General features: G+C 45.4%; 5 protein-coding genes and 2 long non-coding RNA genes across 7 annotated transcripts; 3 read left to right on the top strand and 4 right to left on the bottom strand.

The window, feature by feature from the left end:
• Window positions 1-4,252: 4,252 nt before the first annotated feature.
• Window positions 4,253-10,234, bottom strand: LOC109786940 (GDSL esterase/lipase EXL3). The gene is made up of 3 exons (XM_020345507.4): window positions 9,843-10,234; window positions 5,308-5,438; window positions 4,253-5,152 (listed from the first exon to the last, which is right to left on the bottom strand). The coding sequence occupies exons 1-3, from the start codon at window positions 10,135-10,137 to the stop codon at window positions 4,463-4,465; spliced, it is 1,116 nt and encodes a 371-aa protein (XP_020201096.1). The 5' UTR covers window positions 10,138-10,234; the 3' UTR covers window positions 4,253-4,462.
• Window positions 10,235-21,797: 11,563 nt separating this feature from the next.
• Window positions 21,798-25,460, bottom strand: LOC109786937 (GDSL esterase/lipase At3g43570). The gene is made up of 2 exons (XM_020345503.4): window positions 25,055-25,460; window positions 21,798-22,731 (listed from the first exon to the last, which is right to left on the bottom strand). Exons 1-2 carry the CDS (start codon window positions 25,443-25,445, stop codon window positions 21,911-21,913), a joined length of 1,212 nt encoding a protein of 403 aa, XP_020201092.2. The 5' UTR covers window positions 25,446-25,460; the 3' UTR covers window positions 21,798-21,910.
• Window positions 25,461-26,458: 998 nt separating this feature from the next.
• LOC141023223 (uncharacterized) lies at window positions 26,459-27,253 on the top strand. Its single transcript, XM_073499571.1, has one exon. It carries the CDS (start codon window positions 26,459-26,461, stop codon window positions 27,251-27,253), a length of 795 nt encoding a protein of 264 aa, XP_073355672.1.
• An 8,194-nt stretch (window positions 27,254-35,447) lies between these two features.
• Window positions 35,448-36,254, bottom strand: LOC109786935 (uncharacterized). The gene is made up of 2 exons (XM_020345502.1): window positions 36,177-36,254; window positions 35,448-36,020 (listed from the first exon to the last, which is right to left on the bottom strand). Exons 1-2 carry the CDS (start codon window positions 36,252-36,254, stop codon window positions 35,448-35,450), a joined length of 651 nt encoding a protein of 216 aa, XP_020201091.1.
• Window positions 36,255-36,806: 552 nt separating this feature from the next.
• On the top strand, window positions 36,807-39,015 carry LOC109786936 (uncharacterized). Its single transcript, XR_002238460.4, has 4 exons — window positions 36,807-37,104; window positions 38,334-38,440; window positions 38,513-38,586; window positions 38,664-39,015. It is a non-coding gene; the product is annotated as an uncharacterized lncRNA (long non-coding RNA).
• An 18,423-nt stretch (window positions 39,016-57,438) lies between these two features.
• Window positions 57,439-62,663, top strand: LOC141023222 (uncharacterized). The gene is made up of 4 exons (XM_073499569.1): window positions 57,439-57,447; window positions 57,558-59,636; window positions 59,973-60,113; window positions 61,965-62,663. Exons 1-4 carry the CDS (start codon window positions 57,439-57,441, stop codon window positions 62,661-62,663), a joined length of 2,928 nt encoding a protein of 975 aa, XP_073355670.1.
• A 2,316-nt stretch (window positions 62,664-64,979) lies between these two features.
• LOC109757644 (uncharacterized) lies at window positions 64,980-66,914 on the bottom strand. The gene is made up of 3 exons (XR_002231604.3): window positions 66,700-66,914; window positions 65,818-65,977; window positions 64,980-65,441 (listed from the first exon to the last, which is right to left on the bottom strand). It is a non-coding gene; the product is annotated as an uncharacterized lncRNA (long non-coding RNA).
• Between the last annotated feature and the right edge of the window lie 3,980 nt (window positions 66,915-70,894).

The raw sequence follows: 70,894 nt of genomic DNA, 5'->3' as shown, positions 1-70,894 counted from the left end.
CATCCGAATCATAGACAGGACGAGGGCCGACGGGGGCGGATACCAAAACCATCGCACTATGTAATAAGAAGGAATAATAAAAGTAACAAAATTAGACAAGTAACTATCTAAAGTAATAATTTTTTCCTTTTAGAAAGAAGATAAGAACAAGAGGCTCACCACGGTGGTGCTGGCGACGAGATCGGCGCGGGCGATCGACAGCGGTGAAGACGGGGACGGGACGTGACGGACCGCTAAACCTAGACAAATCTCGGGGAAAATGGAGCTCGGAGGTCGAGTTTCGAGAGGAGAAAGATTAACTAGTGTGGCTCAGACATTTCATCGAACACCTCATGTGCATAGGAGGTGAGCTAGAGCACCCAAATGCCCTCCCCTCGCCGGCCAGAAAAAACAGAGCACTGTGGAGTGCTCTGCTGTGGCGATGGGGTATATATAGGGAACTCATTGGTCCCGGTTCGTGGCACCAACCGGGACTAAAGGCCTTTGGTCCCAGTTGGTGCCACGAACCGGGACCAATGACCCCCTTTAGTCCCGGTTGGTGGCACCAACCGGGACCAAAGGCCTTGTGCTGCCCCGCGTCAAAAGTTTAGTCCCACCTCGCTAGTTGAGAGGGCTCGAGAGTGGTTTATAAGCGCTGCTGCGCCCACCCTCTCGAACTCCTCTCAACTGCAGGCTTTCGGGCCTAACCGTTCTCTTTGCCTGTGGGGCCTACTGGGCCTTCTGCGGGCCTGAATCCTGGCCCACGGATGGGTTTCATGTCGTATTCAGGCCGTGGTGGCCCAGTAGGTGGCATAATTTTTTTCTTTGTTTTTTGTTTTCTCTTTTGCTTTATTTGTTTTGTTTTGTTTCTACTTACAACAAAAAACTTATTTATTTTATTTCTAATTACTTATGTATTTTACTTTAATTATTTTATTTTTATTTATTTTACTGCTGCTATTTTTATTTATTTTACTGCTGCTATTTTTATTTAATTTATTAAGGTTTAGTTATTTTAGTTACTATAGTTTATTTTATTTTATTTTATTAAGGTTTATTTATTTTTATTTATTTTATTAAGGTTTATTTATTTTATTTACTATAAAAAAATGAACATAGATGCGCTTATAGAGGAAATTCAACCTAAATTCATAATAAATTTCTATGAAATTTACTGTGAATTTAGGTCAAATTCCCTGTATAAGGGCATCTATTTTCACTTTAAGAGGAGCTCAACAAGGCAGAGAGGGACGGGCTTATAAACTGGTGTGAGCGCCCTTCGGTTGGCGAGGTGGGACTAAACACTGGCCGCAACTAGGACCAGCCCTTTAGTCCCGGTTTGTGGTATGAACCGGGACTAAAGGGTGGTGGGCCAGGAGCGTGGCCCATTGGTCCCGGTTTGTCCCACCAACCGGGACCAAAGGGTCCGGACGAACCGGGACCAATGCCCCCACGAGGCCCGGCAGGCCCCTGGCCGCACGAACCGGGACCAATGCTCACATTAGTCCCGGTTCGTGACTGAACCGGGACTAATGTGAATATTGCCCTGTGACCAAAGCCCAGTTTTCTACTAGTGACTGTGTTTGCTCAAAAAAATTGTATCTATACCACTATATAGTGTGTGAATAACTTTGAATATTAGTTGTTGGATAAAGCCAATATAACAGTGGAGAGTTGGCAAATCCGAGCATTGTTGGCCACTGGATATCCTATACACTACACAAGATTTTGCCATGCATATATCTAGAAGATTCCATTATTATTATTAAACTTAAGCCCAATGTTTCTCCTCATTTGTCTGGGCAGACAGCCCAGAAAATAGTCTAACAGAAAAACATTCTATAACCAGACTCTCCACTCCCAGCCCAAATAATACTTGGTACATGCTACCAGATTTTTTTTATTTAGATGACATTTTATTAGATATAGATTTTTAATAAAATAATAACTTCCACGCATAGAGTCAAAAGATGATACAAAAAAGAGTAAACAACTCTTTTGCTTGAGCAAAAAACATAGGGAAAAACATATTTGCCTTCTACTAAAAATATAAACATTTTATTTAATTGTATAATAATTTCGTAAAAAAATTATTAAAAATATTCATCATGTATTAAAAATGTTCTTCATGTATTAACAAATCATCATGGATAAAAATGGTAGCCATATATTAAAATGTTTATGATGTATTGAAACATATAATTTAAAAAAACCAAAGCATATTAAGAAATGTTCATCATTGAAATAAAAAGTATAGTTAGTTCCAAAATATTTTATGTCTATTTCTAAAATGATTATCATGGTATTTTAAAATTCTCAGATCATGTTTTTATCTTTTAGTACAAAAAAATACTTATAAATAAATCGTAAACTTTCTTGAAGCACGAGGAACATTTTATGCAAATACACGATGAACATTTGAGTACACCATAAATAGTTTCAATATACTGGAAACAATTTAAAAAAATTTACATGATGAAGAAACAGAACCAGAAGGAAAGAAAAAAATGTTAAAAAAATGTAAATCTAAAAATGGAAAATAGCAAATAATAAGTAATAAATAAAAATTAGAAGATAAATAAATACCGCAAGCTATTTTTAAAAGAATAGCGTGATAAACAAAAGGTAAGAAAAAGGAAAAGGTATGGACACAAAAGTTAGAGAAAAGAGAGAAAATGAATAACAAGGCATAAGGTCAAAATAGTAAATAGGAGTAAAGAAAGCAAAGTGCAAAAAGAATCATAGAATCCAAACAAAACACGCTCCTAGAAAATATGAGGAAAGACCAGATTTAAATGATCATTGGAGAAAAATCGCCCTTTATTGGGCCGGCCAATGTGCGGTGTAACCGCAGGCAAATGCGAATTCCGACTCGCTGTAAGCGACATATAGCACTGACGTTAAGACTACACTAATATGAGCTGATGAGCTGGGCTTCTGCATAAGAGAAAATATTATCAGAATCATTTCAATTCTTTTCATGGATAGCTTGATTTATTTGTCTAGGCATCCAAATGAAAAACCAAAGTGTTATCATTCGCTTCCTGGTCTTATGGAGCAATTGGATCATACATTCCGGTCCGATGTGGGTGGGAGGAGGAGGAGGGGGGGGGGGGGGGGGGCAGTGATGTACGACGGTACGAGGAGGAAGAAGAAGACGGGGGAGGCTGACCGGCGATGAGGTAAGTGAGTCAGAGAAATCAGAAGGAGTGTGTTCACACGATTGGACTAGGAAGAAGGGGATGTCGTCCGGTGAGTAAGAATAGCTTGGTTTACCTGAGTTGACACAGACTAATTTTGATCGATCAGGGAGTACGTACCTATCATCAAAATGCGTTGCGGTGATGGTGGAATCCAAAATGATGTGCACTAGGATATAAAGCGGGAGCACATTTGTTGTCACACGACTCCATCCATCCATCATCACATGTGCACTCTCATCAATCATGCGTCTATCCATCCATGTGTGTACGTGACCAATGCCCCGTACGAAGGTCAAACACTATCTCCTGCAACCCGGGTACATGGCTTTTGTCTGTCACCTGCACAAAATCGAATCTAATCGTCGAAAAAGAAAACATCAAGATCCATGTGCGATCGACCATATTCCATATCTGCTCCCTTTTCCTGAACTGTATAGAGTTCACCAGCAATGTCTGTGCAAAAAATGCTTCACCATCAATCTCTGTACAACCCAATCAGACTAATTAAACTCCATCCTTTTAAGTTCTTATTTATCGTGCACACAAAATCCCAAAAAACATGTCTAAATATTTTACTTCTGGTGCATTACTGAACTGCAAAGTTTCAAATACTTTTTAGTGGAATGCTGAACTGCCTAGATAGAAGGTGCACCTTTTTTTTTGAAAAGGAGAAATGCCCCCGGCCTAGATAGAAACCTGCACGGGGTTTCAGAAAATCCACTCTCACGAGAATATTATGAAAAATTGTTACCGGACCCATTAGTCTTTACAATGGGGTAACTCCTTTTATACACGTAAAGGAAGTGTGTAGGCAAATTACGTAAACCATAGACTTAAATTTGTGTTTCCTATATAACTCAACTGGCACTAGTTACTAGCTAATGCAGTATGTTCAGAGTAATAAGGAAGTATAGCAACATATGCTTAAGGCCTTGTTCGGTTGCGTGTGGATCCGAGGGGATTGAAAGGGTTTGAGGGGGATTTAAACCTCTTATAAGTCAAAATAAATCTCAGTCCTTGCCAATCCCCTCCAATCCTCTTGGGAGGAGGATTAACCGAACAAGCCCTAAGTGGAATATGCGGTGTCACAGTAAATATATACTCGGCACAGTAGAGAACAATTTTCCTATATTTCTCCATCTTTTGGGAACCGGCTTGATTGCTTGCATGTCCATAAGTGGATCTTAAATAGTAAAAGAAAATATCTGACAAGTATATAGGTCATTTACAATTTCTTTGTTCGTCGATCCATGGCGCCCAATAGATGTCAAAACCTCCATTTAGGGTTGCAGGAGGTGGCCGTAGGTGTCCCACATGTTATCAACAATGATCTTGTACGCCCTTTGCGTGGGATGGAAGCTGTCGAAGAAGACATGCTTGGATACGTCTTGGCACACCGCCATGAACCTCGAGTCGCAGAGATTCGTCACCTCAATGAGCCCAGTCCCACAACACCCGCGGGTCGTCTCTGTGAACCCCCACCGCTCCCCGCCCTCGGCGAGCTCTCGGATGATGTCATAGATCCCCAAGTAGACAACGCGGGTGTTGAACCCAGGCTCCGCGTTCAACCCGTCAATGAGCACCTGCACCCTCGAGTTGTAGAGTTGTGCCGCGTAGTTGCGTTTGGGCTCGCAGCGACGGTGCAACCCGCCGCCGACCGTCCGCTGCGACGGCACACACCCGATAGGTGGAAGGCCCACGAAACCGATAAGCTTTGCTCCGCGAGCGCTCACGCTTCGGAGGAACTTGTCCACGCCGACGAGGAGGAGGTCCACGTAGGACGGGATGTCGTACTCCAGGATTCGGAACGGAGTGGTGAAGTAGGTGTTGGCCACGTCATCCGAGCCAGCGCACACAAAAAAGAAGGCGCCGTCGATGATCCTCTCGGCCTCTTCCTCGCCGGCGATGGCCACCAACTTGCGGCGATACTCATCGAAGTACTCCAGTTGTTGTTCCAGCGTGATCACACTCTGCATTACGTGTAGAAGTTAGCAAGATCAATACAACTTCATTTTGTTGGACTAGCTAGCGGTGTGTCGTGATTCAACATCTGCATTGATCGATGCACACATCATATAATAAAATTAGTAGAGGTTGAGTTTGAAGGATCAGTGAGAATACACACCACGATCTTTGGAGTTAGGGGATCATATCCTGTGGCGCCTGAGGCAAAGCTAACGCCCGTGAGGAGGTCCTCCGGAGTGTGGTCGACATTGAGCCACGGAGCAACGAGCTTCTTCACGTGAAGTTTCTGGGCTGAAATCCGGCCCATCAATTAAAGAGATTAACTTAGCCATAAAAGTTTATTAAACAAGTTCTAAGGCGCAAAGTTGGCCACATACTAATTAAAGAGATTAAATAATTCACCAAAGTTTACTAAACAGGTTGCAAAACGCAAACTGAGCCTGTTCTGTGAGATGCATCATAGCCTCCGCCAATGTTATACATCGCTTATTGCGAGCAAATCTCGCGCTCGACTACAGTGATCGTTAAAGTGGGTCGACTCAATAATTGGCACAAAGCGGTTTGGCAAGCTTCTAAGGACCGGTTTGCAAAACCTTCCACCTGGTTTTGGAACATTCTATGCATTTTCTTTTTTATTTTCCATCTTTTCGTATCGATTTTCATTCTGATCTTATATTTTTGGTTTTTTCTATCTTTCACTTTATATCATTTTTTGAATTACACGTTACTTTTCTTAACATGCATTGAACATATTTTATACATGTTCAACATTTTATCGGAAAAATGTGTTGAACATTTGTAAAATGCACATTGATTTTTTAATACAATGTAAACATTCTTAAACAGTCATTAAAGTTTATTCTAAACATCATGGGCATTTTTTCCAAAGGTGCTAACTTTTTTTAACTGCTAGAAACTTTTTTAATGTTATAAACATTTATTTAAAACTCCTCTAATAGTTTTAAAAATTAAATGAAACTTTTCTAAAATGCCACGTTTTTTTCAAAAGTGTGAATATTTTATTGTCATAATTTATTTTACTAAGGTATTAATAACTTTCACAAATTAGTTAACATTTGTTTGCATTTTCTTTATTTTATTAATGTCATGGAATTTTTTTTAAACAGGTGAACCTTTTCTAAGTGTCACAAACATTACAGGAATGTTACGAATTATTTTAAAGACTTACTTGGACAATTTTTTAGCAAAGCATTAATATTTTCTAAATGCGTGGAAAATGTTTGTAAAGTTTGAAGATTTCCCAAATATATGTACTTATAGTATTTCAAAATGTGAAAGTAGGAAAAAACGAAAAAGGACAAACGAACTAAAGAAAAATTGGAGCAACTAGTTAACGAGCGCTCCTTCGGGAGCCTCGCAACGATCAGCGCCACTTGCCGCGCTCTCAGCTATTCGCCACGTGTCGCGCTCTGGACGCTTCCTCCAGATTTTGTTTTTTTATTTTTCCGCAAGCGTTTTCGGCTTTTTAAACGGTTTTTTCCCGGGTTTTTTCGATGTTTTGGTTTTTCCCTGGTCTTCCTTAGCGTTTCAACCAAAAAAAAAATTGAAAATTTTTTTTTGCGCGAAAAAACGCTTTACTTTTTTTTTCTTTCGTGAAAAGTCATGTTTTTTTTCGCGAGAGGCACGGTTGTGCTTTAGCGAGAGTCACGGCCGTGCCTTTCGGAAACGAAAAAAACGCGTTTTCTAATTTTTTTCTTTCGCGAGAGTCACGGTTTTACTTCCGCGAGAAGCACGGTTGTGCTTTCGTGAGAGTCACGGCCGTGCCTCTCGGAAAGGGAAAAACAAAACGCGTTTTCTGTTTTTTTTCTTTCGCGAGAGTCACGGTTTTGCTTCCGCGCGAGGCACGGTTGTGCTTTTGCGAGAGTCACGGCCGTGCCTCTCGCAAAGGGAAAAAATACGCGTTTTCTGTTTTTTTCTTTCGCGAGAGTCACTGTTTTGCTTTTGCCAGAGGCACAGTTGTGCTTTCGCGAGAGTCCACGGGCGTGCCTCTTTCGGAAAGGGAAAAAAACGTGTTTTCTGTTTTTTTTCTTTCCACGAGAGTCACGGTTTTGCTTCCACGAGAGGCACGGGCGTGCCTCTATCAGAAAGGGAAAAAACCGTGCTCCCGGTTTGGTTTTTTCGTCCGGTTTTTTTCGTGAAAAAAAGTTCGTCAAAACCTATCAACATGGGATCTAGTTTTGAAGATCTCGACGCAAGAAATCCAATGGTGAAAACGGTTTGAGATTTGGACGCACGGTTTAAGTGATAAAACGTTTTGAATAAACGAATTTACGAAAAAAAGGAAAACTCCCAGGTTGCGACAAGTGGCGCGCTGCATGTGCGCCACTTGTCGTGACCTGGGAAGATGGAGTGTTCTTTGCAACGAGTACTCCTTAATTAGTGATTTCGAAGAAAAATCTGACGAACGACGAATGAATAACTAAACAAATGAAAGAAGAAACGCGCTCATGGGCTGGGTTGCAACCTATATATCAAGCAAAAGAGATAACCTCGCCTGCAGACGCCAAAAGTTGCGCGCCGGTCCATTTTTCCGGTTTTTGGGAACCTTCTTTTATGTTCGGCTTGTTTTATATTTTTATATCATTTCTCTTTTTCGTTTCTGGTATTTTCCTTCTTTTATTTCATTTTTTGATTCCTTACTTTTTTAATCCACCAATTTTTAGTATACAGACATTTTTTATATGTCATTAGAATTTTCTAAAACTGCACTGAAAAAATATTTAATGAAGATTTTATAAAAACATATGAACATTTCTAATACACTATGGCATTTTTCAAATATGCATTAAAAGTTTTCGAATACATGCTAAAGATTTTTTAATACACCTCGAACATTTCTTTTTTTTATTTTTTTGCATGGACCTCGAACATTTCTTATATACATGTTGAACATTTTTTAATACTTGTTTATACAACTTTTATGTCATTTTTTAATGTGCAATCTTTTAAAAAATTTCATTATCATGTTAGGAAATGTGTGAAGACTTTTTCAAATATCATGAACAGTTTATTATCCACGTGACCATTTTTCAATCACACAATGAACCTTTTTCAATCAACCAATGAACATTTTACTGGTGTGTGTCAATGCGCAAGCTCTGTCCCAAACAGAGTGTCGCTGGCAATGCGTTCTTCCGCCTCGGTAGTTAGTACAAGCGAGGAATAGAAGCACCCCTACAGGCTACAGTAGTATGTTCCGCTGGGTTGTGTAAATCCTACTGAACAGTGCATTCCGCTGTACAGCGTGATGGGCCAGCCCATATTCTATTTCTTTTTGCTTCGCTGGGTGTTTTGACTGGTTTTGATCCAATTCTCAAAACATTTCTTGTTCCAGATTTTTATAAATTATATAAGTTTTATTAAAAATTATGAACTTTCCAGATTTTTTTATAAATTTAGTATAATTTATAAAAATGGTTCAGTTTTATAATTATTAAGCTTGGAAAAATTTATAAGGTCTAGTATAATTTATAAAAATGTTCCAGAAATTTAGTATAATTATTAAGCCTGGAAAAATTTATAAATTATACTAAATTTCTGGAACATTTTTATAAATTATATAAGTTTTATTAAAAATTATGAATTTTTTTGAATTTGTCAAAATATTGTAGCCAGTTTTTCCCTGAACAAGGTGATGCTGGTCTTTCTATTGGCTTTTTTCTTAGACGAACATGACTGGTTTTTATCGAGCCATGTAATGCCAATTTTTATATGCAAGTGAGCAGGCACGCTGGCGCTAGCTTGGTCGGCAAATATGCGGCAATGCTGTTTGTTTTAGTGACAATTTGTCCCTGGGCGCGTAGAATAAGAGTGACCTATGTTAAGAAACTAAGAGAACCAAACCTAATTAATTGTTGGGCTAGATATTTCCACAGGATTCACCAAAAAAAAAGATATCTCCTAGGGTGGAATAAATTGAACTTCTACCCAATTTCTTGAAATATTTACACATGTACATATATATGTGCTCTTTATGTGGGTCTATTTTTTTCATGAAAACGACAAGTTGTTGTGCTAAAATACAATTTTGATGCCATTTTATTTTAGATCACTAGATTTAAATAAACATTACAAATTTGTGGAATTTTCCACAGTAAGTTTTTTGCATTTTTTCCATGGCATGTTTTAAAGATCTGAACACGTGCATATGTTTTAAAACCTTTTTGTCATTCAGTTGTTTATCCCGGGGGCCATAACGCCGCTCTCCTATCTTTCCTTGAAGATTTTACTATCTCATGGGCACATCATGCCCGCTTCCAAATAAAATTGCTTGATATGCCCTACCAACAAAATACCCGTGTTTTGCTATGGGTAAATAATATATACCCGATTGCGTTAAGTCATTGTTCTTGGTTCAATATTCAAATTTTATATAGTATTAGTGTGATGGATACTTGGAATTGAAACCATATGTGTGCATGTATCCCGAATATTTCTTTTTGTTCTTTGCGACGAGTCTCGACTATTTCTTGACATTAACACATAACTTTTTATGGATTTTGTACATGTATTGATACTATGCTGATGTCTAAAACAATAGTTTTTCTTATGGAACCCCGCGGGCAGGGAAACGCTAGCTCATGTGCTTTCATTAAAAAGAAAGAATATAGTGACCCTAGACAAACCACGACCACAGTGATAAGGACAGGAAGTCTACAATGGACGCGGACGTACCGACGAGGTCAGAGGGCACGAGGCCGTTGGAGAAGCGGCCAGTGGCGACGTGGCCGTCGAAGTCCTTGCCGTAGGGCGGATGGTTGGCCTTGATCTGGGTGTGCAGGTTGTTGTTGTTCCCCGGGTCAACGATGGAGTCGCCGAACACGATCACCGCCGTCGCCCTCGGACTCCGCCTCTCCTCCCCCGCCACCGCCGCCGTCCCATTGTTCTGCTGCTCCCGGCACAAAGCCGGACACACCACCGCCAGTACCGCCACGACGACGGCGAGCTGCTGCAACCGCAACCTCCTCATCGCTGCTGCTAGTGAGTACTGAGCAGTAGTGTGTGGTTGCCGGTTGGCCTCAACCGAATGCAGCTACCTAATGGAGGATGTGTGCTGTGTACCAAGCACTCTACCTCTGCCTCCCTATTTATACACACACATGTGTCCCTCGAACGGGTAGTGGTCTATAGTTTAAGCTAGTGTGAAGTACTGTGGTACTCACTTGCGTGCAGTTGGAGTGTCAATGGCGTCTTGATAGCCCCTTAATTAAACAGTGCATGCATTCGGTTAGATGATTTTTCCACGAAAAATGTGTATATATTCCAGCACATGCACGATGGCGATCGGCTTAAATTGATGGTCCTGATCGACTTGAATATATATCAAACTATATATGAATAAATAATTCATTCTGAAAAACACTATATATGAATAATTTTTCTTGGCCAAAACTAGGTGATGAGGACTGCAGAATGTGGATTGGCACTGCACATGAGTAAGATACGCTAGTTGGTCACGTACAACCTCATATCATAAATTCATAATTATTGATTGATGTAACCATCCATGAGCCGTACCGGCAGCAGTCCTTATCCTACATGCATGTAGTTGTATATATGTGTACCTCACATATACGATTAAATAAATTTTTGCATGTCATTAGGTTTGATAGTGATTAGCACGTACATTCTAGCTACTGCTACAAAGATTAGACGCAAGTTAAGTGAACGTGATCGATGCATGCATGGGTTAACTGGCAACGTACGCTAGTGAATGGATTGAAGCAAGACAAGACAAGGATGCAACTACATTTTGTTTTAGTTTCGATAGATGGCCATCCATATCGGTCGATCGATGAGCTAGCTAGCTAGGGAGGTGTTAATGGCGTCTGGGAATTAAAATGGAGGGGAAGAGCAGCTAGCTCGAAAAGGAGGAGCCAGGAGTGCATCATGCATTGATGCAGGTTGGTTAGCAAGCCATCTACACCTATCCATCAGCCTGTCCCTGACCTTTACGTGCAACCGCTTGCCGTTGCTTTCGCTTTGCCCAAATTAATATGTGTGTATGGACGTGAAGAATCATGCATGCGCCGATCGACCCACTTGACAAAAATTAAGACCGTTCAACAGGGCAATAGATGTACTACACTGGCTTCACTGGCTTGCCTTGTGTGCTCTCCCATCTGTCCCAACCGAAAACACGCCAGTATATTGCTTGTAGGCCACTCATGCATGACCAAGGATTAAAATTTTCGGAAAGAGACAAATTTCGGATCTCCAGAAATGTCTGGAACTTTGGAAATTCTTTTGGAATTCCATTCTATTAGAATTAGTCACATTTTACAGAATTTTTACATAATTAAAATCTTATTTGAAATTAGTTTGTATTTGCTCCAAATAATTGAATTTGCAAATATTTTGGCCGTGCCGAAATGATCAATTTTTTTTAATATTGTTGAAATTTTGAACGGTGTTTATGAAGGTTTATGTGCTCGCTTCACTAACTCTTTTGTGCCAAATTAACCTATATCGGGAAGAAAAATATTTACAAAATCAAACCTTAAAGGGTAATAAGTAAAAACTCCATGGTACCTTTTTCTATGGAATTAAAGAAACGACTTTGGGCCTCTCGAACCTAACAATCCTAATAAATACAGGTGAGAAGGCTATTTGCGATAACATGTCGAGTTGCACTATCAAAGTTTTCATATTTAAACAGTCTTGTGGTTAAGAGGACAATGACCGCTCAGAAAGGGAGTGTGTCACAAAGGGTGGCAGGACGGCCGAGAGTATCAGTTTGCTTCGTTAATAGTCTCCCCACACACAAAAAATCATTAATAGTCTTGGAATGACACTAAGGGAGAGATTCCATACTTAAGTTTGATTGAAAGCAGCCTAAAGCCAGCTGCGGGGTATTACCTTCAAATGTTGAACGAGTTGGGTGACATCGATGGTGTGATGGTTAGGGTTTTGGGTACATGCATGATTGCTTTTTAGCGGGAAGCCGAGGGGGAAGCACTAGTAGAAAAAGGGGCTTTCGTTCGGGCCTGGCCAGCCCATTAGTCCCGGTTCGTAAGAACCGGGACCAATGGGTGCATTCGTCCCGGTTCGTGAGCCCAGGAGGCCGCCCGGGGCCTCGCGGGCTTTGGTCCCGGTTCATCTAGACCCATTTGTCCCGGTTCTACGAACGAACCGGGACCAATGGGCCTCGCTCCTGGCCCATAACCATTAGTCCCGGTTCCAGCCACGAACCGGGACAAATGATTTGCCTATATATAGCCCATCGCCAGCGAGCAGAGCACTCCACCGTGCTCTGTTTTTTGCTGGCCGGCGAGGGAAGGGCATTTGGGTGCTCTAGCTCACCTCCTATGCACATGAGGTGTTCGATGAAATGTCCGAGCCACACTAGTTAATATTTCTTCTCTCAAAACTCGACCTCGGAGCTCCATTTTCCCCGAGATTTTCCTAGGTTTAGCGGTCCGTCACGTCCCGTCCCCGTCTTCACCGCCGTCGATCGCCCGCGCCGATCTCGTCGCCGGCACCACCGTGGTGAGCCTCTTGTTCTTATCTTCTTTCTGAAAGGAAAAAAAATTCTTACTTGAGATGGATACTTGTCTAATTTTCTTACTTTTATTATTCCTTGTTATTATATAGTGCGATGGTTCTGGTATCCGCCCCCGTCGGCCCTTGTCCTGTCTATGATTCGGATGTGGTATATATATTATCTTTTTATAACTATTTGGTTCATTTATTGTTTATAACAATTATGCCGACCAACGTGACATAGATTTTTTTTATGTAGGAGGTGGTTGAACCAGAAATTCCAACCGACCCTATTGCCGAGAGGTTAAATTTAGTCGAAGAAGAAAACATGTACTTGAAGGAAAAAATAAAAAAAATTAAGGAGGAGAAGATGATATTGGAGTTGCATGTTGCGGATGTCGTCGATGATCACAAGATCAAGATGGATGCAATGCGGTTGGAGATTAGAAAGATTAGAAAATATGCCATTCATACCGAGGCTTGGTATCATTATGCCGTTGGATCAATTGTTACCTCAGTTGTGATTATGATCGCATTTGTTGTTGCATTGAAAGGTTTTACATAGTTTCAATGTATGGTTTAACTAGATGCTCTGGAGAGCTATATGTTGTTCAATTTGAACTATGTATGTACTTTGGTTTTAATGTGATGATGATGTGGCTTTGAATTGTGCATTTTGAACACAAAAAAACTATGAAGTTCAAATAAGTTCAAAAAAATGAAATCCCTTTGTAACAGACGAGTTTCCGTATGAAACCCTGATACTTCGAAAGAGATTGTCCGTTTTGTACACGAAGTGCATCCAGTTTTTGCCGTAAGCCTCTCTACTTTCTTGCACATGCTATGTGGGTGAAATGATGACACCATGGCAACTTTCAACCTTTTCAGAGTTCATTTGTAGTGCTTTTCAATTTGAGGGTCTTATAGCTCAAAATAATCAGTAAATGCATGAAAAATAACAAATAAAATAAATAAGTAATTAGAAACAAATTAATATAAACTTTAATAAAATATATAAGTAGAAACAAAATAAAATAAACTTTAATAACATTTATGAAACTAAAATTAACAGAGTATTTTCTGTTCAAAACATTATAAGCAACCTCTAGTATTATTGAAACTAAAATTATATAAAATTGATGCAACTAAAATTATCAAAGTATTTTCTGTTCAAAATCATGAAAAGCAAAAAGAATTTTCATAAAGAAATTTTTTGTTAGAAACTTTAATAGCAAAAAGAATTATCATAAAATAAAATAAATAAGTAATTAGAAACAAAATAAAATAAAATAAAATAAATAAGTTTTTTGTTATAAGTAGAAACAAAACAAAATAAATAAAGCAAGAAAGAAAACAAAAAAAAGTCAAAAAATAAAAAATATGCCACCTACTGGGCAGCCACGGCCTGAATACGACTAGAAACCCATCGATGGGCCAGGATTCAGGCCCGCAGAAGGCCCAGTAGGCCCATCAGGCATAGCAGTGACATTTAGGCCCGTAAGCCTGCAATGGAGAGGAGCTCGAGAGGGGTGCGGCAGTGGGGCTTATAAACCACTGTGCGCCCCTCTCAACTAGCGAGGTGGCACTAAACTTTCGACGTGGGCGCAGCAGCACACGACCTCTGGTCCCGGTTGGTAGCACCAACCGGGACTAAAGGGGTGCGTTGGTACCGGTTCGTGGCACCAACCGGTACCAATGCCCCCCTTTAGTCCCGGTTGGTGCCACCAACCGGGACCAAAGGCCGCCTTCCCGCCCTTTGGCTTGCCGAAAACTGACCTTTGGTCACGGTTGGTGGCACCAACCGGGACTAAAGGGGGGCATTGATACCGTTTGGTGCTACGAACCGGTACCAATGCTCTTGGTATATAAGCAGGACTTGTGAAAATTTCACTTCTCATCTCGCAGTTGCCGCCCCGACGACGCCGACGACATCAACGCCGCCAGGCTGCCGCCCCTGCCCCGACCTCGCCGCCGTCTCCGTCGTCGCCGTCGCCCCTGCCCCGGCCTCGCCGCACCCTGCCCCGACCTCGTCGCCGTCGCCCCTGCCCCGACCTCGCCGCCGCTCGCCTGTAGTGTGAGCCTCACCGCGCCGTTCCCCCTCCTCCCCCTTCCTCCCCGAGCCCGAACGCCGCCGCCCGCCCCGACGCCGACGACGAAGCAGGCCCCCTGTTCATATGCAAAAGTTAGGATTTTTGGTGAAATTATTGTAGAATATGATGATGATATTGTAGAATATGCAAATGTTTGTATGTTCATATGCAAAGAATTTTTATTTTGTTCATAGAATTTTTTTTGTTCATAGAATTTTTATTGTAATTTTGTTCATAGGATTTTTTATTGTAATTTTGTTCATAGGATTTTTTTTGTTTCGTTTAGTTTTAGGATTATTTTTTTTGTTCATAGAATTTTTATGTAATTTTCTTCTTTTTTTTTCTTCTTCTTCTTCTTCCTTTTCTTATTTTTTATCGGGTAGGTCGTTGTCGATATAACCCCCTCTCGACCGTGATAACTTATACCACGGGAGCACCCCCGGCCCTCTCGCTCGACTAAAACTCTCGAGGACACCCAAACCCTAGAAAAAAACGATGTCGGTCTCCTACCCCCTCCCGCCGTGCCCCTACCCGACAAACTCTCTCGAGGCCACCCAAATTTACCAAGTTAAAAGAGCGTTGTCGTCAAGGCCACCCCGAACCCCTTGAAGCGTTGTTGAGGCCACCCCAAACCCTTGAAGCGTTGCCGAGGCCACCCCAAACCCTAGAGAAGCGTCGAGGCCATGCCACTAATATGATTCCTTATTGTGCTTAGCTAGCTAGTTCAACATTTGCCACTAATATATCCATCTGTCATGTTTGAATAATAATTGCCATGTTGTAAATATTTGCAGAAACAATGGATCCGCACCCCCGAGACGAAGCAAAAGAAGCGGTGTTGGGGGAGATAATCGCACATGGAAGTGATGCCGTCTTGTCGTTTCTCAACGACACATGCACCGATGGTCTTGAAAGACAGGACGAAGAAGCAGGCTACGATGATGATCAAACAATGGAGGATGAAGGACACCGTGATGACGGCTCCGGTGACCGAATGGAGGGGGAAGGACAGGATGAAGAAGCAGGCTCCGGTGACCGAACGGAGTCCGGCCAGGTATATATATTAATTAATTAAGCATGTGCTGACTATAGCTAATTGATGCATTAATTGTTTTTGGTATGTACACATATTAACTCTCTTCTTTTCTTCTTTTCTAGCCCTCCGGATCGAGCAACACTTCGGTAACAAGACGAGGCCCGAAGAGAAAGTTGCGCGCGGATGAAAGGTACACGATCATCGAAAGTGATCGCGCTGGCCAACCGATTGAACCCCTCTGGACCAAGCAAAAATTTAATGCTCAGTGCGGGGTTCTAGTGAGGGACATGATCCCGATCAGCATCGAGCAATGGTTGAAGCCTAAGGACAAAGACTCTCATGTGTCTTATGTCAGCGATAGGCAGAAAGCTGATCTTTGGACCGCGCTGCAGGAAAATTTCACCTTCCCGCCAGAGGAGGATCCGGAGAATCCAGTTTAAAAGCCAATGATCAAGGCTTATGCTCTTAAGAAGATGGCTGAGCTATTCAGGAGGTGGAAGAATGAGCTGAAATCATCGTTTGTCGACCAAGACAAGACTCCTGAATTCATCGGCCGATTTGAGAAGATCAAAGATCAGTGGCCCGAATTTGTCACCAAAAAGAAATATGAGAGAGCAGCGAAGATGGCAGCGACAAACAAGAAAAATGCTGCAAAGAAGAAGCATCACCATCGCACGGGGTCAGGTGGCTACCTGAAAGCCCGGCCGTTGTGGGACAAAGCTGAGAATGACCTCATTGATAAAGGGATCGAACCAGAGACGCGACGCTGGCCAGACCGTTGCAGGACTTGGTTCTTCGGGGTTGGGGGAAAATTGGACCCTAAAACAGGGAAGTGCGTTTGGACCGGTGAGCAGCTGAACACACCCATCGAGAAGCTTTAGGAGTATATCGAAAAGGCGCAGCAAGGGACGTTCGTTCCGGACAGAGAGAACGACGAGCTCACAGAGGCCCTCGGGAATCCTGAGCACCCCGGACGGACACGAGGCACGCCAGGCTCCCTTTCGTGGAAGGCTGGATTTCCCGACGCAGGCGGTTACAAACGCTGGGAGAGGAAGAAGAAAAAGGAGTTGACCCAACTACAGGCGCTGCACGCAAGGGTACAAGCGCTAGAGGAACGAGAGGCAGTTCGCAGCACGCGACCTGCCGAAGCTACACCCGAAGCTACCCCGCCATCTCAGCGGAGAAGCAGCGTGGCTTCCACGGAGCTGCTTCAGGAGCCTGTCTTCACGGCTCCTGCTAGTTACCCCGTAGATGCTATCACGGAGTCTCAGCATTGCCACCTTATGACGCAGTGGATGGAATTGAAAGTCAAGGCGGCTGTTGGCTCTGTTGCACCTCCTGAACCTGGCGCAACTTTTCACTGCCGGCCGATTCCAGAAGGATATGCTAGGGTGATGGTGGATGAAATCACAGAAGGATTTGAGGACCTCCAGCTTGACCACCCTACGGGTGAAGGGGAGACTCGGCTGGGTTCTTGTCTGAAGACTCCATGCCTATGGCGGAAGGAGCTCATCAACCTTCCGAACTGGATGCCTCCGCCTCCTCCTCCTCCTCCGGCGAGTCAGGGCACTCCGCCTCCTCCACCGCCTCCTCCTCCGGCGAGTGAAGATCAGGGCACTCAGCCTCCTTCTCCGGCGTGTGGCGGCACTCCGCCTCCTCCGCCTGCGCCGGCGCGCCCGAGCAGCCACCAGCCTCCTCCTTCTCCGCCTCGCCAGCAAGGGCGGAAGAGACCCGCCGCCGCCCCGGCTGCTCCGGCGCGTCGTAGTACTTCTCCTCCGCCTCGTAAGCAAGCACGAAAGAAGACATCGGCAGCCGCTCCGTCTGCTCCGGCGTCTAGCAGTACAGCCAGAGGCGGGAGGCAATACAGATACGGTCCACCTCTCAAGCCTCTAGAGAAGTTACCGTACGAGAGGACCGCGAAGGAAAACGTGAAGATCATGCGGACCGAAGTGAAGGACTTCTTTGAAGGGTTGAAAGCAAAGAGACATCCACCTCCGGAGGAGAAGGTAGATCCGGTGAAAGCAAAGCGCACTATCGATGCCCTGAGGAAACCACCAAAGTCTCCGCCAAAAACCAACTATGAGCGCATTACTGAAAAGGCATATATCGAAGCGTCGCGGTCGGGAAGTACTATCAGTGATCAAAGGTTAAAAGAACGAGCAGCTGGGAAAAAAAATTGCCCAGCTCGGCGAACAAGCAAACCAATCGTGCCCCCCGCTCAATGTGTCTAGCGACATCGTCGCTAATGCTCCAGGGATGGTGCCCGGTTATAGCAATCTTGAAGATTACCTGCCCTACGATGTACATTATGATTTCTTGGAGGTGGACGAACACAGATACGAGTACGGGAAGCCTCTCGTCAAAGATGAAAAATCTCTAACAACGATGATGCGAAGATTCCATAATTGGTACATGAAAACCTGCAGAGAGTCTGGGGGGGACGAATACTTTGTATCTGAGAATTAAAGAGGAGCACGACCTCGTTGGAACTGATCTGTTGCATGTTCCATTTGAGGAGTTCTTCCAGTTCTTCAATCAAAAGGCCCTCGATAAATTAACGGCCACTTGCTACTGTCTGTAAGTACTACTTCTGTCATTAAGTCTCTATATATAGCTCAGCTCTTTCATTGCATGTATTTATAATTATCCTCACTATATTATGCAGATTGAAGATCGTCGAGTGCAGAAAAGCAGAAATGTATGATATTGGGTTCATTAACACAAATCTCATAGGTGAATTTCAGGTTACAAAGAACGTCGAAGAGGCCGAGGCCAACTTGCTCAAATCATTGTTAATAAATCAAAACAAAGATTTAATACTCTTTCCTTACAACTTCAAGTGAGTGTTACTGTCGTGTGCATATTCGGTTTCCCTTATTACTCGAGCAAGGTTATAGTAATGTAATTGATGAGTTATGCATGCGTGCGCAGCTTCCACTATATTCTCCTGGAGTTTAAGCTTGAGCGGGGACTAGTAACCATCTTAGACTCGAGACGAAAAGATCCCGAGACCTATGCGGACATGACTAAAATTCTCAACAAGTTCAATCGATCATTATCGCACCATATCGGAAAATTTTTGTTCATTTCCTGATATCTCAAGTAATAATTATTTTCTTTGTCTTGCAGGTTTGGAAACAGTTCACCGCAGAAGCTCCGGGACTGCCGAAGGAGCTGCAATATAGATACCCGAAAGTAAGTACTACTAGCTAGCTAGTTGCGCGCATCTCCCGTTGATTCTAGCTACTTTCATCAATGCCATTTATAATGCTTCATTATCAGTTTGATTGACCTCTATTTCTCGTAAAGTGCTTGTGGCAGGAACAAGGGAATGATTAGTGTGGATACTACGTGTGCGAGTTCATCTACAACGCGACTTTGAAAAATAAGCGGGGCTACTCTAAAAGACAATATGAAGTGCGTAAGCAATAATATTCACAATTTCATTTTATTACACCATCATTTCTGTTGAGTTTCATTCATATATATGTATTAACCCCCTTCTTCAAATTAGACGTGGCAGATGCGGAATGAACTCCTACCACAAGATCGCATGATAGCAATTCAAGAGAAATTGACGGGATTCTTTCTTGACCACGTCATCAATAAAGCCGGAGAATACCATGTGGAAGTTGAGTTCAAATGCTAGGGGATTGTAAGAGATCTTACATATTGTATATGTATGTAGCCAGTAGCGTCGGATAGATAGTACGAAAACTTGTTGTTCGACCAATCTATCGGAGAAGGAGAGGTCGATCACTTCTCTCGGTATGCATGACGAACTTCTGTACTTAATGGTTTCCTTCATTTTCTTACTAGCTAGCGTGTCGAGGGCCTCTCTATGTATAGTACGTAGCGTCGACCAAGCACGGAGATAAGAGAGGACACTTCTCTCTATTAATTAATTAGCTACCTAACACAATATATGAAACACCTTAATTAACCATACAAAACCCCCAAATCCACCCCCTTTCAGAAGAAAAAAAACCCTAGCCCCTGAACAGCTGACGCGTGGATGCCTATTGGTCCCGGTTGGTGCCACCAACCGGGACTAAAGGGCCTCCTGCCTGGGCTCGCAGCACCGGCCACGTGGAGGCCCATCTGTCCCGGTTAGTATAAGAACCGGGACTAAAGGCCTAGGCATTAGTAACGACCCTTTAGTCCCGGTTCCCCAACCGGGACAGATGGGCCTTATGAACCGGGACAAATGGGCCTTTTTCTACTAGTGGAGTATGACCTATGATGATATTAATCCAAAGTATTAGGTTTTCACCACCAACAACTTTCAATTTTCAAACACAATTCGATGGAAGTCGAGTTAACTTTTCAAATTCACAGAAAGATTGCCAGAAATAAGAGCCCATTACTAGAGCCTGCATGGTACTTTTGCTTGGACAAACTTATTTCCATGTTGGTAAATAGGTTGAAAGCATCTCAAATTTTAACCTGGAATAACATGTGCAGATTCTAGCTAGATCATATTTACTTGGGTCCACAAAGCTGATGCATTGTGAGATTAGCAAAATGGCTCATAGATATTTTGCTTCCCAATAATTAGAACACAAAAAATGGTCTTTTCTAGCAAGGAAGTAAACAGAAAAATGATGATTAGTATGCAAACAATGCAATAAAAACATGAATGAGATTTGTATATCTCAATAGGAAATGAGCATCACTGCCTAATGAAATTAACAAAATGAGGGTTTAAAAATATTCTAGAGCTATTGCTTTTGTACAAATTGACAAGCACATGGTCATACAAGATTAGTGTCATATTTTCTCGAATGTTTCGATGAGGAAAACATATTATTTTCCTAATTGTGGAACAATGCATTGTTAGAAATACTAAACAATTTATCAAAAGTGATGTAATAGTTGGATGCCTTTGATGATGCAGTAGTCAAGGTTTTGGGCATGTGCCTAAAGTTTTATGAAGGGGGCAGGGAGTATGACCTATATTACGATGGTCATCTAACAATACGATAACATATACCACTAGTAACTTCCACAATTCAAGCATCATTTGATAAAAAAAGTGTTAATTTTTCAATTCGAATAAACCTTGTTATAAAATTCTAGCCAATTAGTAGAAAACTCATGGTACTTGGTTAGACAATGTTATGTTTTGTCCATATAGATAACTAGACCAAAGCATCTCAAATTCACAATTCACCACCAACAACTTTCAAATTTCAATCATAATTCGATAGAAGTCGAGTTAACTTTTCAAATTCACAAGAAGTTTGCCAGAAATAAGATCACATTACTAGAACCCGCATAGTACTTGCTTGGACAAACTTATTTCCATGTTGGTAAATAGGTTGAAAGCATCTCGGATTTTATCTAGAATGACGTGGGCAGATGCTAGCTAGATCAAATTGCCAAGCCCAAGCCCCATGTGGTGTGATAACATGCCAAATGGCTCCTTTTTTATTAAATAATAAGACTATATTAGTTTTGGAATAAAATAAAAGTAGTATGCTTATTTTTCCTAAAAAACAGCTAAACCCACTCGTTTTGGGCTTTTGGCTTATGGGTCGAGCTTCTGGCTGAAAAGTGAGGCCAAGTTTGGTTCTTGAGCTTTCGGGTTGAGCTGATACTTCCCTATTGTTAGTCGGATATCCCTAATGAATATGGGGCTGAGTTGTTTTTTTTTTTGTCAATTTGAGATTGCTTTTATCATGCTTGTCGCGTGGTAATATGGGCCTGAGTTGTTAATCAAGTTAAATGCCATGTCATTGTGGCATGTGTTTGGTGTGCCAGTTTGGAGAAAATAATGAAATATTATCACCGTCCCAAAATAGTTGTCTTAAATTTGTCTAACTACGGATATATCTAACACTAAAACATGTCTAGAACACCCGTATCTAGACAAATCTAAGACAACTAATTCTCGATGGGCAGAGCTTCACACAGCTAAAATGTAAAAAGTAGCAATATTTTCTAATGGTGCCACAGGTAAAAATTGAAAGGAGAATGCAGGTACCCTTTGAATCATTCATTATCGTCTTCGAACCCATCTTAAATCCGTAACAGCTAATTAATATAAGGAAGTATCATTGCATTCCACTGATAGTACAACAATATCATGCGTCGTCTATAATCAAATTAATAAGAATGGATGGGCGAATCAATCAGAGATGCATGAGGGGCACGTAGTTCTTGAAGATGTGGTCGACGATGATCTCATACGCCCTCTGCGTGGGGTGGTAGCTGTCGAAGAACACATGCTTGTCCACGTCGTCGCACACCCCCATGTACCTCGTGTCGCAGAGCATGGTGACCTCGATGAGCCCGGAGCCGCAGCAGCCGTGCGTGAGCTCCGTGAACCCCCACCGTTCGCCGTGCACGGCGAGCTCCTCGATGATGTCGTAGATGTCGAAGTAGACGACGAGGGTGTGGAACGTGGGGTCGGCGTTGAGCCTGTCGATGAGCTGCTGCAGCGCCTTGTTGTACATGAGCGCGGCGTAGTTCCGGCGGGCCTCGCAGCGGCGCCGCGGCCCGCCGCCGATGGTGCGCTGCGAGGGGACGCAGCCGATGGGCGGCATCCCCGTGAAGCCCATCTTTCTGGCGCCCCGCGCGCTGGTGTTGCGGAGGAAGGCCTCGGCGCCGACGAGGAGCAGGTCCACGTAGGCCGGGATGTCGTAGTCGCCGGCGCGGTAGGGCGTCATGAAGTAGGTGTTGGCGAGGTCGTCGGTCCCGGTGACCACGAAGAAGAAGGCGCCGGCGATGATGCGGCGCGTCTCGGCCTCCCCCACGATGCCCACCAGCCTGCGCCGGTACTCGTCGAAGAACTCCAGCTCCTGGTCCATGGTGAACACGTTCACGATCTGCGGGGTCAGCGGGTCGAACCCGGTGGCGCCCGACGCGAAGCTGACGCCGGTGAGCAGGTCCTCCGGCGTGTGCTCCACGTTCAGCCACGGACCAAGAAGTGGCTTCAAGTTAAGCCTCCGAGCTGAAATGTATTAAACCACAAACGTGCGCTGGTTAATTAGTAATTGATGGATCACAGCTGAACTGAATCTACTTACCCAGTGCACAAAATTAAGTGAAACAGTGAAGTAGCTGGGTGATAAAGACGAAGAACGAAGGTACAAATTCATGGCAATGGAGCATGGATCACCGATTGGACTGACTACTGGGGTCCTGCAGATCTAGACAGGAAGCATATATCTTCTCTACCGCACTGGTCATGCTTAATTACACACACACACTCTCTCTCTACTCAAGTGGCACAAGGCCACAGTTTTTTTTATTGAAGTTTTAGTGTTTTTTTATTGAACAACTGCGATTGCGATGCTTAATTACACACTCTCTTTGTACTCATACTTAACAGAAAAGAGTGCCTCGTTTTTTATTGAAGTTTTAGTCTTTTTTTATTTATACATAGTGATTTAGCCAGTTCGTGTGAAGTTTCAGTCACATGTGAAATTCCTGCCATTTTTTCTTAGTTGTAGTTTCAGTCAAATGTGAAAATGTCAAACAGAGACCGAGCTCCATGGAGGCCTTAATTTGAAAACTACAAAATTCAAACTTTTCAGTTTCAAAAAATTCTGAAACAAAATACACATATACCTAGATACATAATGTACATGCGTGCAAAATTTCAGGTCAAAATACGTTAAAATGAGAGCTACAAAAAAATGACAAATCTTGAGTTTTTTAGTATATGTACTGTTCATCTTCAAATTTTATAAAAACAAAAAATGTGCAGCTCACAGTTCAAGGTATTTCATCCTGAATTTTTTTCACACATACACATTACATCCTTGCGTACATGTGCATTTTTTTCATAAAATTTTGGAACTGAGCATTTTGAATTTTGAAATTCAAAATAAAGGCCTCCATAGAGCTTGGTCTCCAAAATGCCCTACTCACTTTGTTTTAAATATAACTACACTTTCAAATTTTAATGTTTGCTTTGTTTTTTCTTGTAATTTTCAGTCACTTTGTTTTAAGTAGTTGGGTCATAAAGATGAAGACCAAAGGGTACAAATCCATGGAGTGTGCAGCACTGATTGGAGTTGGACGGACTGGTCCTGCACAGACAGGAAGAATATATCCTCTCCAGTGAACTGCTCATGCTTAATTGCACACACTCTCAACTACAGTGCCTTTTAAAAAAATCAGTCATTTTTCTAAAAGAGTGATTCAGTCACTTTTTATGAAGTTTTGGCCGCGTTTTTGAGAAATTCCGGTCATTTTTTGTTAACTGTAATTTGTTTATTTCTGTTAGTTTCGTATGCACTTTTATTTGTGGAATTGCATTTTCTATATGATTACAATGTAACCTTTTGATATTTTTATGAGGTAAAATGGTGACCGAAAATCTCAAAATTTTCAGTCACATGTGCACGCACGAAAAACATGAATTTGCAACACTTATGGAAAGAAATAGGACATAATGTTTTACAGAACAAATCATTTAGAGAGGCTGATCATAGGGTGGAATTTTTTTTGTCCAAAGCCGAAGCCTGATTAATGTATCATTCTCCTTTTTACATCCGCCCATCTCTGTTTTCTGCAATGAGGTGTGGTTAGAGTGGCAACCTAATGGCCGAGGCTCGCACTACCTTCATTTTGCTCGATTAGAAAGCTGAGATATCCCCTTTGTTGTTTCCATGTGCTCGTTTTCCTCTTCTGCCTTTGGTTTCTCTTCTCATTTTCATTTTTGTGAAGTTAATTAGATGTAATTACCCTAAACTTTGGCGGAGAAGTGTAATACCCTTTGGTTTATCTTTTTGCGGGGAAGTGTAATACCCTTCTCATTAGTATCTCTGATCGGTGGGCCACTCGAAAATGTCGATAGAAGGATCAGAAATGAGGCCAGAGGAGATGTGTACTCCCCAAAACTTTGGCGGAGCTTTAAAATTATATATTTGGAAATAATATGTATGAATTTATGTTGATAAATACTTCATAGTGCATAGAGATTACTTCTTTATTGAATATACATATGCCGCTTCTTCAGTCAATAGAAAGAATTGTCAACCCATTAAAAGTTGGACTTTTTTATTATTGCTGTAAAACGATTTTTGCTTTTTAGTTGGGTTGGTTGTGTGCATCGTGCTATAAGATGCTGTGCATTCCTTCCATGGTTGTATCACCTTAATATATCAATTGAACTTTATCAAATAAAAATATAGAAAGAATGTGACTCAAGGTTATATAAAGAACCGTATCAACATCTAAAACTACCACCTTTCTTTGCATGCAGGAAGTGACGTACGCATGCATGCTACCGATGTGTACTCGAGCTAATTAAGCGAGATACGTACCGATGAGGTCGGGGGGCAGGAGCGCGTTGGAGAAGCGGCCGGTGGCGACGTGGCCGGCGAAGTCCTTGCCGTAGGGCGCGTGGTTGGCCTTCATCCTCGTCGCCGGCAGGTTGTTGTTGTTGCCGGGGTCCACGATCGAGTCGCCGAACACGATCAGCGCCGTCACCAGCGGCTTCTTATTACTACTCCCCTGCTGCTGCGTCGCCTGCACCGTCATCGTCTGGTTCAGGTCCCTCCCGCACACTAGTGCCGGTGCCGCCATTGCCACCATCGCCACCGCCACCGCTACAAGCAGCTCCCGCAGCCGGCACCGCTGGGTCGTGATCATCTTGACCCCCCTTGTATATTGCTCCTGTTGTATGAGTGGCTGGCCTCGATGCAGGGCGGCCATAGCTCGATCTCATCTATTTATGCACGTCGTCCATGGGCACACAGATCGTGAGCTAAGCAAGATAATGGAGAGAATGTACGCGCGCACAGTGCCGGCCGTCCCCGGGGAACTGTTCTCGCATGTTGGGTTCCATGACTTTACAACCTAGCAGCAGCAATGGTGCATGCCATGCATCATGCATGCACGGTGCAAGATCGATCGACTAATCGAAGATCAACGCATTGCATTTACGAGGAACACTGTTGCGTGCATCAAAAGGGTATATTTATGTGTGCATGGACAGCAAGCTGAACAGGTTGCATGCATGTTCTTCCTGCCGGACAGACAGATCGAATAATCCATCCATCTCTTCACCAACTTTTGTGGGCATTGATTACTGGCCCATTATGTATGTATATGTACGTGTCATTGATAAAGTAGAGTACGTTGACGACTTGTTTAGATGGATCGGGAACGAGAACCATGTGCATGTGAAGGTGCACTGTTGATCATATAGCTGGAGGCAGAGCGGATGGACGCCGTGCTACACCGTTTGTACTGTGTTGATCTAGCTAGAACAATCAATTGGAATTTAGATGGGTGGGACACTCTGCATGCCTATGTATGTACTCCTGATCAAAGTGTTGAACATATTTGTGCATGTATTTGCTAGGATAATTTCCTACCGGCCCCGTCTCTAGTTTCTTTGTATAGATGAGGCCGAGGGCTGCCCTTGTACCCATATATACGTGCACCGTGCACCCGATCAATACATCGAGAGTTGCATTGCCTTCAACATGGTATCAGTTTCTCTTCCGATCCAACCCTAGCTTTCGCTCCTAGCCGCCGCCGCAGCCCCTCGCTGCCGCCGCGGCCATCTCCTTGCGCCGCCGCCGCATCCTCACCCCGCCGCCACGCGCGCCTTCCCATCCCCATCCCTCTCCCTCTCCCTCTCCCACGCCGCCTCCCTCCCACCCGATCCCATCTCCCCGCTAGCCGCGCCGCCACTTCTTCCCTCGGTCGCCGCTGCACCCATGGCCTCTCCCCACTCCGCCGCCTCCCTCCCCTCCAATCCCTTCGAAGGTCCGGCCCCTCCCCCGGTGGAGGTCGTCCGCGATCTCGACATCTTCGCCCGCGTGCCCGCCGTTCTTGACTACGCCACCTCCACCTACTACGCCTGGAAAACCTACTTCTCCCTTGTCTTCCGCGAGTACCACCTCATCGATCACGTTGATGGCTCCATCAACTCCGGCCTCATGTTCGCGGACGACGACTGGCTGACCATCGATGCCACCATCACTTGCTGGCTGTACCAAACCATCTCCAAGGACATCTTCCACACCATCGTTTGCGACACTGATGACGCGCAGACGGTGTGGACGAAGCTGAACGGGCTCTTCCTCGACAACGCCCTCCAACGCCGCGTGTTTCTTCAGCAGGAATTTTTTGGCAGCCATCAGCTTGACTCGTCCATTGACAATTATTGCATGCGCCTTAAGAAACTTGCTGACGAACTCCGCGACCTCGGGGAGCGGGTCTCCGACGACCTCCTCCTCAGCACGCTCACCGCTGGTCTGAACGAGGAGTTCGGCAACGCGGCCTCCAACCTCACGTTCCTCCCGGACCCGACCTTTCCTCGGGTCGTGGCCTATCTTCGGTTGGAGGAGAGGAGGATGAAGATGGTGAAGTCCCGGGCCACGCACACGGCTCTCGCGGCGGGCACCTCCCGCGCCGCTCCTTCAACGGCGCCGCAGCCGCCCGCCGCCGCCGGCGTCGTACTTCCAGGCGCCACCGGCGCCCGTCTACCAGCCGCCGCCCCCTGCCCCTGATCGTCGCCGCGGGGGGCGCCGCGGCAAGAAGCAGCAATAGCAGCACGGCGCGGGGGGGGGGGGGGGGGGGGGCGCCAGCCGCAGCAGCAGCTGCCCCCGCCCCCTGGGCCGCCGCGACCAACCCTTGGACGGGGGTGGTCCATGCGTACACGATGCCTGTCCCGCGGGCCCCCGTCCCGGCTGGGATCCTCAGCCCCCGGCCCGGCGCGCATCAGGCGTTCTTCGCCGCCCCGGGTGGCTACTTCGTCGCGGCACCTCCGTACGCCGCCCCGGGTGGCTATGCCACGACCATACCTGGCCATGCCGCCCCGGGTGGCTACCCCGCCGCCCCTCAGGCCGCGGCCGCCGCACTCCTGCCGGCCCCTTGGGATCCGGCCCTCCTTGCGGCGCTTCACTCCGCCCCTACACCCAACACGTACACCGGAGGCGGCGACTGGTATATGGACTCCGGGGCTACCACCCACATGACTTCCAACCCTGGTAACCTCAACTCCGTATTTCCAGTTTCTACCGCATATCGTATCACTGTTGGGGATGGGTCTTCCCTTCCCATTACTCATGTCAGTCATGGTTCCTTTCCGTCTAACTCTACGCCTATTCACATGTCTAATGTCTTAGTTTCACCTGAGTTAGTCACTAATCTTGTTTCGTTCGTTCTCTTACACGTGAAAATCCTATAACTGTTGAATTTGACGAAGTGGGTTTTTCTGTTAAGGACGCCCGTACCCGGATGGTGCTCCATCGATGTGACAGCCCGGACGGCCTCTACCCGGTGAACACCGCCACTTCCACATCCGCTCCGGTCGCTCTCTCCGCCACGGTGGACCTTTGGCATGCTCGGCTGGGGCATCCGAACCCGGCCACCCTTCGTCATATTCTTAGGACTTTTTCATTCACGTGTAATAAAACCGATGATCATACTTGTCATGCTTGTCGTCTCGGCAAGCATGTCCGCCTTCCGTTTAGCGCGTCCTCATCGGTGGCGTCGTATCCATTTGAGTTGATTCATAGTGATTTGTGGACATCTTCTGTTGCCAGTAATACGGGTTTTTTATACTATCTTGTCATACTTGATGATTTTTCGCACTATGTGTGGACCTTCCCGTTGCGGAGAAAATCCGATGCACTCTCCGTTCTCACTACATTTAACTCCTATGTCGCTATGCAGTTTGGGCGTCCCATTCATGCCTTGCAGACTGACAACGGGAAGGAGTTCGATAACGTCGGGGTTCGCACCCTCCTTGCCACACACGGCACAATTTTTCGTCTCACCTGCCCGTATACCTCGCAACAAAATGGTCGCGCCGAACGGATCCTTCGCACCCTCAATGATTGTGTGCGCACTCTTCTTTTCCACGCCAATGTCCCGCCCCGGTTTTGGACGAACGCTCTCTCCACCACCTCTCTCCTCATCAACGTTCGTCCGACTCGTGCTCGTGGGAACTTTGAACCACATCATCTCCTCTTCGGTAGCCCACCTTCATATGATGATCTTCGTGTTTTTGGATGTCTCTGTTATTCTAGCATCGCCTCTACTACTCCTCATAAACTCGCACCTCGTTCCGTGGCATGCATCTTTCTCGGATACCCACCAAACACAAAAGGCTATCGTTGCTATGATCCGGTTTCCCACCGAGTTTTCACTTCACGGCATGTTTACTTTGACGAGAGGTCTTTTCCTTTTCACCAGGTACCGCCGCCGGCCGACTCGCCATCATCACCCGCGCCTCCCGGTGCCCCTCGGGGAGGCCGCTCACTCGTGCTCGGGCCCCCTGCAGCGCGTGGGCCTCCCCTGGCTTCGGCGCCCCCACCGCGCCTGGGCCCCGCTCTGGGTCCGCGGCGTCGGACCTGGACCCCTCGCCCGCCGGCTCGCCGGCAGCCACGGCATCCCATGCGCCTGACCCGGGCTCCTCGACGGCTTCCACCGGTCCGGCCGCATCCTCGTCGGCGGCCACGGCACCCCCGACTCCCGTTGAGTCAATAGCCCGGGTAGCGAGCGCATCTCCCGCGCCTGACCCCGGGTCCTCGACGGCCTCTTCGCCCGCCTCGTCGTCGGCCCCGTCCGCCTCGCCGGCTGTGCCGCCGGCCCCGCCGACCCCGCCGGCCCCGTGGCCGCCCCGGACACCCGCATGGTCACCCGTGCTCGCGCCGGCATTCACCGGCCCAGCACGCGTTATTCTGTGGATGAGTACCTCCTCGCTGCCTCGACGTCTGCGCCGTCACCTCTCCCATCGTCCGTTCGAGCTGCCCTTTGCGATCCGCATTGGCTCGCGGCGATGCAGGAGGAGTTCGATGCGCTGGTGCGCAATCGCACCTGCCAGCTTGTCCCGCGGCCACCCCATGCCAACGTCATCTCTGGCAAGTGGGTATTCCGGCATAAGACTCGCCCTGACGGGTCTCTCGAGCGCTATAAGGCTCGGTGGGTCGTCCGCGGGTTTCGGCAACGCGCTGGAGTCGACTTCACCGACACGTTCGCCCCGGTTGTCAAACTGGGCACGATTCGCGCGGTCCTTCAGCTCACGGTCTCTCGCGCCTGGCCGGTGCATCAGATGGATGTGTCGAATGCGTTCTTGCATGGCCATCTCTCGGAGCAGGTTTTCTGCCAGCAGCCAACCGGCTTCGTCGACGCGGCTCAGCCTGACCATGTGTGCCTGCTCTCCCGCTCTTTGTACGGGTTGAAGCAGGCCCCTTGCGCCTGGTACCAGCGGATCGCCGACTTTCTACAGCAGCTCGGGTTCCAGGCTACTCGCTCCGACGCCTCGCTGTTTGTCTACCACCAGGCTCCGGCGACCGCTTACCTGCTCCTCTACGTCGACGACATCATCCTGACAGCTTCCTCGCCCGAGCTCCTTCGTCAGCATACTGCTCGCCTCAGCGCTGAGTTCGCCATTAAGGACCTCGGCCCGTTGCACTACTTCCTCGGCATTGAGGTGGTCCGACGCACCGATGGGTTCTTTCTTCATCAGTAGCAGTATGCACAGGACATTCTCGAGCGGGCAGGCATGCTTAACTGCAAGCTTGTCCCCACGCCTATCGACACGAAGGCCAAGGTCTCTGCGCTCGACGGCTCACCCGCGCCAGATGCAGCGTTCTACCGCTCCATCGTCGGCGCTCTCCAGTACTTGACACTCACTCGGCCGGACTTGCAGTACGCCGTCCAGCAGGTGTGTCTCCACATGCACGCCCCTCGCGACACTCACTGGAACCTGGTGAAGCGGATTCTTCGGTACATCCGCGGCACCACAGATCTTGGTCTTACGTTGACGGCCTCGCCCTCGACTGACCTGGTCGCCTACAGTGACGCCAACTGGGCTGGCTGCCCGGACACGCGACGCTCGACTTCAGGCTACTGCGTCTACCTGGGGCCCTCGCTCATATCGTGGTCGTCTAAACGACAACCCACGGTCTCCCGCTCCAGTGCCGAGGCTGAGTATCGTGTTGTGGCCAACGCCGTCGCCGAGTGCTCGTGGCTTCGCCAGCTCCTCCAGGAGTTGCTTCTTGATGTCCCAAGGCCACCATTGTCTACTGTGACAATGTCTCTGCGGTCTACCTCTCCGCCAACCCCGTTCATCATCGTCGCACGAGCTTGACATTCACTTCGTGCGAGAGCAGGTGGCTCTTGGGCGCGTCCGCGTTCTTCATGTTCCCACCGCTCAGCAGTTTGCCGATGTCATGACGAAGGGGTTACCGACGCCTACATTTGAGGAGTTCCGGTCCAGTCTATGCGTCACTGGTGACGTATCGACTGCGGGGGGGGGGGGGGGGGGGGGGTGTTGAACATATTTGTGCATGTATCTGTTAGGATAATTTCCTACCGGCCCCGCCTCTAGTTTCCTTGTATAGAAGAGGCTGAGGGCTGCCCTTGTACCCATGTATACGTGCACCGTGCACCCGATCAATACATCAAGAGTTGCATTGCCTTCAACACAAAGTAATTCATTAATTTATTCTTTCTTCCGCAGTAGCTATTTTAAGTTGCCTGAATTTGCAATTGGTGTAATTTGATCTTGTGGGAGAAGGAAGAAGGGGGCGAGACGCGGTACCAAGGTAGACACTGGGACAAGGGCACCACGGCGAGCCGCAGCGAGGTGGGGGGACGCCGGGAAGGCTGAGCCAAGAGCAGCCGGAGAAGAGGCAGGGACGTGAGCGTTCAGAGGAGGAAGAAGTTTCTCACATTCGTTCGGGTGGGGACTAACGGTTGGACATAGAAGATGACGAAGGTGAGCAGCTGGATTGAAATCCAACGGCTGAGAAAACCGTCTTACTTATTTTTAGACAACCGTGAAATAGTCGCCCCCTATCAGTTCAAGCATGGTGCAAAAAAAAAAAGTCACTGAGAGACATTCGTTGTTGCATGATTAATGGAAGGTTGCGCATTCCTTCATTCATTGGCGTCACATGTGTGGTGTGCCCCAACACACTCCTTAATGTCGCGCCATTAATGCATTACGCATGGCAGGGCCGGTGCATCCACCGCTGTGAGAATGTAACGTGTACCCCGAAGAATATATGTCGAGACATGTCCTTTCTCCATCCAGATCAAAAGGAAACGAAAAAATTGCTTCCTCAAAGACGTTAGCATGGATGCAAAGGCAATGGCATGGTGATGACATTATGAACCATTGCTCCTCGTTTTAAGGCAGCCGAAAAACCCGTCCTCCGGTTTAGAGCAATTCTAGTAGAGTCTAATATTATGGACGCTAAGGCCCCTCCCAATACTCCATCTTGTACAGGTGCTAAGGTTGCCATGTAGGCAAAAAAATCTGATGTGGTAAGGTAATTAAGAAGAAAGAGATGCGTGTGGTGACCCCAAAAAGAAACAATACCAAGCGCGTGAACCTAGGCAATACATTTAAATGGAAGAAACTCACCAATGCACGATGAACTTTAGTTGCAAAATCATTAAATGTAGTATGCTTAGCTACAACAAGTTAAGCACCTATTCTTTGGGGGCTTTAGTTAGAGGTAAAGGCACTAGAAGTCCACAAACTTGCTCGGGTTAGTGATGATTTGGTCCAAAACTTGTAAAAGCTTACTCCACCACCCACAAACTTGCATCCTAGGTGCAAAAAAACCCACAGCCAGTCACAAGGTTACATCTTGCACTGTATGTTTTATAGAAAAGGCCCTGGATTCATTAGAATTGACGCATGGGTCCAGATTTCAGCCAACACAGAAAGAAACGGAAGAAGAAAAAACTGCGCCCGAGGCAACTGTATATATAGAACTTTTATATTAGTATATACACAACAAGATCCGGCAACGCTAGTTGTTTTTACTTGTACGTCGTGACTCATTTCCATTCTTTTTTTCCGGAAGACTCCTTTTCATTCTGAACTGAATGAACAACAAACTAAATTGGCACGTACATCACTGCGTAGACGTAAGTACGTACAAACATTTTCTTACCAATTTACTAAAAAAACGCATCTCACTGAACCCCATTTTTTATTCGATTAGTTAGTTAGTTTACCGTAGAGATCACGGGTCATCATGCATCAACCTAGCTAGCTACTCTCTCCGTTCGAAAATATTTGACATGGTTTTAGTTCAAATTGCTCTAGAAATTAAGATATTTCTCGTCCAACTATCCTAATGCACCAAGCAACGATCCGACAAAATCGAACCAAGCTCGTACGTACGTGCACTCCATGCAAGTGATATTTATTTAATGAAATTATATATTATTGTATGTGCTTCATTTTTTTTATGGTCAAAGGAACAACGTCTCAAATTTCACATGGTTTAATATTTTGGCAGTAGTGTCGTGACAACTGACAAGGAAAATTTTAGACCAACATTAGAACCCCCGTCGATGGAGATGTCACATTCTTTTTTGCAATAGAACAGATTTTTGTGATTTGCACGAGTTTATTTATTTTTAGTATGATTTTAACATTGTACTATGTGTTGGTCAAAATCGATTTCAACAGAAGCATTTTTCTATTACAGTTTAGGCTCGCAAAATAGTAGTGTGCTTTTTTGTGAGTGATTATTAGAGTGTACTTGAGCTTATGTTTGTAGTTTAAACTTGTAAAAAAGAAGCATCTAATTTATTTGAATTTTGTGTGCTTACTTTGATTTTCTTTAGTATCACACCATACCCGCCTTTCTAGACTGACGAGGTTTTGATGTGATAGATATATATAACGCGGCGTTTCTATGGTCATATGGTATTGACATATTTCCTTTTGTAGATGAGGTGAGTAGTTTATACTTGTATTGCTTTGGAGTACGCTTTTTTTTCACCCGCAAAAAAAAGGAGTACTATATTTTTTTGCATTTCATATGTATACAGTCAGGGTGTACGTACACATATACTGGGCTGCTCCCTGGCTTGGAGGTGACCAAAGATGACGTACTAACAAATACTCATATCTTTTCAGTTTCACCAGGTCGGTTTATACGTGACTTGTACTTTTTTTAACACTACATGACTTGTACTATTATTTTTATGATATACTAGATGAGACACGTATTACCATAAAAAAAGATGATGTAGTAGCAGATATATAAACAGTGGCCCGCAAAAAATATTTAAACAGTTTTCGCGAAAAAAAACAGATCAGTTGATTAGGCGTCGTGGTTTGTTTGTTCGGACAGATCAGCCATTTTTCACATATATATAAATAACCCATACGAATTTGAAACAAAGAGAATGACTTGGTCTGTTGGTTAGCGTGATCGAGCAGTCCTGCTGATGGTCCGAGTTAGACCAGTCGCGGCCGCAAGTTTTAACGCTCTGTATTTATTTATTTATTCTCATCCGCATACTGACAGCTGGGACCATGCTGCTGTGCATCAATTTCGAAGACATTGGGGTGGTCTTCACAAAATATCCAGTGGCGGGTGGCCGCTCCTGGTTGGTTGTGGTTTTTTTTGCACCTAAGCTGCAAGTTAGTGAGTGTTGGGGTCAAGTTTTGCAAGTTTATGGACCAAACCAGCACCCACCGTACAAGTTTATGGACCTCCGATGCTTTTACCTCCTTTAGTTACTAAAGTTTTTAATGTACTTAGCACCTCATGTAAGCACCGATGCATTGAAAGAGGCGACGCGCAAATACAAAAAACGTCATAAGTAGAGTCTCCAAAAAAAATGTCCGAGTGGGACACGTTTGCCATTGGCTAACAAGACATCTTTCTTCCCCATCTCATTAAACAACAACGAAAGAACTTTTGAACGAGATATCAACAAGGATATCTAGTACGATTTCAACAAGGATTTCTACTACGATAGAATTTCTCCTACAGTTTCAACTATGATTTCTAGCATGATTTGAACAAGCAGACTATAACTAGTTTGACTTCGACCTCTTTCTTCGGTTGGAAGTGACCTCACGGGTGGGAGATGCTTCGACTACTTCCACTTCGCAGGGCACGCAGTTGATGAACGTTTGTGCATCGTTGATGCGGGAGAAGGTCACAACTTTGTGCCCTCCGTGGTTGACGTCCATTTCAACCAGGCGGCCATCATCATGCGGGCAAGGTAGCGGTCGGCGGTGGGGAGGCGCTCTGAACCAACGGCTGATTCAGCCTCACAGAGCACGTTCTCCTTAACTCCGCTGGAGCGCGCGATCGTTTCCCGCGCGCCTGAGTTTCCCGCCTTTGCTGGAGCGCGTGAAACCGTCCCCCACGCGTTAAAATGGCATTTGACCGCGCGCGCGTTTTTTACAGCTACTGTTGGAGATGCTCTAAAGGTCTGTGTTTTAAGGGGTCTGCTAGAGATGCTCTAAGTGTTTTGTGATATGTGTGGGACCTATATATGTGTAGAGACCGGATGCTGATTCATACTCTATCACTGGTTAGCAATGGGGAAACTAGCGCATAAGAGCATCGGCACGCTAAAAAGACGTTTACAGCGCCAGAGTCGCGATTTTTTGCACGCCGCGAAGCGCTGGCTCCAGCAGCCGCTGCAAAATATAGCGCACGCGTACAGCTCCAGCAGACACGCTATATTTCTTTTCTTTTCTACTGCGACTCGATACACATTCAGCTCGAACTATATAGGCATAGATAAATACATACATAGGATAGATAGTACATAGGATAGATAAATACATATGATAGCCTCCTCCTACGATAGATAAAAAAAACTACTACTCGTTGTCCTCCACCTCGGTGATGTCCTCCTCCGACGTCTCAATGTAGGCGTCAATAAACCGATCGTCGTCGGAGTCCCGGGTCGACGCTGCTCCTAGCTCGATGTTGAACTGAGCGGCCGCCTTCCGCGTCGCTTGTCCTCGCGATAGGCGGCTCGCTCCGCCCTCTTCTCCTCCCTCTCCGTCCTCCTTTGCGCGAAGAACTGCTGCTCGTTGATGACGTCTTGCAGGAAGCGTTTGCGCCACTGCTCCATGGCTTCCTCGTCCATCTCGGCGAGGCTGAGATGGCGCTGGCGCCTCCGGGTCTCGCGACGATCCTCGTTGGTGATAAGCCGCGGGGGAGGCGCCAACTCCTCCGCCATCTCCAGCGTCGGCACCTCCGGGAAATTCATGTCCCACCCGGACCGCCGGAGGTGCCACGCCGCCGCATCGTACGTGCGGGCGACCTTGTGGGCGGTCTCGAAGGTGCCGAGGCCGAGGCGCACGTCGTCGGACCGAATCTCGGCGGAGAAGGCGCCGGACGGGCACGCGCGGACGCCGCGGTAGCCCAAACCTCCCCGGCGGTGCGGTGGTGGCGAGGCGAGAAAACGGCAGAGGGCGCGTAGCGAGGTAAAGAGCGATGGGAGGGCGCTGCATTTTATAGGCGCGCCGGACGCCGCGCGCCAAATCTAACGCGCGCCCGGCCGCTTTTATCCCGCACGCCTGAGTTTCCCGTCTTCGCTGGAGCGCGCGAAACCGTCCCGCACGCGCTAAAATCGCATTTTACTGCGCGCGCGTTTTTTGCATCACTGCTGGAGATGCTGTAAGGTTTTGCCTGACTATACAGGGTCAGGTCCCCAAAAGCAGGGCACCACCGATCCCTCTACATATATCCAGTCGATAGATGGAGGAAGCATGGGCATCGTCGGTCTGGTTTCCATGCGTGATAGTGTGATTATTAGAGCGACAATTCTATCAAGTACAAACTGTTCCTGAACTACACGGAAGTGCTAAACTGTTCTGAACTGAATCCTACCTGTACATGCTTCTGAACTGGACAGCATTTATTTCTGAACTTTTTTTGTTTTTGAGACAAATTTGTTTCTGCGCACGTTCTCCCTGCCGAGCCGGGCCTTATTTGGGCCGAGCCATCACGCGGGCTGACTGCTGTATCTTGAGAGATTGAGCAAGTTAGAAATCCACGAATGCAAAATAAAAATAAAAAAATAGAACAAAATAAATTCACGGGGCCAAATCCATCCCTTCCCCTCCTCGCAAAAAAATAAAATTCCATCCCTTCCCCGACCTAAACCTCATCGATCGGCGCCGCGCCCCGGAAAAATATCCTGTGCTCCCAAGGACTTGGTGCTCCGGCTGCACCGTGCGCATCTCGAGCTTTCGATACAGAATGTAGGGATGGGATGAAAATCAAACACCCCACCCTTCAATTTTTGCAAAAATCACCTCAGGTAAGTCCAGAATAGGCGTAACGCTTCTCCAGCCTGTGCTGCCCCAAGCTTATACGAGTAGATTGGGATACGGGGCTCCGGCGGCGGACCTCGCCATGTGCTGCGCCGCGACCTCACCGGCGGGCGGCGGCTACGCTGCGACCTCGCGGTGTTCCTACGTACAGGTGACAACCAGTTCCATCCCCGCGTCGCCATTCTCCACCTCGGTGTCACCCCCTCACCACACACGGCACCTACCTCCGCCATCTGCCGACGCCTAGATCCGCCATCCGCCGACGCCGTAGAAGAAAAATCCGGCCTTCAGGTATCCTTTTCATTGATACAACCTTGTTCTTTTATTGTGTATTTTGGTTCTAATCCATCACCCCCTTTATGCTGATTGTATTAGACGTAGCTCCTAAAATGTGATGACATCTCTATGTATCAGGACACAGGAAAAATAGTCACTGAAACAACCTGCTTTTTTTTTTTTGCGTAGACTACATATTCGAGCACTTAGTTATAGAGAAATGCCAGCAACTTATGGCTTGAGATGAGTTTGAAGTAATTATAACTGAGTTCAAAGTAAAATGTCAGCAAACTTGCGTATAGAAAAAAATTCATAAACTTAGAACAAGTAGTTTTGGTGTGAGGTGCATAAAGCATCTAGCACCTTTATAAATTAATGGAGGTTAATAATAGTAGGTCCATTCCCATCTAGTCAGATTGTTGGTTATGTTTTAGAATCAATCGTTCTGACACATCCTAGAGAAAATGGCTGGTATGGATAAGCAAAACAGTTTTGCTTAGAAGGAAAGGAAATAAAAAGAAAAGAGAAGCTAGATGCAGTAGAACATCCATTTTTGCAAGTTCTGGTCCAGAGTCCTTTCCTTTTCCCCATGTTCATTATAATCCCATGTATGTGTGAGGATCGAATAGTCCAAAACAGATAAGCTATTGTCTGAACATTATTGTTTGTTTGTTCTGAAATAAGTGGGGGCTAGCAATCTTAGGACATTTAGTTTCATTTCATCCTCCTCTGCTACTATGACAACCATGCCAATTAGAATGGAGCTGAAGTAGTAACAGGTAGATTTCGTTTGGAAAAAAATATGAGGAAAAAAAAAATGTTTGGATCAAATATCAGGGAAAAATCTCATCATGTAAAGAATAAGTCTGCACCTAATTAATTAGAAGGAGCAAATTAAGCAGCAGACGAGATGTGATTGGTGGGCGTACTATCGTTGGGTGCATGGAAGTGGACGAAGAACTCTTGCATCCCATTGTTGATCATATCCACCTTGTAATCACTCATCATCCTGACAAACAACAAAAAAAACATAGCCTAAAGGATTTTTCTTTCAGAACTAGTTTTGGTCTTTGGTCCTCCTTATTCAGGTGTAAATAAGTAATTACTTATAGAAGTAGTTTTGGTTGACTGAATTAAATGTATTAGCTCTTTTGTCTTCTTCATTCAGGTGTAAAAAAATACATATAGAAGTAGTTTTGGTTGACTGAATTAAATGCATTAACTCTTTTGTCTTCCTCGTTCAGGTGTAAGAAAATGGAACTACATTCCTACAGATTTAGTATTTTTGTGCTATGTGTCATGGCATGCCTTAATGCATTGCTAAATATATGTTGCTGCACTCAGGAAAAAGGTAAATAAACCATAATTTAAATAGTATATCGTTTGTCATGTTTTCATACTTTGATTTTCTTCTTGTTTGCAGAGCAAGTAGCGTCTACAAAGGTTCAACATCAGCAGATTGTTCTACTTACCAAGGCGGACATGACAACTCAAACGGTATTTATATACCATCGATTAAAACGTGTCGAGAATGTGTGCAAATCTTTCACTTGAACTTGCTTGATATTTTGCAGCACAGCCCAACCCATTGGAGAGGACACCCTTTACTTTCCGAGTTTCCGTTAAATAATGGATGAAAAAATGCCTTTGTTCATGTGATATATGGACCTAGTTCAAGTACGCCTGTTGAATATGTTGGTCCAATATATGTATACCCGCTAATTTGTTATGCCTTGGTTGTAAATATTGAGCTGCAACTCTAGTTATGCACTTCATGTTAGATTTGTGTGTTTTGTCACGCGGTGGTTCATGATATTACTGTCGTACTATGAGCTTTGAAATGGCAAGATGGTTGTAGTTGCGTTTCCTTCTAAATTGAGAAAGGTGGTTAATACAACTGATGTTGTCATTTGTGCATCTTTGGGGCAGAATTTATGAGTCCAAAAATCTTGGTTCATGAACTTACTAACTCTTTCTTTTCTTCGAATTAGTTTTACCTTCTGAAATCAACTTGCTGAATGTTATGTCCTTCATATTGGGAAATCCGTCATATATACACGTGCTGGATGAATGCATCAGTGTGGAAAACCAAGCTACGGACGCACATGATGGACAGGTTCTTTCTGTTCCAAAACTAGGGCTGCACATCCTTTGAAACTAGAGTACGGGAAAGTTAATTATTTTATAACTATATGGGGGCTTTATGCAAAAACCATAGGATGAGGCGTCCACATTGCATCTTGTACCTACATTTCTCATCCAACGGCTGTGTTGCTCACGGTGCAGCCGGAGTACTCCATCACTGGGAGTACGGGATACGCTCTCGCCGCGCCCCAACTCCAGCTCCATCGCCGCCTCCGCCTCTCCGGGATCCACCCATCCCGCGCCGTGCTCCTGGACCCAGCGGCACCCACCATCGCGCGCCGTACTGGCCCTCCACCGCCACTCCCTTCCGCCTCCCCGACCTAACCGGTTCTCACCACCGCGCCTTCCGCTCCGTTTCGTGGACTTGGCCTCCCCAAACCGGTCGCCTGCACGTCCCTACTGGACCCGTGTGGATGTGTTTAGAGTTTGATTGGATGAGATGTAAAGGTTACCAAGGAAGGTCTGAAATGCTATATGCTTGCCTGCTTGTACTATTTTTTCCTATATATGTAACAGATGCTGCTTTACATCTTAAACCTGATTGGTTGGTTCCCATTTTACAGGCTGTAATAGGCTATTAGAGAACAAAGTAATTTAAAACTGCTGCCTAGTTCTATAGTTGAATCAATTACAAGAAAAGGTGACCCACTAATGTGGTCGTAAATTAATAATGATAGCCAGACCCTTTCTACAGAATTCATCCAAAAACTTCTGACTCTGGAGGTTACAACATTTAAGAAGTTTGATTCTAGCAACCAGCAACTATAACTCATGCAGGCAGTACCATGGTGGGCTAACAGCAGGAAGATGCATGGAGGAAGCTTGCTGAATTGAAGTGTGTTGTAACACACTGCTTGGGAAACAAAGTCTTGTCTGGGTAGGGAATGCAAGGAGAGAATGCAAACACCTGCCCACCGCAAAGGCAGTGCCTCAATAACCCGCTACGCAACGAAATTGGTATGTTGCTCATATTAAGTTGTTACGTCGCTGGTTTTTAAAGCTATCTCATCTTTGTAAGCGGCCATTTATACAGGAGAGGGAAGAGAAGCTGCCGTTCTCTCACATTGAAGCTTACAGCCCTACACTATTGGAGGGAGCGTTGACTAGGACGGCACAGTTTATAGCCGAAGCACAAAAAGCAAGCTTGTAAGATTTATCCTCCTTATTTATAATCTATTCCTAGTGAGTTCTGACGGTAAATTTAACACAGAAGGCATATAAAGAAGACAGTGAAGCAATGCAAGGTCCTAACTTTGATTGGGTACATTGGCCTATAGATCCAATTGCCGTGTACAAGTCAGTCAGGTGATGGCAAGAAACGTGGCCGGTTCATATTAGGTGATGGCTATATGAACACGTAGGAAGTCCTTGCTGAGGTGCAGAGCAGCACACCATTGGATGATCTACGCCCATCAAGGCAACGGAGGACTTATCCCCCAGTTGGTACAAACAAGTCACCAGCTTAGGGAGGAGATGCAGCGGGAACGTGAGGCATTTCAACAAGTGTTGCAGAGGGAACGCGAGGCATTTCAACAAGAGTTGCTGCACGAACTCAGAGGGAGCGTGAGGCATTTCAAAAAGATTGAGAATACTTCATTTCTCAGATTAAGGGTTTGATCTTCAGAATGCTAGTTTTCAATGTGCCTGGCGCTCAATGGTAGTCGCCCTTGTGATCCAGCTGCCCCATCACCACGGCTTGTAAGTACATTTACATATGTTTTCATTTTGTTGTCATGATTTCCGCCCTCGTGATTCTACATGTTTAGTGGTAATGATTTCGGCCATGGCCTTGTGTTATGTAAGCTGGATGTTTGATTAATTATGTATACCTACCAGCTAGCTATTATGAACTGTGTGAATGTGTTCAAGAGAACGTTATCTAGGTCAGCACATATATATGTGTGACTGTACTTGAAGATTAATAGATGTCACTCTATGTATCACATCTCAACATCGTTATTAACATGTCACTATGTATCATATCTCAACACGGTTAAATCAATCTGGAACTTGATTTTCTTGTTAAAAGTAATATAGCTGGAAGAATGTTAGCTACTCTTTTATGCTTGCTGCCTGCGTTTGTTACTTTCTGACTGTTTTTGCTCTTGATATAATGTAGGAAACTTCCGAGACAGCTGCTGCTCTTAATGTCCATGGAGTGCGCAATCAGACCAGTAGTGGTGAAGATCATGTCGGTGAGTCCACACCGGTTTAACCATTAGCTCGCAGTTTGATGACTAGTTATATGCTAATCTCGATCAGATCAATGCTACAAACCCAACCCCATGTGACAACAACGTGCTAATGTGGCCGCCTCCATGTTCGATGAAGGTGAAACAGAGGGTCCATCACTAATAGAAAAAGGGCCTATTGTCCCGGTTGGTAAGGGCCTTTTGTCCCGGTTTTTGAACCGGGACTAAAGGGTCGTTACTAATGCCCTAACTCTTTAGTCCCGGTTCTTACACGAACCGGGACAGATGGGCCTCCACGTGGCCGGTGCGGCGAGCCCAGGCAGGAGGGCCTTTGGTCCCGGTTGGTGGCACTAACCGGGATCAATAGGCATCCACGCGTCAGCATTTCAGGGGCTGGAGTTTTTGTTTTTTTTTTGAAGGGGGGGGGGGGTTTGGGGGTTAATTTAGGTGTTTCATATATTGTGTTAGCTAGCTAATTAATAGAGAGAAGTGTCCTCTCTTATCTCTGTGCTTGGTCGACGCTACGTACTATATACGTATGGAGAGGACTAGACACGCTAGCTAGTAATCAAATGAAGGAAACAGAAGATCGTCATGAACATATGCATACAGAGAGAAGTGATATCGACCACCTCTCCTTCTCCAAGAGATTGGTCGAACAACAAGTTCTCGTAAATCTATCCGACACTACCGGCTACATATATACAATAATTATCTCTTACAATATAATCTCCTAATTAAATTGTAAGAACACAGGGTCCACATAGTATTCTCCGTTTTCAGCGATCACGTGGTCAAGGAAGAATGCCACCAATTCCTCTTGAATTGCTCGCATACGATCTGGTGCTAGGAGTTCATCCCGCATCCGAAAGATCTAATTTGAAGAAGGGGGTCAATGAAACTTAACACAAATGATGGTAATAAAATAAAATTGTGAATATTATTGCTTACGCACTTCATATTGTTCGTCAGTGTAGCCCCGCTCACAGGTCGTGTAGCGGATGGACTCGCAAACGTAGTATCCACAGTAATTATTCCCGGGTTCCTGCCACAACCACTTTACAAGAAATAGAGGTTAATCAAACTGATAAGCAAGCATGCTAAATGGTATTGATGAAACTAGCGCTTGAATCACTAGGAGATGCGCGGAACATGCTACTATAGTACTTACTTTCGGGTGTTTAAATTGCAGCTTCTTCGGCAGTCGCGGAGCTTTTTTGGTGAATTTTCTCCAAACCCTGCCAGACAAAGAAAACAATTACTTGATATCAGGAAATGAACAAAGTTACTGATATGGTGGATAATGATCGATTTAACTTACTTCTCGAGCATTTGAGTCATGTCCGCATAATTCTGGGGATCTTTTCGTCTCGAGTCTAAGACGGTTACTACTCCCTGCTCAAGCTTAATCTCTAGGAGAATATAGTGGAAGCTGCGCACGCATGCATAAGTCATCAATTACATTACTATAACCTGGACTAATAAGGGAAACCGAATATGCACAAGACAGTAACACTCACTTGAAGTTGTAAGGAAAGAGTATTATATCTTTGTTTTCATTTATTACCAACGATCGTAGCAAGTTGGCCTCGGTATTTTTGGCATGATATTTAACCTCAGTTGCATCTATGAGATTTGTGTTAATGAACCCAATATCACCGATTTGTCTTTTCTTCAATTCGGCGATCTTCAATCTGCATAATATAGTGAGGATAATTATAAATATATGCAATGAAAGAGCTGACCTATATAGAGAGACTTAATGACAGAAGTAGTACTACTTACAGACAGTAGCAAGTGATCGTTGATTTATCGAGGGCCTTTTGATTGAAAAACTTGAAGAACTCCTCAAATGGAACATTCAACAGTTCAATTCCAACGAGGTCATGCTCCGGTTTAACTCTCAGCGTCAAAGTATTCCTCCCCCCCAGACTCTCTGCAGGTTTTCATGTACCAATCATGTAATCTTCGCATCATCGTTGTTAGAGATCTTTCATTTTTGACGAGAGGCTTCCCGTAATGGTATTTGTGTTCGTCCACCTCCAAGATACCATAATGTACATCGTCGGGCAGGTAATCTCCAAGATTGCTATAACTGGGCACCATCCTCGGATCATTAGCGACGATGTCGCTAGACACCTTGAGCGGGGGGCACGATTGGTTCGCTTGTTCGCCGAGTTGGGCAATTTTTTTCCCAGCTCGTCGTTCTTTTAACGTTTGATCACTGACAGTACTTCCCGACCGCTCCGCTTCGGCAAATGTCTTTGCAATAATGCGCTCATAGTTGCCTTTCGGCGGAGACTTTGGTGGTTTTGTGAGGGCAGCCAGAGTGCGCTTTCGCTTTCACCGGATCTAGCTTCTCCTCCGGAGGTGGATGTTTATTTGCTTTCACCCCTTCAAAGAAGTTCGTCACTTCAGCTCGCATGATCTTCGTGGTTTCCTCCTCGGTCCTCTCGTATGGTAACTTCTCTGGATTCTTCAGAGAAGGACCGAATCTGTATTGCCTCCCGCCTCTGGCTGTACTGCTAGACGCCGGCAGAGCAGACGGAGCGGCTGCGGCTGTCTTCTTTCCTTGCTTACGAGGCGGAGGAGAAGGACTACGACGCGCCGGAGCAGCCGGAGCGGCGGCGGGTCTCTTCCGCCCTTGCTGACGAGGCGGAGATGGAGGAGGCTCGCTGCTCTGGCGCGCCGGCGCAGGCGGAGAAGGAGGCGGAGTGCCGCCACGCGCCGGAGAAGGAGGCTGAGTGCCCTGATCACTCGCCACAAGTCCTCGATACAAGGTGAAACCGAGCCTAGCCAAACAGCAGTGACACGCTCAGTGCGGCTATACTTAGCCAATTGATCAGCAACTCTATTCTGAAATCTAGTGATCTTTTGAGGAAAAAACTCCCTACTACCTAAAAGGTCCTTGATCTCCAAGACAATTTGTCCATATGCCGAGCGAAGAAATGCACCATTAGTCAAGCATGATAGCGCTTCCGAGGAGTCCGTTTCCACCACCACCGTGTTGGGGAACGTAGCGATAATTCAAAATTTTCCTACGTGTCACCAAGATCAATCTAGGAGATGCTAGCAACGAGAGAGAGGGAGTGCATCTTCATACCCTTGAAGATCGCTAAGCGGAAGCGTTACAAGAACGCGGTTGATGGAGTCGTACTCGCGGCGATTCAAATCGCGGAAGATCCGATCTAGCGCCGAACGGATGGCGCCTCCGCGTTCAACACACGTACAGCCCGGGGACGTCTCCTCCTTCTTGATCCAGCAAGGGGAGAGGAGAAGTTGCGGGAGAACTCCAGCAGCACGACGGCGTGGTGGCAATGGAGCTCGTGGTTCTCCGACAGAGCTTCGCTAAGCACTACGGAGGAGGAGAAGGAGTTGGAGGAGGAGAGGGCTGCACCAGGGAAGAGGTGCGGCTGCCCTCCCACCCCTTCACTATATATAGGGGCAAGGGGAGAGGGGGAGGCGCCCTAGGGTTTCCCCTAGGGGGCGGCGGCCAAGCAGATTGGATCTCCCTAGGGAAAATCCTAGGGAGACTTGCCCCCCAAGCCAAGCAGGTGGAGGCTTGCCTCCCAAGCCAGGTGGAGGCGCCCCACCTCCCCAAGTAACGTGGGAAAGGGTGTGGGGGGCGCATCACCCCTTAGTGGGCTGGTTTGCCCCTTCCCCTTTGGCCCATGAGGCCCTCCAACACTTACCGGGGCTCCTGAAACACCTTTCGGTCATGCTGGCCATAGCCTGGTACCCCCGGAACACTTCCGGACTCCAATACCCTTCGTCCAATATATCGATCTTCACCTCCGGACCACTCCGGAGTTCCTCGTCATGTCCGGGATCTCATCCGGGACTCCGAACAACCTTCGGTAACCACATACTATTTCCCATAACAACTCTAGCGTCACCGAACCTTAAGTGTGTAGACCCTACGGGTTCAGGAACCATGCAGACATGACCGAGACACCTCTCCGGCCAATAACCAATAGCGGGATCTGGATACCCATATTGGCTCCCACATGTTCCACGATGATCTCATCGGATGAACCATGATGTCGGGGAATCAATCCCGTATTCAATTCCCTTTGTCTATCGGTATGTTACTTGCCCGAGATTCGATCGTCGGTATCCCAATACCTCGTTCAATCTCGTTACCGGCAAGTCTCTTTACTCGTTCCGTAACGCATGATCCCGTGGCTAACTCATTAGTCACATTGAGCTCATTATGATGATGCATTACCGAGTGGGCCCAGAGATACCTCTCTGTCATACGGAGTGACAAATCCCAGTCTCGATTCGTGCCAACCCAACAGATACTTTCAGAGATACCTGTAGTGCACCTTTATAGCCACCCAGTTACGTTGTGACGTTTGGTACACCCAAAGCATTCCTACGGTATCCGGGAGTTGCACAATCTCATGGTCTAAGGAAACGATACTTGACATTAGAAAAGCTCTTAGCAAACGAACTACACGATCTTTTGCTATGCTTAGGATTGGGTCTTGTCCATCACATCATTCTCCTAATGATGTGATCCCGTTATCAATGACATCCAATGTCCATGGTCAGGAAACCACGACCATCTATTGATCAACGAGCTAGTCAACTAGAGGCTTACTAGGGACATGTTGTGGTCTATGTATTCACACATGTATTACGGTTTCCAGTTAATACAATTATAGCATGAACAATAGACAATTATCATGAACAAGGAAATGCAATAATAACCATTTTATTATTGCCTCTAGGGCATATTTCCAACAGTCTCCCACTTGCACTAGAGTCAATAATCTAGTTCACATCACTATGTGATTGTAATGAATCCAACACCCATGGGGTTTGTTCATATCTCGCTTGTGAGAGAGGTTATTAGTCAACGGGTCTGAACCTTTCAGATCCGTGTGTGCTTTAGGAATCTCTATGTCATCTTGTAGATGCAGCTACCACGCGCTACTTGGAGCTATTCCAAATAACTGCTCTAGTATACGAATCCAGTTTACTACTCAGAGTCATCCGGATTAGTGTCAAAGTTTGCATCGACGTAACCCTTTACAACGAACTCTTTTACCACCTCCATAATCGAGAAAATTCCTTAGTCCACTAGTTACTAAGGATAAGTTCGACCGCTGTCATGTGATCCATTCCTGGATCACTCTTGTACCCCTTGACTGACTCATGGCAAGACACACTTCAGGTGCGGTACACAGCATAGCATACTGTAGAGCCTACGTCTAAAGCATAGGGGACGACCTTCGTCCTTTCTCTCTCTTCTGCCGTGGTCAGGTCTTGAGTCTTACTCAATACTCACACCTTGTAACACAGCCAAGAACTCCTTCTTTGTTGATCTATTTTGAACTCTTTCAAAATCTTGTCACGGTATGTATTCATTTGAAAGTACTATTAAGCGTTTTTGATCTATCCTTATAGATCTTGATGCTCAATGTTCAAGTAGCTTAATCCAGGTTTTCCATTGAAAACACTTTTCAAATAACCCTGTATGCTTTCCAGAAATTCTACATCATTTCTGATCAACAATATGTTAACAACATATACTCATCAAAAATTCTATAGTGCTCCCACATACTTCTTTGGAAATACAAGTTTCTCTTAAACTTTGTAAAAACCCAAAATCTTTGATCATCTCATCAAAGCGTACATTCCATCTCCGAGATGCTTACTCCAATCCTTAGATGGATTGCTGGAGCTTTGCATACTTGTTAGCATATTTTAGGATTAACAAAACCTTCTGGTTGTATCACATACAACCTTTCCTCAAGAAAATTGTCGAGGAAACAATGTTTTGACATCCCATCCGCAAGATTTCATAAATAATGCAGTAACTGCTAATACAATTCCAACAGACTCTTAGCATCGCTACGAGTGAGAAAGTCTCACTGTAGTCAACTCCTGGAACTTGTCGGAAAACATCTTAACGACAAGTCGAGCTTTCTTAATGGTGATACTTACCATCATTGTCCGTCTTCCTTTTAAAATCCATCTGCACCCAACAGCCTTACGACCATCAAGTAGTTCTTCCAAAGTCTATACTTTGTTCTTACACATGGATCCTCTCTCGGATTTTATGGCCTCGAGCCATTGGTCGGAATCCGGGCCCACCATCGCTTCTCCATAGCTCATAGGTTCATTGTTGTCTAGCAACATGACTTCCAAGACAGGATTACGTACCACTCTGAAGTAGAACGCATCCTTGTCGACCTATGAGGTTTGGTAGTGACTTGATCCGAAGTTTCATGATCACTATCATAAGCTTCCACTTCAATTGGTGTAGGTGCCACAGGAACAACTTCCTATGCCCTGCTACACACTAGTTGAAGTGACGGTTCAATAACCTCGTCAAGTCTCCACCATCCTCCCACTGAATTCTTTCGAGAGAAACTTTTCCTCGAGAAAGGACCCGTTTCTAGAAACAATCACTTTTGCTTCCAGATCTGAAATAGGAGGTACACCCAACTGTTTTGGGTATTCTATGAAGATGCATTTATCTGCTTTGGGTTCGAGCTTATCAGCTTGAAACTTTTTCACATAAGCGTCGCAGCCCCCAACTTTTAAGAAACGACAACTCAGGTTTCTCTAAACCATAGGTCATACGGTGTCGTCTCGACGGAATTACGTGGTGCCCTCTTTAAAGTGAATGCGGTTGTCTCTAATGCCTAACCCATAAACGATAGTGGTAATTCGATAAGAGACATCATGGTATGCACCATATCCAATAGGGTGCAGTTATGATGTTCGGACACACCATCACACTATGGTGTTCCAGGCAGTATTAATTGTGAAACACTTTCCACAATGTCTTAATTGTGTGCCAAACTCGTAACTCAGATATTCATCTCTATGATCATATCATAGACATTTTATCCTCTTGTCACGACGATCTTCAACTTCACTCTGAAATCACTTGAACCTTTCAATAATTCAGACTTGTGTTTCATCAAGTAAATACACTCGGCATCTACTCAAATCATCTGTGAAGTAAGAACATAACGATATCCACTGCATGCCTCAGCACTCATTGGATTGCACACATCAAAATGTATTACTTCCAACAAGTTGCTTTCTTGTTTCATCTTACTGAAAACGAGGCCTTTCAGTCATCTTGCCCATGTGGTATGATTTGCATGTCTCGAGTGATTCAAAATCAAGTGAGTCCAAACGATCCATCTGCATGGAGTTTCTTCATGCATATATACCAATAGACATGGTTCGCATGTCTCAATCTTTTCAAAAAACGAGTGAGTCCAAAGATCCATCTACATGGAGCTTCTTCATGCGCTCTATACCAATATGACTCAAATGGCAGTGCCACAAGTATGTGGTACTATCATTACTATTTTATATCTTTTGGCACGAACATGTGTATCACTGCGATCGAGATTCATTTTAGGTGCAAGACCATTGAAGGTATTATTCAAATAAACAGAGTAACCATTATTCTCCTTAAATGAATAACCGTATTGCGATAAACATAATCCAATCATGTTTATGCTCAACGCAAACACCAAATAACAATTACTTAGGTTTAACACCAATCTCGATGGTAGAGGGAGCATGCGATGCTTGATCACATCAACCTTGGAAACACTCCCAACACATATCGTCATCTCACCTTTAGCTAGTCTCCGTTTATTCCGCAGCTTTTATTTCGAGTTACCAACACTTAGCAACCGAACCGGTATCTAATACCCTGGTGCTACTAGGAGTACTAGTAAAGTACACATTAATATAATGTATATCCAATATACTTCTGTCGACCTTACCAGCCTTCTCATCTACCAAGTATCTAGGGTAGTTCTGCTTCAGTGACCGTTCCCCTCATTACAGAAGCACTTAGTCTCGGGTTTGGGTTCTACCTTGGGTTTTTTCACTAGAGCAACAACTGATTTGCCGTTTCATGAAGTATCCCTTCTTGCCCTTGCCCTTCTTGAAACTAGTGGTTTTACTAACCATCAACAATTGATGCTCCTATTTGATTTCTACTTCCGCGGTGTCAAACATCGCGAATAGCTCAAGGATCATCATATCTATCACTGATATGTTATAGTTCATCACGAAGCTCTAGTAGCTTGGCGGCAGTGACTTTGGAGAACCATCACTATCTCATCTAGAAGATTAACTCCCACTCGATTCAAGCGATTGTAGTACTCAGACAATCTGAGCACATGCTCAACGGTTGAGCTTTTCTCCCTTAGTTTGCAGGCTTAAGAAACTTCTCAGAGGTCTCATACCTCTTGACGTGGGCACTAGTCTGAAATCCCAATTTCAGTCTTTGGAACATCTCATATGTTCTCCGACGTTTCAAAAACGTCTTTGGCGCCTCAATTCTAAACCGTTAGCATTACACACTGAACTATCACGTAGTCATCAAAATGTGTATGTCAGATGTTCGCAACATCCACAGACGATGCTCGAGGTTCAGCACACCGAGCGGTGCATTAAGGACATAAGCCTTCTGCGCAGCAATGAGGACAATCCTCAGTGTACGGACCCAGTCCGCATAATTGCTACTGTCAACTCTCAACTAAATTTTCTCTAGGAACATATCTTAAACGTAGAACTAAAGCGTAAGCTATGACATAATTTGCAAAAACCTTTTGACTATGTTCATGACAATTAAGTTCATCTGATTATTTAATGAACTCCCACTTAGATAGACATCCCTCTAGTCATCTAAGTGATACATGATCCGAATCGACTAGACCGTGTCCGATCATCACGTGAGACGGACTAGTCATCAACGGTGAACATCTCCATGTTGATCGTATCTACTATACGACTCATGTTCGACCTTTCGGTCTCTTGTGTTCCGAGGCCATGTCTGTACATGCTAGGCTCGTCAAGTCAACCTAAGTGTTTCGCATGTGCAAATCTGGCTTACACCCGTTGTATGCGAACGTTAGAATCTATCACACCCGATCATCACGTGGTGCTTCGAAACAACGAACCTTCGCAACGGTGCACAGTTAGGGGGAACACATCTCTTGAAATTTTAGTGAGGGATCATCTTATTTATGCTACCGTCGTTCTAAGCAAATAAGATGTAAACATGACAAACATCACATGCAAATCATAAAGTGACATGATACGGCCAATATCATCTTGCGCCTTTTGATCTCCATCTTCGAGGTGCGACATGATCACCTTCGTCACCGGCATGACACCATGATCTCCATCATCATGATCTCCATCATCGTGTTTTCATGAAGTTGTCTAGCCAACTATTACTTCTACCACTATGGCTAACGGTTAGCAATAAAGTAAAGTAATTACATGGCGTTTTTCATTGACACGCAGGTCATACAATAAATTAAGACAACTCCTATGGCTCCTGCCGGTTGTCATACTCATCGACATGCAAGTCGTGATTCCTATTACAAGAACATGATCAATCTCATACATCACATGTATATAATTCATCACATCCTTTTGGCCATATCACATCACATAGCATACCCTGCAAAAACAAGTTAGACGTCCTCTAATTGTTGTTGCATGTTTTACGTGGCTGCTATGGGTTTCTAGCAAGAACGTTTCTTACCTACGCAAAAGCCACAACGGTGATATGCCAATTGCTATTTACCCTTCATAAGGACCCTCTTCATCGAATTCGATCCGACTAAAGTGGGAGAGACAGACACCCGCTAGCCACCTTATGCATCAAGTGCATGTCAGTCGGTGGAACCTGTCTCACGTAAGTGTACGTATAAGGTCGGTCCGGGCCGCTTCATCCCACAATGCCGCCGAATCAAGATAAGACTAGTAACGGCAAGCAAATTGAACAAATCATCGCCCACAACTACTTTGTGTTCTACTCGTGCATAGAATCTACGCATAGACCTAGCTCATGATGCCACTGTTGGAGAACGTAGCGATAATTCAAAAATTTCCTACGTGTCACCAAGATCAATCTAGGAGATGCTAGCAACGAGAGAGAGGGAGTGCATCTTCATACCCTTGAAGATCGCTAAGCGGAAGCGTTACAAGAACGCGGTTGATGGAGTCGTACTCGCGGCGATTCAAATCGCGGAAGATCCGATCTAGCGCCGAACGGATGGCGCCTCCGCGTTCAACACACGTACAGCCCGGGGACGTCTCCTCCTTCTTGATCCAGCAAGGGGAGAGGAGAAGTTGAGGGAGAACTCCAGCAGCACGACGGCGTGGTGGCAATGGAGCTCGTGGTTCTCCGGCAGAGCTTCGCTAAGCACTACGGAGGAGGAGAAGGAGTTGGAGGAGGAGAGGGCTGCACCAGGGAAGAGGTGCGGTTGCCCTCCCACCCCTCCACTATATATAGGGGCAAGGGGAGAGGGGGAGGCGCCCTAGGGTTTCCCCTAGGGGGCGGCGGCCAAGCAGATTGGATCTCCCTAGGGAAAATCCTAGGGAGACTTGCCCCCCAAGCCAAGCAGGTGGAGGCTTGCCTCCCAAGCCAGGTGGAGGCGCCCCACCTCCCCAAGTAACGTGGGAAAGGGTGTGGGGGGCGCACCACCCCTTAGTGGGCTGGTTTGCCCCTTCCCCTTTGGCCCATGAGGCCCCTCCAACACTTACCGGGGCTCCTGAAACACCTTTCGGTCATGCTGGCCATAGCCTGGTACCCCCGGAACACTTCCGGACTCCAATACCCTTCGTCCAATATATCGATCTTCACCTCCGGACCACTCCGGAGTTCCTCGTCACGTCCGGGACTCCGAACAACCTTCGGTAACCACATACTATTTCCCATAACAACTCTAGCGTCACCGAACCTTAAGTGTGTAGACCCTACGGGTTCGGGAACCATGCAGACATGACCGAGACACCTCTCCGGCCAATAACCAATAGCGGGATCTGGATACCCATATTGGCTCCCACATGTTCCACGATGATCTCATCGGATGAACCATGATGTCGGGGAATCAATCCCGTATTCAATTCCCTTTGTCTATCGGTATGTTACTTGCCCGAGATTCGATCGTCGGTATCCCAATACCTCGTTCAATCTCGTTACCGGCAAGTCTCTTTACTCGTTCCGTAACGCATGATCCCGTGGCTAACTCATTAGTCACATTGAGCTCATTATGATGATGCATTACCGAGTGGGCCCAGAGATACCTCTCCGTCATACGGAGTGAGAAATCCCAGTCTCGATTCGTGCCAACCCAACAAATACTTTCAGAGATACCTGTAGTGCACCTTTATAGCCGCCCGGTTACGTTGTGACGTTTGGTACACCCAAAGCATTACTACGGTATCCGCGAGTTGCACAATCTCTTGGTCTAAGAAAACGATACTTGACATTAGAAAAGCTCTTAGCAAACGAACTACACGATCTTGTGCTATGCTTAGGAATGGGTCTTGTCCATCACATCATTCTCCTAATGATGTGATCCCGTTATCAATGACATCCAATGTCCATGGTCAGGAAACCACGACTATCTATTGATCAACGAGCTAGTCAACTAGAGGCTTACTAGGGACATGTTGTGGTCTATGTATTCACACGTGTATTACGGTTTGCAGTTAATACAATTATAGCATGAACAATAGACAATTATCATGAACAAGGAAATACAATAATAACCATTTTATTATTGCCTCTAGGGCATATTTCCAACAGTCTCCCACTTGCACTAGAGTCAATAATCTACAATCACATCTGACTCTAGTGCAAGTGGGAGACTGTTGGAAATATGCCATAGAGGCAATAATAAAATGGTTATTATTGTATTTCCTTGTTCATGATAATTGTCTATTGTTCATGCTATAATTGTATTAACTGGAAACCGTAATACATGTGTGAATACATAGACCACAATTATCATGAACAAGGAAATACAATAATAACCATTTTATTATTGCTTCTAGGGCATATTTCCACCACACCGGGAGATGAGAATGTTGAATCGCAAGGGCCAAGCCCTGCATTATCGCATGTAGTTCTGCCTCAAACGGATCGTTGCAGTAGAAGATGAAACGATATGCTGCCATGAGGACCTCTTCCTTATCGTTTCTAAGCACCATGCCAATAGCTGCTGAACCGTCATCCTGAAGGAACAAGCCGTCGACGGACAGCGCCAGTCTGCCCTGGCACGGCGCCGGCCAGGGGCTTCAGTTGGCTTGTCACCGCGGCAAGGGACAAGGACAGCCGACAATGGCATCTTGCCCTTGATGACTTGCTTCGTTGAGTAGCTCCCAGCGGTCGTAATGGATTTGTAGTAGCTGTCCAGGTATTCGATCGAAGACCTTGTTGAATAATTAATAAAATGATTACATGCATCATTATGATGGGTCATCTTCTTTTTCGAGAAAAGAAGATCAATCAACCTGCTTGTGTGCTTGTTTAGCCTTGCATGTACTCGTAGTCGTAAGAGTTCAAAAATCAAACGTCCACGAAGTGGTGGTACTGTTACGCTGGGTACTCCGGCGAGGCATGTGCGGCTCGGTACGACCGGCCGAGGACCTCTCTACACACACCTGCAGCCTCGAGGAGTCGAAGTCGGATGGCAGGCCAAAGGAAAGAAACCATGCACAGCGCGAGTGATGACCCAATTCGGGCAGTGGTGATTTAATTTTGGTGACAGAGATCTCGATAGTAGCGACTCCGTTCCAATGGCTAAAAACTAGATTTCCGGCGGTGGAGCCCATTCCAAACGAGGTGCTTGATGAAAATTTCTCTTCCGTCACACCGAGGAAATAGGAAAACGTTTGAAGACGGCGCGCCGGCCAAAGCTTTGGCGGGTCGTCCGCTCCCACGCGCTTCTGCTTGGTGGGTCCTACTGGAGATGAGCTCAGCCCGGTCTTCTTGTCGGCTCTTTTTTTTTCAGCGTCAGATGCATCTCTCCTGTTTCCACCGCTGCAACCCACATCACGCCGGCGAGGCTGCCGTCTCCCCCTGCAGCTCCCCCGTTTCCACCGCTGCAAACCACATCATGCTGACGAGGCCGCCGTCTCCCCCCGCTACAGCAAGCTCGCCGGTGAGGTCGTCGTCCACCCCACGGCTGGCGATTTTCGCAGGCACATAACCACCTCTTATACGCAGCTCCGGCTACTCTCCCACCGCACCATCTCTAGCTCCAGCAATTTTCCCATCTTCGGCGGACAAGCTATATAACTGCGACGGCGAGGCACACCCACGACACAGGGATGCTGGAACCAACATCTGATTTTTGCTGCCACCGGCAAATCTAGAGCTGGAACAAGCATGCAGTTTTGGTGCATAGTGTTTTCTACGTCGACGTTGACGGCCGCCTCATTTTGTTGCAAAGGACAAGGCAAAAGCTTCTATCGGCAAGATTTTTTGCTACCACGGCGACCGGCGGAAGTAGCGACCAGCAAGGGCTTTTGCACTAAACGATTTTGTCCGGGCAAAGCTAGAGCTGGAACCAACTTCTGTTTTTGCTACAACCGGCAAAGCCAGAGCTGGAACCAACCACATTTTTTGCTGCATCATCGAAGTGCTTTCTGTGGTGACAATGGTGGAGCGCTTAATTTGTTGGAACCTCCAAATCCAGAGTTGAAACCAGCATGTGTTTTTGCTGCACTCGGCTGGGGTGTTTTTCGCGGCGGCGACATTGAAGCCATGTGTTTTTGTTGCAACCGGAAACCACAGAAGCTTCCACCAGCGATGTTTTTTGTTACAACCGTCAAATTCAGAGCTGGAACCGGCATATGATTTTGCTTCATCGTCTGATTTATTTTCTGCGGCGACGACGGCAGACGTCCTCATTTGTTACAACCGACAAGAAAAAAGCTTCTGCCGCTGAGCGTTTTTGCTACCAAGGTAAAACGGCGCTCGTCGACGGTGACCACAACGAGTTTCGACGAATAGGATCAGCGCGCCAAGCTGCAATGGCGAGATGTAGGGGGCGGCTGGACGTGGCGGCCATTTGATGCTGGGGGAGGCGAGCTCTAGTGTTGGAGCTGGGGCAAGCACACGGCGTGGCGAGGTCTGCCGGAGACGTGAGGCGCCGGTCTACTGCAAGCCGCGAGCTCCCGCCAGAGTCGCGTGGCGAGCGTCGGTGGTGAGCCTCGATGACGAGCTTCGCGAGGACGAGGCAAGGATTCGACCCTAAACTATCAAAACTGACTAGGAATCAACCATCCCGTGTCCTCAAACTAGTTTCCGCTTAGTAGGCGTGGTTTTGACCCGTTGACCAACCAGTCAGCAGCCACATAAGCAAGTCGACTGAAATTAAATTTTGACCAAAGAATAAAAGTAACACCCAAAAATTGAAAAAAAAACCTGTAAAAATTTATGCTAACATAGTCATAATTGTGGGAAAGTTTTTCATATTTTGGCCATACAGCTTTAACATACAATGAAATTTCATGTTCAGCCCCTTTTTGGTCAAATTTTCAGAAAGCATTGAAAAAATTATGTAAAATCAGTGCTAATATATGATCATTCTGGGAAAGTTTCACATATTTTTGCCAAACAGATTTTAAAATACACTTAAACTATATTTGCCCCCCCCCCCCCCCCCCCCCCCCCCCGCGGCCCCTTTGGAGTGTCCAGACCAATTTAAAACAATTCCATAAAAATCAACACTAATATAGTGATCATTCTGATAATGTTTCAAACATTTTTGCCAAACATATTTAAAATATACAGTTAAATTACATTTTCAGCCCCTTTATTGGTCAAATTTTAACAAAAAATTAGAAGTGCCTAGAAAAACTGAAACAAAGCTGTAAAATCAACACTAATATAGTGATCATTTAGGGAAAGTTTCAAACATTTTTGCCGAACATAATCAAGAATGCCCTGAAATTTTGACCAAAAAAGGGGCATAAAATGTAATATAACTGCTCAGCTATCTGGTCCGGCGGCTGACGTGGTTATTGTGTGACCAATCCGCATCCGCTTCGCAAGTTGAGTGACGGGTTCTTCCATTGAGAGTTGAGTGACTTAAGTGCACCGGCCGAACAAGCTATAGTACTACCCAGTACCATTTACTCAACAAAAATAAAATGTGCTAGCTAGCAGTGATTGATGCGCCAAAAGGTGTCGCGGGACAACTCGTCACAGTGCTTGATTTAGAAGTTTTGTGAATGGAGCCTACCTTCACCATTGGCTCAAAGATAATATGATATCCGAGTAGATCATCTGGAGGGCCAATAGTACCTTGGTTGAGGCTTTGAGGGTGTCCTATTTCACAGGAGCAGGAGACACGATATGCTCATGAAATGCATTCCTCGGATGCAGGGTAATAGAGTTACTCCATGAAATTCATGGGGGATGTGTGAAGCTCTACCGTCAAGGTTTTTACTGGGCTACTTTCCTGACAGTTGCACATGTAGCAATTAATCCCTTTACCTTTAAGGGTTTTTTTTTTTTGAATGTTCACCGGGGGTGGGGGGGGGGGGGGAGAGTTTCCCCCACCTGAATATATTTGATGATCAGGGGAGAACCCCAGGGAAGTGTTTTACAGATGACCGTGTACACATCGAGAAAGGGAGGAGGGAGGGAGGGTTTTTACGGGCACACACTAGCTAGACAGAGAGGGCATGTAGCCAAGTTTCTACATGACCCCTCCGACTCTCAGGAAGCCGACCACGCCAAAGTGCGGCGTCCTCACGGCAGCATCCAAGCACACGCTGCAGAGACGGCTGCTGTCGCTGGAAGACCACAGCGTTCCTGTGCTTCCAGAGTTGCCAGCAGCACAGTAGAGCGAACTCCACTGCCGATTCGGTCACCGCGCCCACCGCGGCGGCAAGGCGAGGCAGCCCGCACACCCTGACTCCATCAGTGTCGACGCCCAGCTTGTTCCAGAAGGCGCCCGCGAACGGGCAGGCGAAGAGCATGTGATCGGCCGTTTCCAGGGGCGCAGCGCACAGTGGGCAGCCGGCTTCCGTCGCGGCAACGATGCACTTGCGTAGCAGGACGTCTCTAGTGTGTATACGCCTCTGGACCAGCAGCCAGCTGAAGAACTGCACACGCGAGGGGATCCGCGCGCCCCAGATCATATCCGCGAAGCCAGCCCCTTACCTTTAAGGTTTCATTGACATTCAAGAACAGAATTTGATTTTGGTGATGCCCTCAGTTTGAATTCTAAAATAATTTTGATACACCTCATACCTGCTTGATTTGTTACCGGGTTGAAATTGAATTTGTGTACATGTTGTTGAATTTAATCGAGTTTTGTGTCTTAGGTAGCTTTTGGAGACAAGCAATTGAGTGACAAGGAGAATGAGGTTTCAAAACTTATCATGCCCAAGTGTGGTGGACTTCCCAAAGTAATAACTGCAATAGGCAAAGTCGCATCTGAAAGTGGCATGCATTTTCTGGAGTCCAACTTCATGGATACGTTGGAGAAGGCTATCCCAGAACTGTTTGGTTGGATGCAATCCTACTTCGATGCATGTAAAGATGCACTCAAGCCTTGTATCTTCTATCTATCAGTCTTCACGATAGTCGATGATATCAGGCGAGGGAGGTTGCTGAGGCGGTGGATCGCTGAGGGTTATTCCAGGGACAAGTTTGGTATTACTGCAGAGAAAGATGGGGAGGATTTGTTCAATGAGCTGGTCAAGTTGAGCATCATCCAGGAACCACCAGACCAGACTGATTTTGAGAGGGAATGGTTCGATGATCCAGAGAGAAAAGTTGACAATGTGTTCCAAGTCAATGGTTTCTACCATCAGTACATTGTCTCACGACAATTGGAAGGTAACCTTGCGTTTGCACTGGAGGGGCACTGCAACCTGAACTCGCAACGTGTAGGGCAACACCTGACCATAAGGATCAGTTGGGACAGAGATGAGAATGTATTCAAGAGCATGGACTTGTCACGGTTACGGTCTTTGACAGTATTCGGGGAATGGAGATCATTCTTCATCTCGACGGTGGCCGATAGCAGCAATATGAGACTGCTTCGGGTACTTGATCTTGAGGACACGTCAGGTGTAACAAATGATGACCTGGAGCAGATTGGGAAGCTACTTCCTCGTCTCAAGTATCTCTCTGTACGAGCATGCAAAGAAATTACTCGTATGCCGGACTCATTGGGTAGCTTGAGGCAGTTGCAGACTCTGGATGTCAGCCACACCAAAATAACGAAGTTGTCATGTGCTATCATCAACCTGGCGAAGCTTCAGTACCTGTGTGCAGGCACCTCTCAAGACGACGATGCACAGCCAGCAGCAGCTGACCATGATGGCATGAGCAGAAGCCAGGCAGTAGGGGCTAACCATGATGGCATGAGCAGTAGCCAAGCAGCAACAGCTGACCGTGATGACATGACCAGAAGCCAAACAGCAGTAGCTGTAGCAATACCGGCCATGGACGGTGATGTGATGAGCACAATCGAACCAGCAACAACAGCAACAGCACCAGCTGAGGGTGAAAATTCATCGAGTACACTAATGCAATGGAGGAGAAAGACACGCAACTTGGTGCAATCCTATTCCTGCAGCTGGCCGTCCAAGAAGAAGAAGCAGTTTGATTATGGCGGTGGTGTCAAGGTTCCAAAAGCTGCAGGTTTTGGGAATCTGACGGCCTTACATAGCCTTGGTATTGTGAATGTGAGTGGTGCAGGTGGGAATGCCATCCTTAAGGAGATGAAGAAGCTTACCCAGTTGCACAATCTCTGGGTGTCAGGCGTCAACCAGAAAAACTGGCACAACTTGTGTTTAGTCATCTCGGGTCACAACCATCTAGAGTCCTTGTCAGTGAGGCTCAACTATGAGCAGGAGGGGGGTCTGTGTTTTTTAGATGGCATCTCCGAGCTACCAAAGACACTAAACAGCCTCAAGTTTTATGGGGGAAATGTCTGTGCATCCCCAACCTGGATCTTGAGCAATCCTCGGTTGTTTCAAGGTTTCATGAGGGTGACCAGGACCGATGATCTACTTACTCGTATTGAGTTGACAGCATCAACGCAAGAGGACATAGACAGTCTTACAAGATTGGAGTATGTAATCATGTTTCCCCTTATTTGTGTCAAGCCGATTCAAGACGGCGAGCTCCATTATGGTTGGCGGGGGGAGGAGGATTGCCGCGCTTTTTTCTTCCAAACCACCACAGTCCTCAAGATCGAATGCAACAGCTACAAGTTGGCGCTGGTTTTTGGACCTCATTTAGTGAAATATGTTGAGGTGCTGGAGGTTCACTGCTCTTCTGCTACTGAGTCGTCTTTGGAGCTTTCTGGGCTAGAGGAGCTAAAGAATCTCAAGGAAGTCTGCCTCAAGGGATCCTACAGCGACGAACTGAGGAAATACTTGCAGCAGAAAGTTGACTGCCTTAAATCGCCGCACCCAAGCGGCACTTGGCCCGAAGACCACAAGAAACCTGTCTTGAAGCTGGAGCCCCAACACTCGGCTCCATCTACTCCTTGTGCGAGCCTGAAGCGCTTATTTACATGAATTTGTGGTTTCTAATCTGTAATAGATAGAGTACTGGAGTACTATATATCTGTCGTCCGAAAATGTTAATTCCGTGTAATCAGTATGTATTATTTGCCTCCTCGTCCTGGTCCAACTGACCTGACGTGATAGTAAAAGGGCTGCAATGTGAGCAAAGGTACAAGGAGATTATATATTATGATATTGAGAATCTGAATTATGCAGGTGTTAAGTTCAGTTAACAGGGACAGTGGAGCTGGTTCAGTCAAGCCAATTCAAGCTGCAACGAACGAATTCACAAGCAGCAAAAAGTTCACCAAGAGAACAGGCATGTCATTGCTCATGAATTATGCAAATGTTATCGATGTGCGCTATGTTGTTCTTCAAGTTTCTTTACCTCAAATGAAGATCGGTCCTTCGCTCACTGTTTTCCGGGATTTTAGTGTGTTCCCAACAGCGAGCAGATGCTGTATTCACTTCGAGTCTCAGCAAAACGTACCAGACTTTGGTCATCACTATGGAACCAAACGAATGGCAAAATCCTTGATGAAGCCAAGATTTTGGTTGGGCTTTTATAATAAGCTGGGTAGGGGCAGCTTATGCTGGAAGCCCAAAAAAGCCAGTAAAAGAACTGGCCCTTCTTCTTTTGACTCAAGACAGGGCCCCAGAGCACAAGTATTAGTGTGTCAAGTTCAGTTAACAGGGACATTGAAGCTGGTTCAGGCCGGTATAAACAAGAGATCTTGATGATGCAGCAAACGAATACCCTCCCAGGAAATAAATCAGTAGTAGAGTAAGTACTATTTTACATGTGGATACATGACCTGATCGCAATTCGCAGATCTATTGGACAGGCCGGTATACGTTTGCTGCATCACAGGGAGAGAGATGCGTACCTTTGGTTGAACCCTTCCGCGGGTGCAACAATGCATCATCAACATGGACGGGACCAATCAGCACTGGCCATTACAATTAGCACAACAACTAGAGCAACAATGCTGCATCAACATGGATCCAAGCAACCACAGCCACAAGAAGCAACACCAACATCGGAGCAGCCAAACACATCAAGAGAGAAAAATATCTGTAAAATAGTACTCCCTCCGTTCCTAAATATAAGTCTTTGTAGAGATTTCACTATGAACATATAGATGCATTTTGGAGTGTATATTCACTCATTTTGCTCTTTATATGGTTTATAGTGTTGACGTATAATGTGCCGCCTAATCTTTTTCATCAGATCGGTCTTTTGGTTGCATTAGCTAGATCATGCATTTCTACATGGTATCGAAAGCCAAGAGGTCTTGAGTTCAAGACTCGACTGGCGCAATTAAATTGCACCCCACTTTCGGTCCACGTTTTAGGCCTAAGGGAGCCACACGTGAGGGGGGGTGTTAACGTATAATGTGCTGCCTAGTCTCTTCCATCAGATTGGTTTTTTGATTGCATTGGCTAGATTATGCACTTCTACACATAGTGGAATCTCTACAAAGACCTATATTCAAGAACGGAAGAAGTACACCCAAGGAGTTGTACAACATTCTCGTTTGGTGAAATAGCTGACCTAAGAAAGTTCAAGACATCTCCCTCCGTCAAAAAATGGAAGTTTACATCCAAAAGCAGAGGAGAAACCAACAAGGTTTAGACTTCAGACCCACATAGCCAAAATAACCAACGAGGGTCGGGGATTGCATACTAAGGGCATTTCTAACCGATCCCCCATCCGCAGTTAGTGAAATATATTTTTACTCTAGTCTCAAAAAATTTCCTATTTTTACTCCACCGATTGGCGGCCAAGTAAAACGATTTGCCTCCCTCTCGCGTTCGCGCCGCCGCTACATCTTCGCCAGCGCGCCTCCCGCCAGCCCCGTTGCTATCTCGTTCCATCCCTTGCCCTCCGCCGCCGTTCTGCCTGTCGGCCAGTCCGTTCAGCCCCGTCGCCATCACCGGAATCAAGGTGAAACGTCGCCGCCATCGCCATTGTTGATTCGTCCGATTTCCTTCGAGTTTCTTATTTTTCTAGCGGCTGCCGCATCTCACCTTGCTTGCGCACCGCTGCAGGTCACCCGCCCCTCGCCGGTTCGGTCTAAACCACGTCGGCCGGCTTTTGCACCACCACCGCACCCCAAGTGTTTGAAGAATTTCCTAGGTGAGTTTTTTTTGTTGTTTCTCTTTGAACCAAGTCATTTGGATTGAATCGAACCATTTGGATTGCAGATGAAGAGGTTGAGGGAGATGGCATTGGAGGACTCGTCGTCATCCGAAGAGGAGGAAGAAGACGACGATGATTTTGACACCGTTTTAGGCATGATTTTCAGTAATGGTGTTTGCCGGTCGAGGAGAGGATCACAATTTGGCCGCATACACATCAATCGAGATAGAGCGGAGGGCCATGCCAAGATCATGAAAGGTTACTTTGATCCAAACCCAACCTATCCGGGGAAGTACTTTCGCCGACTTTTTCGGATGCACACAAGTCTTTTTCTTGCCATTGCAAAAACCGTTGAGAGATATGATGACTCGTTCACGCTCCGGAGAAATGCATGTGGAGAGATCAGTGCAAGCCGTCTGATGAAATGCATTGCAGTTGTTCGAGTCTTGGCATATGGGTGTTCTGCCGATGCAATTGATGACTATGTACGCATTGGCGAAGACACAATCTTGGAGGTTGTTCGAAGGTTCACCAAAGCAGTGATCGCTGTCTTTAGCCCGGAGTACTTGACAGCACCAACCGAGAAAGACACCCAGAGGCTCATGATTGAGAGTGAAGCAAGAGGATGGCCAGAGATGCTTGGATCACTTGACTGTATGCACTGGAGATGGAAGAATTGTCCTGCAAGTTGGAAGGGTCAGTACAAAGGCCACATCAACGATCCAACGATCATTCTTGAAGCAGTTGCATCAAAAGATCTTTAGATATGGCATTCATTCTTTGGTCTGTCTGGCTCTCACAATGACTTGAATGTGCTATCGAGATCACCTCTGTTTTCTAGGCTTATAAAAGGTGAAGCTCCCGCTTGCGACTACTCGGTCAACGAGCACAAATACTCGATGGGTTGCGGATGGCATCTATCCATCATGATCCACCTTGGTCAAAACAATTCTGCGTCCAAAAGGTAACAAAAACACTTGTTTTGCCCAATGTCAAGAAGATGCAAGGAAAGATGTGGAGAGAGACTTCGATGTGCTTCAGAAGCGCTTTGCAATTGTTCGTGTCCCTGCCGAGTACTGGAACTCCAAGGTTCTATGGCGAATCATGACTTGTTGCATCATATTGCATAATCTGATCATTGAAGACGAGAGAAATATGCCTGAGAGAACTTTTGGTACATCACCAACGGGACTCTGGTTGAGCTAGAGTATGATACGAACAGGATACTGTCATTTCCTGAGCATACTCGGAAGATCGAGAACCGTCAAGTTCATACTCAGCTCCAACAAGATCTTGTTGAGCATCATTGGCAACGGCTAAGCGAGTCCTAGTTGTTTTATGAAATGCCATTTCCTACATTTGAACCGTTCGGCGTGTTTAAATTTGAATAATTCAGTTTGTAGACTTTGAATTCGGTTTGTAAACTATATTCGTAATTTGGTTGAACATTCAACTTTATGTTTAGTTTATATATCTGTGCTAATATGTAGTTGCAATTTATACTAGAATTGCAAAGTTTAGAAAAAACAAAATTTTACTCTTATATTTAGGGGATCGGCTAGGTCCGGCCAAAACTTAGGGGATCGGTTAGAGATGCCCTAAGCAACTAGCCCTATAATTAGCGCTCCCATCTTCAAGTCTATTCTTCAGCTTCTCCCCCTCGTTGCTTTTGATGCCCCCTACAAGATAAACCTTTTTAATTGGCTGCCTATCTTTTCAACTTGACCCATTTTCACCAACCACCCAGAAAGCCACACAACCCCCAGTAACAGGGCATACGTAAATCTTACGTTAAGCTGACACAAAATGAACCCACTTGTCAGTCTAATGCAACCCCACAAGCATATCACCTTCCAAACTTCTAAGACTAAATCGACTTGCACAGAGCATATATCAACTTCAGAAGTGCATCTCATATCAAAAGGTGGTTTACAAAGTTAAGCATGCAAAAGAAAAACAGATTACCATGTTTCTTACATGTTATGCTTAAAACTTTAAACACTTGGTCAGCAATTGTTCATGAGGTTTGATCTTGAGAAAAATAACAAAGGTTAAGGTTGGAGCGAGTTTGGATGTGGACTCAAATCTTGCTAATTAATAAGGTGAATATGATGCACCAGAGAAGCAAGTTGAATGAAAATCCTGATTGCTGTTTTAGGGCAATCTCTTTGTAATAAACGCTTTTGGAATGTAATCATCTAACCATTGAACATACTAGTTGAGTGCCCGTGCGTTGCCACGGACCATCAAATTTGCTTATTGCTCACAATCCTGCCGCCTACACAGATCCAACCTCGCGAGTTGTCTCACCGCCATCGCCAACACCTTACAACCCGCTTGCTCTCCTTCAACGTTGCCATGGAATAATAATATAAAATAAAGATCAAACAATTGTTCTATTTCAAACATGTGTGTCAAAAATGGCATTTGCTTTGTATTCCTATAATGGCAAATTGGTGTTCTCTCCCACTCCTATCTTCCTCAGACCCCTTTTCCCTCAACCTTCACTCTTTTATTGTTGTGCGATATCATGACCCTCAACCTTCATACTCAGGACCGCGTTTAATCTCTGTTTTTATGTTCTTATTCTTTCAACATATTTTTTTATCGACTCAAAATCCTTCTAACATCATTTTTGGAGAACAATCAATTGAATAAATAGAGAGCAATAATTTAATTGTTCGTATTTTCCATTTAGTAATGCAAATAAAGTTTGACACTAACTTGGCACAGATTTGATCAAAACATTTGTATCAAGAAGTTGTGATTCAACTGCTCCCCTGAGATCGTGACGTCCTGTTTAAGGCCATTGATGAAATGAGTTACAACACTGGGTTTGCACGTCAATCTGCATGCCTGGTCAATGATCACCACCTTCGGTGAGCACCATGATGATGGCCACCAACCACTGCCCCATGCCATCCATAGTTCCATGGGTACTACTGGAATCCTATTCTGAGCATTGGGTTTGAATGGAGTCGTCGCAGCCTTTCGATAAATCAAACCAACATTGATCAAACCCAAAGAGGATTAGCGAACTTATCAATTTACCAGTACAATCGAGAGTAGTGAAAGCATGATTCATACCAAAATAAAGCTTTTAATTATACCAACTGTTGAGCTAACTCATGTTTAGGGAGGATCAGAACACACGAGGATGACAAGAAATTTGGAAGTATATAGGGAAGAACAGGAGAGTTCTGAGAAAGGGCGGGTGGGATTGAAAATTACTCTCTCCGTTCCTAAACACAAGTCTTTTTGAGAGATTTCAATATGGGCTACGGGCGGAGCAAAATGAGTGAATCTACACTCTAAACACACACACACACACACACCCACACACACGCACGCACGCACGCAAGCACATGTACAACTCCCACACGATTATGATTCTGACGTCCAAAACACATTGGTCTCACACACACGCGCAAGCACATGTACAACTCCCACACGATTCTGATTCTGACGTCTAAAACACATTGGTCTAGCCCATCCCCTCGTCATCTTCAGTATGCACTTTGTCGGTCCTGACAGTGAGTGACCTGCAGACACAAGAAAAATGAATCACAATTAATACTATTTGTACAGGAATGAGGAAGAAAGGATACAGTATAACCTTTTGCATAACAAAAGTACATAACCCAACAAAGAAAAGCTGAAACATGTGAAAGGATGTAAGAGAAAAGACAACTATTCCAATTAAAGGACAACTGTAGAATTCTTAGAATGCAAAAGTTAATTATACAAGAAGAAATATATCCTAGATTGAGCTAAATCTGGTGTAGGGAATTAAACACAAAGCAAAAACATAGAGCTCCCTATGAACATTTGATATTATTTTAAAAGGTAGACTAAGCAGTAACTGTTAAGTGCTTACGGCTTTAGAGAATGAAATGTCCAAGTCAAACAACTACTCACCAGTCACACCTCAGAGTGAAAAGGTAATTCATCAAAGGAAATCCGAAGGAAGTGTCACAAAGTGTGATAGAAATTGAAACCTTGAACTGCCACCCACTTATTAATGCAAGTGGAGAACTTGAACATGCACTAACTTGGCTTTTCCACTCATTAATAGACTCTGTCAATAGCAGTGTGAATCTTTATTAAAGCCTTTCTGCTAAATCAAGCCTCATTTGCATCAATACGAGAAACTAAGCCTTCTGTATGATGTTTCAGAAACTACAAAGAATAAATGATTTTTTTACTCAAATGCATAAAATGGCGAGCCTAAACACTGGCGTCCAAATTTATCAAATTTCATGAAGAAAACTTAGTTTTTCTTAGACATAAACGCTTAGTTTCTCTTAGAAAAAAAAACTTAGTTTGTCAATTAAATGGAGTAATTGTTGGAGTGCTTAGTCAGACAATGGCAATTTGGAGGTTAAGGAGCTACAGTGGAGTATTACAGTTTTTGCAGAAAAAAGTTCCATCAATGATGAAACGTTGGTTTTGGTTCGATTGATATCAACAAGAGCGCATTCGTACACGGATCACTCGACATCGAATAATTATCTTCTGAAACGATAAATATAGTGCTCCAAGAAACCAAGACCTTCTCTTATACGTGCCAGTCCACAGAAAGATGGTACCAATCTGTAGAAAATTACCAAATAGATGCATACAAAAAAACAGAAACATTGAACTACTATGGGTTTTCATGATCGACAAAAGATAAGTAACACTACAATTTCCACCTATGTACCTAGATCTCATGGAAGCAACAAATTTGCAAGGCATCTAATTCGACCAGTTTAATTGAAAACTCTAATACCATCAGTGGAGGAGCAAAGTAATACTCACAGGTTGAGTAGCTCAGTGCATTTCTGACAACGGCGTGAGCATCAACGTCTAGTGCCACTGATCAACCAACACAGAGATGGCGCATAAGATGAGGAGATGGGAGATCAGTGTCAGCAGGAGAGATCATCAGAACAGTGTTGTTGTACATAGGGGCAGCGCGAGCAGCAGGGAAAAACTCATGCAAGCAGGTTATGCTGCGCTTGTGGGACTGGAGAAACCATGGAAGCACCTTTGCAAAATGTGAAGCGGGACGCCCAATGGGAAGCTTTGTTGCAAGATGCATGAAACCAAACTCCGTCCCTTGATAGAAATTCAAGCAGGACAAAATATAGGTCACATAAAGAAAAAATGTAGCATAGTTAAACACAACTCTGATGTATTCACTTAAAATAGGATGATAATGATCTAAAGAAAACGGCGATCATCAAGGATGTCTCACCTTCAAACACCCTGCTGAAGTAAGGTTTGTTCTAAAATAACTAACTAAAAGATAAAATATTTAAAGCATTACAGTGACACGGTGTTTTGTTTTTTTCACAAAGTAACATGATTAGGATCGCGCAACATGGACAAACAAACATTCCTCATGTTTTTCTTTTCTTGCTTTCAATTCACTGAAGGAGAGTAAACACCCGGTGGGGAAGACAGGTCCATGGGCTCTGGCCACCCACAACCAGACTGCATGATCCAGCGTAAAGGCACTGCTTGCTGCTACCTCGGCTCCCCAACCATCACAACAGCAGGTTTGCATCGACTTGCACACAAACCACATCTCTACTGGCTGCAACACAACCGTGTCTTCCTATGTGGTTACCACACTCCTCTTTGATGTCCCTCCATCTCTCTCTCCCTCTCCCTCCTCTCAATTACCAGCACAAGGAACAAAGAATAGCATGGAACATCAACTCTTAACTACAACCCTTAGAGGCATATCATCATAAATGTTGTTTGTAAAGGAGGAGCCAAGACAACATCTCAAAAGCTTATAGACCATGAACACCATCCTGTGACAAGCCTCGGATTTCACAGGTCTGGCCTGCAACTTTACAATAGTTTTGCTAGAACTGAGTGTCATGGTCCATGTAGCAGTAGGACAGGAAGAAGTGGTTGAGGCCAAACCTGCACAAAACTATCCATCTTGAGCAATGAGAGGCCATAGAGGTTAAGTGGCATCAGCGAGTTGACAAGGCCTCGCTGATTGCAGTGCAACCAAGAGCTCCCTGGTGGTGGCAGGATGGTTACCCTGTGCATCGCCACGGGTCATCAAAACAGAGCAAAATATCCATTTCAGTAGTAAAGAGAAAAGTTAGGAAAGAAAACTTTTCAGTAGTAAAGAGAAAACTTTTCACACAAAATCAGAACATGGATCCATATCAGAGCTAGAATACTTTTCACAAATAATCAGAATTGAGATCCATATCAGATCATGAAAACTTTTCACTGAGTCAGTACCGATACTGATATGAACCAGTTTCTTAGACTACAAGATATGAACCAGTTTATAGAAAGAAACTGCAGTAATAAAGATTGAATGTGCAAATTCCGGCAATGAACTACCTGAATCGATTAAACTGGAATTTCAAGTAACATATACAGAGGCACTATAGTTCCATTACGACATAATCATATTCTCACAATCCAAGCCGAAAACAGTACTCGTGTGATGAGAAGAAACGTTGTAGGTAGAGAGGTCACTGAAGACACAGATCGAGGTGGGTGTGGCCAGCCATGATGTAGCAACAAGGTCACCTTCTACATAGACATCAATGAGTGATAGTGCTTAGGAGGGAGGAGGTGGCCACCACCACTCACCTTCTCCAGCTCATCATCGTGGTCATCAATATAATTGTTCTGCTGAAGCTAACCTCCGCATACAGAAATCCTTGTGTACCATCCGAGTTTGGACTTTGGATATATGCTAAGGTGCTAAGCCTAAATCATGTTAACCAGTGTGTAGGTTAATCATTTTGAACTAATGTTTGCTCAAAACGAAGGAAACAACCAATGTGACATATCTTATAACTATCGAAAAGTAAGGCGATATATGGATAAACTATATTTAAGGGAAGTGTTTCCCACGTTCTATATGAACAAAAAGAAATTGTGATCATTGGTCTAATATGAGTTAAAATCGCCAAATCACAAGAACTAAAATACCATCGAAATGAACAGGGTTACATGTACATGATCTGTAATATTTCAGCGTACATAATCTTCACTTCTCTCATCTTCTTCATCAGGCAATGGGCCAATGCATTATTTCATCGTCGTTGTCGGCTGGCACAAGAGGGTAACATGCAATCAGGCACTCAAATGTTGAAAAGCGTGAGTGTGCAGAGAAGAGGATGAGATGCACATACCTCGCCATGCTCGCGGACCAACTGTAGATGTAACTTTCCTCTATTCAATACTGCAGGTCCCAGATTCAAAGCGTCCTCCTCGCTTGGCTCGCGCGATGGCTGTGCCGGAGTAGCCGAACCGCTACAGGTCGCGACCTAGGGAGGCGGCGGCGGTGCCGTGCCTGCTCATACACAACGTTCTGGGGTGGCGGCGGCTGGCCCTCCTTTGCCGCGGCAGGTGCGGCGCATGGTGCTACGGCGCGAGTGAGAGGAGGAGGAGATGGGTGGGTGGCCGGTGCTGTGGTTGCTGCGGGAGAGGTGGGCCGTCGTTGGGTGGTCGCGGACTCACGGGAGGGAGCCAGGGAGGGGCGCCAGGTAGTTGATTGGGAGAGAGGTCTGGTTCTGGAGATGGAGATTGGGTCGGGAGAAGGTGGAGCACGACGTGGGTTCTGCCCTGTTTTTGCGTCGGTGTGGTGCGCGAGGTTTTCGCCAGATTTTTTTCGTGCGTGCTATCGTACCAGGGGAGGAAAGGGCCGAACTGTGTTTTTTCGGATGTGTATCTCGTACGTGGGCTGAGTTGGCGATTTTTGGGCTGCTGCGGGCGTGTGGCCCTCGCGCGATGGTTTTCGTTCGAAAGGAGAAGGGGATCGAAGGAGGTCGAACCATCACGACGTTCGATCCTCCTTTAATAGTATCCTCCTTTAATAGTAGAGATAAACCCTCAAAAACTGCTAGGCATGACTAAGCCCTCCACTTCGCCCCTAATTCGCTATGAACAGTATTGCTGCCGTCGCCTCGCGTCCCACTCGCCTCCCCCTCCTCGTCGCCCTCCTCTCTCGAGCGGGCATCCGTGACCTAACCCGTCTTTGCGTCCCCTCCTCTCCCCCACCACTGCGTCACCTCCTCCTCCCCTCCACTTCTCTCCTCCTCTGCCCCCCACGCATGGTCGCCGTCACTCGTCTCTTCCTCTCCCGCGCCCGTCCCGGCGGCGGCGGCGACTTGCAAGCAAAGGGCGACAGCGGGTTTGATGCAGCGCCATGGACCAGTCCCTGTAGGAGAGAGAGGATGAGAGGGAGAGAGAGAAAGGCGGCAGCCGGCATCTGGGGCGGCGGCTGGACTCCATGAGCTGGTCGAGGCGGTTCACGCCAAGGAAGCAGCCGACAGTGCAAGGCATAGAAGAGGGTATCTATGTGATTTGTTCTCTGTTGATTTCCCCTCTTGCTTGATCTAATTTCGTAGTTGGATTTCTCCATTGGCCGGTCTGATTTGAGAGTCATGGGTTGCGGGCAGGAGGAGAATGGACATGTACTGAACATGGCTACTATTCTTGATCATATGATCTTATATCCTATATGTGCAAATCAGGCCTTTAGGCCACTGGAATTTAACTGTTGTTTCATTTAGGAAGATTAGATTGATCCATTATCACGGGTAGCATAGTTAACACATTGTCTACCTGCACAGCACAGAGATAGTACCAAGCATGATCTCTGGTTTGTCATGTAATGCACCACAGAGTTATTTTATTAAGCTAGCATTAGGAATTTTGCATTTTACATGGTGAGCTGTAGGTTATTTGATTATTGCAAGTGGAACTGAACTTCTCATGGATCTCCTTAGATTTTCCTAAACAATGGTTACTGTACTGTACACAGTTTAACTTCAGTTATGGGCATCTGAACTAGAAAGTGCCCTGTAGTGTCTGAACTTAATGTTTCAGTTCTGATGGTGCCTTCTGTTGCTCACAAGAGTTGTTTTGTACGTTTTTTGCACGATGTGTTATTAGAGTAAGAGGATTTAAGTTCTGCTTGCCAGCCTTCCCATAATTAACTACTAAGATGGCTGGATAGTTTTTG

Source organism: Aegilops tauschii, chromosome 5 (assembly GCF_002575655.3).
Source record: "Aegilops tauschii subsp. strangulata cultivar AL8/78 chromosome 5, Aet v6.0, whole genome shotgun sequence".
Classification (NCBI taxonomy): domain Eukaryota; kingdom Viridiplantae; phylum Streptophyta; class Magnoliopsida; order Poales; family Poaceae; genus Aegilops; species Aegilops tauschii.
Note: the sequence above shows the minus strand (reverse complement) of the source record. Positions and strands in the feature narration are given on the sequence as shown.

What these genes read in the sequence shown, in the direction of transcription:
- LOC109786940 (XM_020345507.4), bottom strand. Translation starts at nt 10,137, where the DNA reads ATGAGGAGGTTGCGGTTGCAGCAGCTCGCCGTCGTCGTGGCGGTACTG. An exon ending in CGTGCCCTCTGACCTCGTCG is followed by an intron (nt 5,439 to 9,842) that starts GTACGTCCGCGT and finishes GCCGGATTTCAG; the next exon opens with CCCAGAAACTTCACGTGAAG. An exon ending in CCCTAACTCCAAAGATCGTG is followed by an intron (nt 5,153 to 5,307) that starts GTGTGTATTCTC and finishes CACGTAATGCAG; the next exon opens with AGTGTGATCACGCTGGAACA.
- LOC109786937 (XM_020345503.4), bottom strand. Translation starts at nt 25,445, where the DNA reads ATGGCCGCCCTGCATCGAGGCCAGCCACTCATACAACAGGAGCAATAT. An exon ending in CCTGCCCCCCGACCTCATCG is followed by an intron (nt 22,732 to 25,054) that starts GTACGTATCTCG and finishes AATACATTTCAG; the next exon opens with CTCGGAGGCTTAACTTGAAG.
- LOC141023223 (XM_073499571.1), top strand. Translation starts at nt 26,459, where the DNA reads ATGGCCTCTCCCCACTCCGCCGCCTCCCTCCCCTCCAATCCCTTCGAA.
- LOC109786935 (XM_020345502.1), bottom strand. Translation starts at nt 36,254, where the DNA reads ATGCCCATGCTTCCTCCATCTATCGACTGGATATATGTAGAGGGATCG. An exon ending in GCTTTTGGGGACCTGACCCT is followed by an intron (nt 36,021 to 36,176) that starts GTATAGTCAGGC and finishes GGCGCGCGTTAG; the next exon opens with ATTTGGCGCGCGGCGTCCGG.
- LOC141023222 (XM_073499569.1), top strand. An exon ending in GGAAATACTTGCAGCAGAAA is followed by an intron (nt 59,637 to 59,972) that starts GTTGACTGCCTT and finishes TGAATTATGCAG; the next exon opens with GTGTTAAGTTCAGTTAACAG. An exon ending in ATTATGCAAATGTTATCGAT is followed by an intron (nt 60,114 to 61,964) that starts GTGCGCTATGTT and finishes TTTGGATTGCAG; the next exon opens with ATGAAGAGGTTGAGGGAGAT.